This window comes from Protopterus annectens, chromosome 7.part1 (assembly GCF_019279795.1).
Source record: "Protopterus annectens isolate FY-2018-M chromosome 7.part1, PAN1.0, whole genome shotgun sequence".
NCBI lineage: Eukaryota > Metazoa > Chordata > Ceratodontiformes > Protopteridae > Protopterus > Protopterus annectens.
The window spans coordinates 295,473,795-295,545,883 of record NC_056740.1 but is presented as its reverse complement, the minus strand read 5'-3'; positions in this window follow the sequence as shown (position 1 = coordinate 295,545,883).

The following is a 72,089-nucleotide window of genomic DNA, read 5'->3' as shown; positions in this document are numbered from 1 at the left end:
GAGACCATTGGGGAACTTGAACACTCTGAGCTCTTTGGGTACTATCTTGCTGGATATGCAGTTTTGAAGGTAGTGGTTGTCCACCAGGATCTTTTTGTGGTTTGTGAGGAGCTTGTCCAGCTTTTGGCATAGGGACCAGCAGTAGTTGTTTGCAATCCTGGGTTCTGTGGGCCGTCCGTTGCCCTCTTGGCTGGAGGAGGGAGTTTGGTCCCCATTTTCCATGTATTCTGTGAAAGGGTTGATGTGCCCTTGATTTAGTAGTTGATCTAATAAGTTTGGGTTGTTTGCATTGGCCATTTGTGCCATTTGTAGTCCTGTTTGCTTCTTCTGCATTGTTATTGTCTGTCCTGGGTTGGTCTGGAAGGCGCAGGCTTCTGATGAGGCTTTCTGTTAGAGTCGGTGACTGTGAGAGCAACCTTATGAGGATTGTCAAGTCCAAAGGGATGTTGTGGGTGGGTAGGCCAAAAAGGTCTTGGCTTTGCCCCACTTCTTTGCCATTGTCTGCATTGTTCAATCCTTCCATGTTTCGGTAGCTTTAGAATAAACTTATACTGGTGTACGGAGCTGCCTATCAGGTTGAAAAATAAATTTATACTCTACTACGTGCAACCTGGGTGGGTTGGAGGAAAGAACATGCTGACTCAAGTCTGTAGATGTAAGCGCTTTCATTCGCAGCTATTTTTTTTTGCTGATATGAACTCCTTCAGCAATCTACTTTACACGGCTTGGATATACAGTTTATATAGCTGTGGTTATGCATACATTTGTGACGCTTGAAAATCTGTGAGGTTCTGTGACCTCACATTTTTTTAAAATATGGTCTGTTTTTATTTAATGACTTTGTACTGTTTTATTTTATTTTTATGCACTTTCTTGAAAGGCATCTTATTTATATAAGGCTACAGTTTTTAAGCAAAGCATCAATTTTTAAACCATTTTTTTCAAGTATTTAAGCCTCATTTTTTCACTCATTTTTTTAACTCATTTTATTAACTTAGTCATTTGAGTTGGCATTTGATGTTTAGGTTCCCATTGAGCCCTGGGGGGATATCTGCCCTGAGCTCTGTCTGCCATCTAAGTTCCTGTACCTCTAGTTGGGTAATGGACTGCTGGGAGAAAGTGTGTACTTGTTCTAGGACCAGGAACTTAAATGTAGTGGGGGGGTTTGCAGGCCTTGGTGTGTCTTGCTATAGCATTGGTGGTGTCCATTTTCTGGATAGCCAGCAAGTGTTCCTTGATTCTGTCACTGAGCTTTCTGGTTGTCATGCCTACGTAAAATGCCTCACAGTTATTGCATTTTCCTAAGTACACTATGTTAGTACTGTTGCAGTCACTGTGGTGTCTGAATTTCAGAGGGAGTTTTTGTGGTGGCTGATGAGGCTGGGTTGTGTGAGGATATGCTTGCTGCAGATACAGTGGCCACATGGGTGTGTGCCTGGAGGGGGCTGGGGGGCTGCTGCTGCTGTGGTACGTGGGCCTCTTTCCAGGTACCTTTTGAGGGAGTAAGTTCTTCTGTAACAAAAGCTGGGGGAGTCCCCTGGCATGCTGTTAAGTTCCGTGTTACTTGCAATGATGCCCCAGTACTTCGAGATGGTGTCTCTGATGGTGGTGCTATCGTTGCTAATGGGGATGGGGAAACGCGGTTGCGGGGATTCTATATTTACTATTCCTAGTTAATAAGACAAATAAAATGATTTATTGTTGATACTTCTGTGAGCCTGGTATGTCTGTGAATGTCTGCTGATAGTCTAACCCCATGCCTGCCAAGTACAGCAGGATAAGTGTAAACGGTCTGTACTGTGCATAATACATCTCTCAGGTGTCACACTTTCACAGATAGTGATCACTGTTGCCAAAACCTTTGGACACAGATATAACATCCAGTTGAAGTATGTCAGTAGCCCACTCACACAACAGTGCAAAGTACACCTTGGTAGTCATATATGTTCCCCCGACATGTAGTAGTCCCCTGTAGTTTTGTACCTGTAGGTGTTACAGCTTGGCCCATACTGTCCCATGTATTTAGCGTGAGAGGTATGTATGTGCTATAGAAGCTATAGGGCACTTGTATACATAAAGTAAGGGCAGACCTGTAGCTAAACAATATAGCCTATACTGTTGGTAATGGAATGTCTCTTTCTCCCCCCATGCCTTATCTGCATCACAAATTATTATTGTTATACTAGGGTATGGTTTCCTTTTCACATATGCTGTTCTTTAAACCTAATGTTGGGCCTTGTGTTTTATTATTGTTATATATTACAATGATAGCTTACAAACATACCTTGTTGAAATATCAATGTTGTTGGCTTTTTGCTGTAACTCTTACTGGCATGCTATTGCAATACTGACTATTATTCCATTTATTCTTGTGTTCTGTATGCTATGCAATATTAGGTTTAGTACTGAAAATGCGAACGGCACTTGGGCGACAGTCGGATAGTCGAACATATAAGGTCGTAAACACAGATGTCGAAGACATAATAATCAATCTAGGAACGGTTTTAACATGGGTCGAGGTAGGGAAGATGTTTGTAGTAAGGAATAATACTGAACACCTACCTCGACCTATGTTAAAACCATTCCTAGATTGATTATTTTGTCTTCGACATCCTTGTTTACGACCTTATACGTTCGACTATCCGACTGTCGCCCAAGTGCCGTTCGCATTTTCAATAGTAAACCACAATATTATTGTTCTGGGTTGATTGAAACACCCTTGCATGCTGTTATAACTAACATTTAAATGTGCTGTACATGACTAACCTATACATTTTAAAAAAACTTCAACAATATAGAATGAGTGGGTAGGCCGGAACCTGCGGATCCACCTACCCTAATTCAACTGGCTGTGGCACTGGGTCTCAGCACATCTGGGACCCAGCCAGGAACTGCCCCATCTGCTTGTCCTACACCACCCATGGGTTGAACTGTCTCAGGGGATGGGGCCTATCCCCCCCTGGGTGCAGGTGCAGAGAGGAAGTGGTCACCCAGCAACAGCTTCCAGGCATTATGCACAGGATTTTCCAGCATGATTTGGATAGTTGACTACACCAGATTGAGGGCAGTCTGGTGCACCTAGAGGGGCAGGTTATCCCAGGTGCTCAGCCCCCAGCACAGCCACATTTGCGGGCTATAAAGGAGCAGTGGTGACTGCCCATGAATGGGGAGCTCAGTCCCAATGCTGCCATCTGGGGGCACTTGGTTCTCCGATTCCACAACACCTCCCCGTCCAAGGTGTTTACCTCCCTCATGTGTCATACCCTGCCCCTGTCTGCTGTCTTGTCTGTTTGCAAATGCTACCTCTCCCACCCAACTTACCTCAACATACTTCCTATATCACTTCCCCAACATTCCACTCTCTCCTTAAAAAAAAAAAAAAAAAAAAGGGCATCTGTCTCACAAAAATCACTCCATACAGTTTACCCTCATGTACACTGCCCACAATCAATACAGCAATTAATCAACATAGTTATGTTACCCACACCACTCTCTCAAGGATGTGAGGCTCCATTTTCCAAATTCTCAATGACCTGCACAGCTCTTGCTGTAGAAGAAATGGAGAGCTATGGTCCTTTCCTACACCCATCATGCACATCCCTACCTGCTTTTTGCTTTGTTTTTCTCCCTGCTTGCCCCCATTTCACCATTTTCATATCACCTCCTTTTAATTTTTTGGAATTAGCGCAGGTTTAAGCAGAGCTAAGCAGAGTGGCATGTTGCGCTGCACCATGCAAACTCACTTAAAAACACTTAAGACTGCTTAAAACTGCTTTAATCACCTTACCTGTTTCAGACACTGTTACGCACATCAGCAAAATAATCACTGCTGCCAAGTCTTGAACCTAGGACACTGTCAATTATAGCATAGTGCATTAGCTCACTAGGGCACTCAGCTTTGAAGAATAACTGGTGTTTCTATAATTATATCATGAATTCCACTGATGCACATCAGCAAAAATAATCACACCTGCCAAGCTTTGGAACCAGGACCCTGTCAACTACAGAATAGTGCATTAGCCCACTAGGTCACTCAGCTCTGAAGAATAACTGGTGTTTCTATAAACATATCCTGATTGCCAGTGTCACACTACTTCTACATATAAAGGGATAAATGACAGCGTACCTGGGCCTGTGATGCAGACACCAAACCAGTACACAGCCAAACACATGTTGATGGATGTACATGAGGCCTTTGGTATCAGGTAGAACTGACAATTGCACAGACTGTTGCAGAATGTCCACAGTTGTGCCACCCACTTATGGCATGGTTGTCAAAAAATCTATTCTAAAAATTAGTAATGAAGAACAGAGCACACCCAATGGAGTAAATGCCTTGCCACAAACAAAGAAAGAAATGACAAAACCAGCAAACAGAGTGTGGCAGAGGTAACCATGGTTTCAAATGAAAATTTTTAAGTGCTTGTGACATCCAAGATCAATATCCTTGTTGCCTGTTTCCAGACACATAGTTATTGTATGTTTAACATGTCATGTATTATTGGAGACTAGACAATATTACCCTGTACATTTCTCTGCCTAGTTCCATTTTATATGCTTGATCTGGGTGAATTACTTTAATTTGTCTTTAGTGTAATTTATAGTAGGCTGATATATGCTGATATCATCATATGTTTTTATATCTCTTGATAGGGTATTTATTAATTGAGATTATGCTTACCATTGTGTATTCTTTGCTGTCACATTTATATATGTAGCTATGAAAGTTAGTTTCATTTTTTATATATCTTTTTATATATTTTTTTATATGTTTATCTTATTAGAGCTTCAACAACATTGTCAAAGGAAAAATATACTTTAGAAATGATCAAAACATGGTAGGTTCAGGTTAAGGTACTTTAATCTTGCAGCAAGGAGACAAAAACATGCTATTACAGAGTTTGTCTGACTAGAAACAGGAAATGCTTTCATTTGCATACATTTTCTAATAAGACATTGCCTACCAAGCTGACGTAGCAAGTTATAAGTCTTTTCATCATCACTTGTTGACCACCATTCTCATGAATTTCTGCTGATTTATAAATTTTTGTGAGAAACTTCCTAAGGAAAACAATGTGGCCTTGGTTACCACCGTTTAGATACATGTTATGTTACCATTCAAGGTACTATGGCTAATTCAAGCACAAAGCTAGCAGTTCATTGCTCTAATAATCCTTTGTCTACTTTATCTCTAAGCTTCTGCAGCTGTACATGTTCTCATACTTCGAACAGAGCTGATTGTTTAGAATCATTATGTTTACAGGATATAGCATTGTTCATTCATTCGTTCCTGACCTAGCAGATAAGCACCTGCTTCTCAAGTACATTTCCAAAAGGCATAAACATGAATATTGCTGTGCTAGCATTTACTAGGTCAGAGGGCATCTTGCAAGTTTCAGAAAGCATACTGCAGTTTCAAAAAGCATCTTTTTCAGTTCTCATATGAAACTCAATTTGTATAAAAACAGTGCATATAAAATAGAATGAAAAATGTGTTAATTCTTTTAACTACTAATTTGCATTAAACATACACACATTAATAGATATTTTTCTAACATTTCCCCCCTATTAATACTTTTTAATTCTATTTTCAAAAAAAAAAAGAATAAATGGTTTGCTTCTTTTCTTAACCTCTTCCAATCAGGATTTGCAGTTAAGAAAGTCATTCAGTTTAAACTTTATGAAAGTGTTTCACATTCTAGCAGCTCTTCAAATTCAGTACTATGATACATAGTCTCAGAAACTGATATGGCTATAAATTCTTTGATTAATTTCTTCATGCAGGGGATCACACAACAAACGCAAACTCCTATTAGGAGCAATCCCACCCCAATGGCAATCAAAATGTTCATTAGGATGGAACCCCACCCCCCCAAACAAATTCTGGAAAAAGTCCATCAGTGGGTTTGGGCCTGGTTTGGTCATGGCCGACACTTGTTGAATTACCTCAAGATGGTCATTAATCTTATGCTGATGATCTGGGATAAATGTACAGCATTCTTCTTTGATTAAAGCGCACGTCCCACCCCTCACCTCTAGGGTGAAGTCAAGAGCTATTCGGTTCTGGAGCACTACAGTTCTCATTGCATTCAGTTGATCAGTTATCAGTTCAAGCGCAGAAAAAGTTGCATTACTCATTACTTCAAGAAGTTTAGATAGTTTTCGCAGCTCCCAAATTGATTTAACTGTGCCATATGCAGGTAATATGCCTGCCCACGATATGACAGCATCACTCAAGTCCATGTGCGTAAGTTTGGTTCCCACACTATGATGGTCTTTCCAGCCCGCCTCGATCTGTCTCACTGGATTCTCAGTTTTTTTAACAGTCTTTTTGGTTACATCTTGGGTAGTTCGAATATTTCCCTGAGGCAAGACTGCAGTGTGTTGTATGGCCGGGACCAGGTATCCGAAAAAACAACTGCTGGACCAATTCTCAGGTAACCATTTATATGCTTTTTTACCACATACAAAATAACAGTCCTCTACTTTAGTGGTTACTTTGTTACGAAATGACTGCCCTGCATGAAACATTTTCCTATCTATCACAGATAACTGTTTAAAAAGTACAGGATTACGTTGTACCTGATCAAGAGTTTTATGCATAGATTTAAGAAATGAGTTATAATCTGTACTACAAGATCCACCTAAATCGTTTGCTTTTGTATAACATTTATATTGTACGGTCACATTACACTTGCTCCAACCCACCTGTATGGTATCATTTTTGTAAAAACATACAATTCCCTTTTGTGTCACAGGCAAAGACAGTGCTACCTTATCATATGCTTTAATAGCTACAGTGTCAAAAAACAGATTTTCCCAGGTCTCATTGACCCCTAGGGGGATAGCAGTCATTAATAATCCCCCGTATGCTGTTGGTATGGCTGTGCAGACCCAGCAGTTCGAAAAATTAAAAGTATCAGCATACACACGTGTAATTGCCTGATAAGTGTTAAAGTTCGGATGCCAGTCTATGTTTGGCTCATCACGTTTAATCAGTTCAACTCTTGTGGCAGGAAAAAGGAAAGGCCACAACAAAAAGAACAATGTAATTAGCATAGCTATCAAAATGATCATGCACGTTTTCTGAGGTTGCTCAATGTCTCTATTCACTCTATACCTGGCCATTTTGTTCTCGTTGTACAACAGTAACAAGGTTTTTGTCCAGTTCAAAGTTCTTAACCAATTTACAGTGTGTCAAATGAATCCAGGATGCTCGCTCCGTGATCTTGACTGCAGTGGGTGTCGACAGTAGTACCTGGTACGGCCCTTCCCACTTCAGAGAACTCCAGTTCTTTTTCTTCACAATCTTCACCCAGACCCAGGTGCCTGCAGCTACTGCTGCTTCCGATTTCGGTTGCTCTTTATCTGAAACAGAATTTAACTGCAAAAGTTTGTTATTCAAAAATTGCCTCATATACCCTGCAGGTAAACTGTCAGCCTCCTGCTCTGCAGACATGAGAGGTTTCCACTGAGGTGTATAATATGCCCTCCCAAACAAAATTTCAAAAGGAGTTAATCCCCTTGCATTTGGAACAGTTCTCATGCTCAACAGTGCTAGAGGTAAACAGTGCAACCAGTTCTTTTGTGTCTCACTAATCAATTTCCTAAGCTTATTCTTCAATACCCCATTGTGCCTTTCTACTAATCCTGCAGACTGGGGGTGATACGCACAGTGGTTTTTCAATGATATCCCAAAATAGTGACTAAGTTGTTGTATTGTTTGGTTTACAAAATGTGTGCCATTGTCACTATAAATCTTTTCCCGTATGCCAAATCTAGGTATAATTTCTTTAACAAGGACCTTTGCAACAGTAGCTGCATCTGGATTTTTAGTTGGAAAAGCTTCCACCCATTTGGAAAACATATCTATAATGACAAAACAGTACTTTTTATTTTCACATTTTTTCAGTTCTATAAAATCCATACAAATGGTATGAAATGGATACGGTGGTGTAGGGAAACTCCCTTGCTTAGGCTTCAATGCTCCTTGTGCATGATGCTTGTTACAAACATGGCATGCTGCACACAAATTTTTTGTATAATTAGTAAATCCATACGTCGTGAACACTCGATTCACTAACTGTACCATCCCCCCTGTTGAGACATGGCTCTGCCCATGGCTCAACAAAGCTGCATATCTAAACAAGTTAGATGGTAGAATTGGTTTCTTTTCCTTGGAGATGTACAGTCCCTTCTCAAGGATTGCTCCTCGTTTTATCCACTTTTGTTTTTCTACATTTGTAGTAAGTGTCTGCATTGTTTTTAACATTTCTAAATCTAAAATCTCAGAGGGCTGTAATTCCTCACTCAAAAGAAAGACTTCTGAAGCTGAAGCTGCCTGTTTTGCAACTGTATCAGCCCTCGCATTACCTTTTGAAATTCTATCCTGTTGTTTGGTATGAGCTACGCATTTGCAAATAGCTACTTTTCGAGGTAACCGAATAGAATCTAATAAATCTAAAATAAATTGCGCATGATTAATTGGTTTACCAGTAGATGTTATCATTCCTCTATTTTTCCACTGCTGTGCAAAAACATGTACAGTAGAAAAAGCATACTGGCTGTCAGTAAAAATATTCACTTTCTTACCTTCTGCTAAGGTACATGCCCTTGTTAAGGCAATCAATTCTGCTGCTTGTGCAGATAAGTTATGTGGTAAAGACTTTGCTTCTAAAATCTCAGTATCAGAAACTACTGCATACCCCACTAGATTCTGTCCTGTAGGATCCCTTCTGCATGAGCCATCCACATAGTATGTCACCTCGGCATCATCCAAGGGAACATCTGTAAGGTCTTGTCTAGGTAGTGTCTTTTGCTCAATCTCCTGCAGGCAGCAGTGAGGTTCACCGTCTGCAGGAGTTGGAAGCAAGGTCGATAGATTCAAGGTTGTACATCATTCAATTGTCATATGAGGCTGGCTCAACAGTATAGTCATACAGGAAAGATGTCTAGCAGGCGACAGATATGCTGCTTTTTCTTGCAGTAAAATAATTGCGACTGCATGAGGCACTCTCAACGTGAGAGGGTGAAACAACACTACTGAGGCTGAAGCCTGCACTGCCATTGCAGCTGCAACTACTGCTTGTACACAATGGGACAAGAATCGTGCCACTGGGTCTAACTGTGATGAATAGTAAGCTATGGGGCGTTGTCTGTCTCCATGCTGCTGTGTCAACACTGATGTCATATAACCTTGCTTACAGTCTACAGTTTGAAAAATCGCTTATGATAATTTGGTAATCCTAAAACTAAGGAAGATGCTATCAATTGTTTTAACTTGCAGAAAGATGCTTCTGCTTCTGGTGTCCACTGTAATAAATCCTGTGCTGCCATCGGCTTTTTGAATATCAAATTAGTCAGTGGAGCGGATTCCAAAGCATAATTCGGTATCCAACTCCAACAAAAGTTAGTAGTTCCCAGGAAGGACATCATTTCCTTCTTGGTGGTTGGTCTAGGTGCTTGTAATATTGCTGTTTTTCTGTCTTCATCTAAAATTCTGCCTTCTTTGGATATTACATATCCTAGGTATTTAACTTGTTTTCTCCAAAGTTGCAGTTTGTTTTTGTTTACCTTGTGTCCTTGAGTAGCTAAAAATTGTAATAATGCTATGGTATCCTCTTTGCATTCTTGCTGGGTGGGGGCTGCCAGCAGAATGTCGTCTACATAGAGTAAAATCTGACTACCTTTTGGTTGAATAAATCCCGCCAGGTTACTCGCCATCTCTTGTGCAAATATCATTGGACTTTTACAATATCCCTGTGGTAATCTCGTATATGTATACTGTTTTCCCTGAAATGTGAATGCAAACCAATATTGGCTGTCAGGGTGTATAGGCATTGAGAAAAATGCATTGCTAATATCTACCACAGAAAAATACTTCTGCTGAGGTTTCAAATCATTCAATAAGGTGTATGGATCTGGCACTGTTGGTGCCCTGGGAATAACTGCGTCATTTACAGCCTGTAAATCTTGGACCATACGCCATTCCCCGTTTGCTTTCCTAACAGGAAATAAGGGTGTATTACATGTTGAATCGGGAGATTCTATTAAGACCCCTTCCTTAAGTAAGGCTGCTATTATAGGTTTGATCCCTATCTCTGCATCCTTTCTCAAGGGATACTGTCTCTTTGAGGTCTAAATGCTGATTTTGGCGTAATAGTAACTGGTCCTGCTGTACAAATAAGTCCTACATCTGATTTCCCTGTTGACCAGAGAATTTCTGGTATGTCTCATAAAGCTTTTTCCTCTTCTTCCAGTAAGAGTAATACTCAGCTATTCTCACTGGCCTGTGAGTGCACAGTTGGGTGTGTCTGTGCTATCCAATTCAATTTCTGCTTCTGTACCCCTTGTTCAGAGAGTTCTAACTCTATCTGTTTTTCCCACCTCGTGACTTTTTCTCCTATGTCTACCACTTCAAATTTCTATTTTTAGTTAAGCTCACATGTGGCAATTGATTAGATTTGTAAAGTGCTAAAAATTCCTGGGGCAATGAACAGCTTATTACACTGTTTCCTTCTGTGTCCCAGTACAAATTTCATAATACTAGCCTGTTTGCATGGTTTTGAAACAACTCTTGCTCATATTCTTTATCAGGTCCTGGTCTATTACAGTAATATAGAGTACAATGCAACAGATGCTGTTTGTCAGTGTCAAGAGAGGGGGATTTACTGATGGCTACATTCATCAGTTCTTTGGTTACTGCCCCTGGACCAGTCGTAACCAAGTCCTGACTGTACCAATAATATGTCTCACCCTCCGGTCGCACTACAAAAGTATCCATTTGTTGCTGTGCTTCCATACCCTGCATGGTTGGGACTACGGCTATGCCAAATACCTGCATTAAGTCTCTGCCCAAGAGATTTACTGGGCATTTTGCAGAGACAACAATTTTGCTTTTCTGGGTCATTCCTGAAATGGGGTCAGTTATTGCTATGTCATGGGAGAGTGGCCCCCGATACAGCTGTTCATTAGCTGCTTTTACTAGTATGTAATCTGGTGATTCTGAATCTTCCGGTAATTTGGAAGGATGTATCAGGGTCCGTGAAGCCCCTGAGTCACACAAAAATTTGACTTCCCTCTCTTCTACCAGAAGCGTAACTTCCGGTTTTGTGTCTGCTAAGTAGAGCTCCAAGCTTAATAATGCTAAATCCAAAATTTCATTTTCTTCATCATCTACGAATTCATGTACATCCTCTATCCCTTCTGTCACATCCTCTATCTTTGCTACCACACTCACGTTTGTCTTGCCTTGTTTGTTCTCATTCAGTGATTCTTGACTATCATATAGTCATTCCTCACCTTCCTTATCTTCCGTAGTTACTTTTTTATTTAGCCTGTAATCCCTTGCCAAATGTCCTTTTTTCCCGCATTTAAAACATTCACCCCTTTTCTTTCTTTCCTCAAAATCTTCTGATCGCTTATCAGATTGCTTGTTTCCCTGGGCATTTTTCTTACCCTTTTTCCCGGCTTGTACTACAAAGACTTCTACCCATCTTCTACTGCAAATACTTGTGCTTTCGTTTTCTTTTTGCTATTAAAATGCCTTTCGGCATGTCTTGCATATTCAAGTAATGACTGTAATCTACCTGTACGATGATCTACCATGTGCTTTGTAATAAAGCTGCTAATGGGAGTAATACTACCTTTTAGGAATGCGTTCTTTAGCTGCTGCTCCTATGGGGAATCATGTGTTTGATCTTCAGGTATCTGCATTCCGCAATGGTTATTAAAACACTCTAATAATCTAGCATAATATCTATCAACAGTTTCACCTTCTTGTTGTATGCACTGATTAATGCAAGTCCAATCAGCCCTAGGCTTCCACTTTTCAGAGATTCAGTCTGTCAGACCTTTCACTCTGTTATCCAATTCTGCATTACTATGCGGGAGTGGTCTGAGTTCTGTGTCACGAGGATTCCAGTTGCCACTGATCATGTGCCAATCTGGACCTACAATTTGTCTAACTACTTTTTCTACTTCTTCTCCATTCAAATGGTAACATAATCTCATACCCTGTAAGTCTTCTAAATATTTTCTAAAATTAACCTTCGGATGGGGAATTCCCTCTGTGGTTTTCCAGATATCTTCCGGTGTCCACGGTCTATAAACCAAGAGAGTCGGATCCTGTCCTGCCTGCCCTGCCTGTGGATTCGGTACTTCTATGAGTGGACATATTTCTTCTTCACTCATAGCTCGTGAATTTTTATTCATCTCATATAATTCAGTTTCCCCTTTCAAGTTACATGTTCGAGACCTAGTCTCGATAGGATCCCTAACAAACGGTTGTGATTTTGCAGGAACAGCTGGGTATAGCAGAGGTGGATCGGTTTGTCCACTCGCTTCATATTCTGGTAAGGGAAGTGGAGGGGGTGGAGGAGGGGCCGTTGCTATTACCAGGTTATTACCTTCTTTGTCTAAGAACATTGCTTTTGAATTTTTAATCTTTTGTTCTCTGAGATTTGCTTCCTCAAGCCACCTATGTGCCTGAGGGACTCCTAATTGCCGCTGCTTTTTAAACTGACCTTTCGTGCCTGTTTTCAGTTGTCTGACAAGTTTAACAAGTGCAGGTTTATCTAAATTACCATCGAATTTGTATTTTTCAACCCATTTCGTATAGTACTTAATATTATCGACACGCTGTAATTGCATATATTTCGCGTGTTCAGTTAGGGGCAGGTCTCTGGAATTTTTCATGCACTGATTTCCCATGTGGCCTTAGCTAAGCTGTAAATTGTTATGTAACCCTTCTTATCACGTGGTACCACAGTTCTACGCCTTTTCACAGTTTATCTAGAATAACTGTCTACCTATTCTGTTTCCCTGATCTATGACAATATAGTAACCTTTTTGTCCCTGATCTGCAAATGCAAATCCTCCTGACAAAAAACAGTTCTGTAACTAGTCCCTGATCTAAAACAGAAAAAGGTAAATTCCTCCTTACCTGACCCTCTGTGAATTGATCCACCGGATCGTTGACTCGTCCTCCATTCCCAGATCAGAAACAGTGGCTGGCCTCTTTCGAACGACAATTCAGTCGGAGGTCTTTCAAAACAGAAGAGCCGATTTGGCCTCTTCTCCGTATGGGTACATGCCACTGGGGCCCAATTCTGACCTAGGCCTTGAGCGAGAGGTACTTTCCGGTCCGAAGGACCAAACTGTCAAAGGAAAAATATACTTTAAAAATGATCAAAACACGGTAGGTTCAGGTTAAGGTACTTTAATCTTGCAGCAAGGAGACAAAAACGTGCTATTACAGAGTTTGTCTGACTAGAAACAGGAAATGCTTTCATTTTTATACATTTTCTAATAAGACATTGCCTACCAAGCTGACGTAGCAAGTTATAAGTCTTTTCATCATCACTTGTTGACCACCATTCTCATGAATTTCTGCTGATTTATCAATTTTTGTGAGAAACTTCCTAAGGAAAACAACGTGGCCTTGGTTACCACCAGTTAGGTACATGTTATGTTACCATTCAAGGTACTATGGATAATTCAAGCACAAAGCTAGCAGTTCATTTCTCTAATAATCCTTTGTCTACTTTATCTCTAAGCTTCTGCAGCTGTACATGTTCTCATACTTCGAACAGAGCTGATTGTTTAGAATCATTACATTTACAGGATATAGCATTGTTCATTCATTCATTCGTTCCTGACCTAGCAGATAAGCACCTGCTTCTCAAGTACATTTCCATAAGGCATAAACATGAATATTGCTGTGCTAGCAGTTACTAGGTCAGAGGGCATCTTGCAAGTTTCAGAAAGCATACTGCAGTTTCAAAATGCATCTTTTTCAGTTCTCATATGAAACTCAATTTGTATAAAAACAGTGCATATAAAATAGAATGAAAAACGTGTTAATTCTTTTAACTACTAATTTGCATTAAACATACACACATTAATACATATTTTTCTAACAAACATCATTTACCTTTAAGATGTAAATTGATTAATTGCTTGAGCCTGAATTGATGGGTATAAAGGGAGTGCTTTATGATGTAGGGAGTTTTTTATGGTCTGATGAAGCGAATTGTGAAAGCGCTTACCACTGTGCACCAGTAAAGGACCACATATTTTTATATCTTTGAGAGTGGATACTTTTATGCTCCTTGGTTGCCTCAGCCACACTCTGCTGATAAAATATGTTCTGTGTGCTGAAGTACTAGCAAGTCAGTGCAGATTGAGGTTACAGAATCATGACAGACAGGTCAATGTCACACGTCATACCCATTCAAACATACATGTCCATGGGAATCCTGTGTAACACACTGTATGCATGCACATATGTCTTGCAACTATACCTGCCATAATAATTAGTCTGTAGTTCTATCTGTTACATTCCAAGCATGTGTGACATTTGGACACCCACAGTCCTGGCCTACAGTCTAGTCTGTTGCATGCAAGTACATGCTTGTCAATACAGCATATAAATAACTGAGCCCTGCAATGTCCAACAAAACTGGATGCTGCTACTACAGTCACTGCCACCCATATTAGCACGTCAAAGGCCTCTAGGGCGGGACACATGTCACAAATATAAATAGGTGTCCTAAATGTCACCTACCACTCTCTGGATGGCACTATTACTTAACATATGTACCAGAGGCACATGCCTCACCTGGACTGTTATGGGTACCCTCACCCTGGTTATGCTGTCAGAACAGAGCTGACACTACTCCTTCATTGACATATACAGCTTGCTGTCCTCCACTGTGTTTGCAATCCCCAGTATGACTCCTGGCCAGAATGCAGCAGCTAAAGCCTGCAAAACATGCAACAGTATGCTCAGCTACCTGCTACAGACCTACTGTACCTCCCAAACACCTAGAAAAGGGCATCCACACAACACCAATACATAAAGGGGTGGGGGAGGGAATGGCCAAGTGACAGGGGACATGTGTCACATACTTTCCCTACAACCATACACAGCTGATAGACCAGCGGCAACTGCAGCAGCATGCACATTCAGATAAACATGATGTATGACACTCACATCTGTCTGTCTCCTTACTGACCCCAACACACATTGTTAAACAGTAAACTGCTACAGAATCAGAAAGTATGTTAACAATGGCCAAACATAGTATGCAAAACTGTGGGTATACCACATCAATCCAAACAGTGGACAGCATTTCTACCTACCCCCTGTGATGATGTAGTCCCCACACCTCGATAATGTCCTCCTCACAGGCCAGGAAAAGGGCCAAGGCCTACATGAAGGCTTTAATTATAGCCCTGTGTTGCCATGCCATTGGCTAAATAAAAATCCAACTCAATACGAAAGATGTGTGCAAGTCTGAAGTAGACCAAAACCAAAAAACAGGACTTGCACGAGTGCCCAAATGAAGGTCAAAAACCAAACTCCTTAGATAAACACAAGCACTTTATTTCCTTAACGCTGCAACACAAAAGAATACGTTTTCGACATAGAATCCAAGTCTTCATCAGAGATGAACAAATCACAGAAGACCTTACATCAATTTATACCATCCAACCTGGGTGGCATGACTGTGGAGGGTTCAATGCCTCTAAGGAACAGTGAAAGTCAGCAGTAGGCATCATCAATGTAAATGTTTTCTTTATAGTAACAGTGCTCATACATGCACACATGCTAGACATGTCCTCCTCTGACGCTACCCCTGTGGTATGTGTCACAATGCCACTCTCCTCCTCTAATGCTCCTCCAGCCTCTGCAGCCACTTGATGCTCAACGCCCAATTCCTGGCAGAATCATCTACACAAAAATAGTCTGTACTCCATAATGTTTTGTTTGGGGATGCCTTTTTTAAGTTGTGAGATGATTACTGTAGACAAACTCCAAGTTCAATATTAAAGATTTTAATCCAACCATTCGAAGCAACTACAGAAACAGAAAAAATAAAAAATCCAACTCAGCTGTTCTGGATACAGTTAGCAAGTGTGAGTCACAGATTGGTGCACAGGCAATCGCCTATTCATGAGCATTACCTACAAAAGGCAAGCCACTACCTATGGTAAACAGGTGTGTGACTTTTTCATGAAAACAGACTGCACTATCCAAGAAATATACCACTGGATTTCTGCACACAAAGGAGTAAACCACTATACCCAGAATTTAATAGAATTCCCCATGTAATGAGACATAGATGGGGTGATGCGGCCATGGGAAAAAGGGATTACAACACTAGGGTCTGTAGAACGTAACTTGGAATGACATGTTGCTGTTGTTAGCTATCCAGCACCTACAGTCTCCTGTTTTGTCTCTGTCTGCTGTAACATAGATCACAACTCTGGCTCCTGAGTCCCCCCAACAGTGGTGAGCTCAAGTATGAATGCTACTGGATTGTGTATTATACAATAGCTGATACGAACAGAGGTCAAAACAAACTTCTACAAAAAAGCCGCTAAGGCCGAAACTGTTGAAGAACGCTATATTTATTCAATATGGGTTTATATAGCCCATTGTTTCTTTTGAGTGTAACCTCCTCTATTAGTTCTTCGATTAGGGAGATAGGATATGCTCTATTTAAGAACATTTGTTTTAAATTCAAACATTCATCCATAAAGTTTTTTTCTGAAGTAATCATTCACGCAGCTCGTACCAACTGGCCCTTGACTACTGACTTTTTTTGGTATGTTGGATGTGCACTTGAATAATGTAAAAATTTATGTGGGTTTTCTAAAAAATTTCGCTTCATACTTTTTATGTTGTTCATTTTTAATCAGTGTCACATCCAAAAATGAAATAGATGTTGTATTGAATGTATGTGTTAGTTGTAAAAATTCTGTGGAATTATTTAATGTACTAATTAAATCATCCACATTATTCTCATCCCCTTCTATAATCATAAAGATATCATCAATAAATCTCACATGGAATTTGATTATATTTTTAAGGGACTTATTCCCAAATACATATGTGTTTTCCCAAAATGACATCACCAAATTAGCATAACTAGATCCACAATGAGAGCCCATAGCTACTCCTTTCTTTTGGATGTAAAATTGATTATCAAAAATAAAATGAAGTTATATGACAGGATGACATCCAATACGTCTTGTACTAAAGAGACTTCCTCTTCTGGTGCACCTTTTTGTCTCATTTTTGCTGTTGCCCATTCAATTCCTTGCTGGTGCTGTATACTAGTGTATAACTCCTTAACATCTACTGTTAAAAAGTTATTTTCTTGTTGGAATGTGGTTTTGTTAATCTTTAACAATCCACTGTTCCATTACTACATATTTTTTCATTATTTTGTCTACAAGTTTGGCACAAGCATATGTGGATGATCTCCTACCATCCACTATTGGCCTGAAGGGGGGGGGGGGGGTCATAAATGTTTTTATGAATTTTGGGAACACCGAACATGCAAGGTGCTCTTGGTGACTCCACCACTAAATAATTGAACGTATGCAAGTCTATTCTTGCTTCAATGAACAATTCATTTAAAAAACTTTTAATGAATTGATTTGACTTGTTATATTCATTAATCGATGATGGATCATATGTGTCAGTGGTCAAAATTTCTTTGATTTTCCTAATATAATCTGGTGTATCCATAATTACAAGCCCCCCTCCTTTGTCTGGGTTCATCACCCTTACATTAGCTGCCAACAACACTCCAAGATTGTCTTTTTCATCCCTACTCAAATTGTATCTGTAATCATATTTTGTTTCACTTAGTTTTCAAAGATCTAATTCACAGATTTTTTTCAAATGTGTGTAATGTATTATGTAATGGTGGATTAAAGCAACTGGTAACCCTGAGTTCCTGATTAGTCCTCAGTTGTCCACCCAAAAGTTGTTTTAAGTTCAGTTTCCTGACAAAAAGTTTTAAGTCACAAATCGTTTGGGCCAAGTTCATTTTACTTGCAGGAATGAATGTTATCCCTTTTGATAAAGTGTCCACCAGTTGTTCTGATACATGAAAAGATGAAAAGTTGTACACAGTAAAGTCCCCTTGTTTGTTCTTTATTACGTCAAAAATTCTATCCTGCTGGTTATTCGATGTCATCTCCTGTGGTTGTAACTTTTCTTCTTGTTCCATTGTTTCTTTTGGTTTCATCTTGGAAAACCCTGTTTAAAATTAGAAGTAGGTATCTGTTGGTTATTTCTTGTTTCATTATTATTATTGTTGTTACGTTCTCTGATTCTTTCACTTCTCCTGAAATTGTCGTTATCTTCATTGCCAGAGTTATTGTGAGGGTCCTCTTGCTGTGATACATCACCAGATGCTTGATGGGCATCATTAACTATGCCTCTATCCCCATTTAATTCAGTATTCATCATCTGTTGTTTTGACCATGCTTGTGAAACTGGGGGTGGGGGGTAAGCTGACCCTGTGCTGTATTGCATCTGGTCCCTTTGAATTTTTTTGATTTTGGTTTGTCTTATTTTTTCAAAGTGTTGTTCTATGCTTTGGAAACAGCAAAGGTATTCATATTTATACTTTGCAAAATCCATATGTTGCTTGATCTGTCCATCTAAGGATTCAGTACACTGCTCCAATTCTTTAGTTGTCATGCTATAATGCTTGATCATTATTTGTAACAATTGTAAACCTTGTTGATTGAAGAGTTTGATCAAATCTTGATGGAAAACTGATCCTGGCATTAAGCCTGTGGGGTATCGCCAGGTTCTGAGCCCTTTCGGCACAATTTCTAATCTAAAAAACTCTTGAAAATACTCTATTTCCAAGCACAGTTTTTTGTATTTCAGCATATTGTGATCAAGTGCATTCAAAAGCTCTGATATAGTTTTATTTTTTTTGGTTACACTCAAAAGAAACAATGGGCTATATAAACCCATATTGAATAAATATAGTGTTCCTCAAGTGTTTCGGCTTTAGTGGCTTTTTTGTAGAAGTGTATTATACAATAGTGACAGTAAGTACTAGTGGATACAACTGGCATATCACATGATGTACTATCAGTCAGCTCCTCTCAGTCTGTGAATGTCACACAGGCATAGTTCAAACATTGTCCAGGTGTCCCTGACTGTTCCTGATGCACTCTGGTTAGGTCACTGTGTACACCACACCTGCATCTCATTGCCTGAAAGCTATGGCTAGCATACCTGTTGACCTCCTGCAGCAAGACAGCAAGTAATAGCCAGAAGTAGTGGGGGACACAGGCTCCACCTCAGCAGCAGAGTGTACATATCGAGCATACAATGTAAGGGAATGAATGCAGTACCAGCTATTAATGTACCATAACTGTTTTCTGAGGGGTCTGGCATGTGGCAGCCAGATTTCCAACAGTCTGTGTGCAACCATTACCCATTGTCCAAATGTTTTTCAGACATCCACATTTGTTTGGCGGAGGGTCCACATATATCAAGCACATGTACACCTTTTGCAAACATGTGTGCACTGTGGATGTTGGACACCTACAAGGAGGATAACCTACACCACAGTTGCAGTGCTGTCTGTAATTGTGTATCACAGATGTTGTTGGAATGTCCCCATACACTTGTAGTACCACTCACCTATTTGTCGGATGGTGGCTGCATGACATTGTACTGGGATGTCACCCATAGAGGACACACCACAGTAGATGGCAGTGATGGGTGTGGACACATAACAACACAGTCTGTCACAGCACACAGGCCAGAACAGGTATAGCTAGGATCATACCAGGTTACTAGGCCACTGGCCATGAGGATCTCATAAGCCTAGCCATGAGTTTAGTCCATATTTATGCAAGTCAGCACCCGATGCCCCAGTTCAACAGGGACATAGGTGGTATCCCAAGTGTGTATGTCCTGTTAACCATCAAGTTATCCAGGTCTCACTTGAAAAGGTGTAGATAGCTACCCTGGCTGATGTTGACAGGGTATCCATTCCACAGCTGGGTGAGTGTGTGGGACACACATCTGACCCTCCAACAAGTCCTGTTGATGTCACACCAGGTTGAGAGTGTGCATGCAGTTTAATAGAGTGGAACCTGACTTGCAGTTGTGCAGTAGTTCCATCAAGGTGGAGTCCATGATCACCTTGTATGCCAAACAGAGGTCACCTCTGAGGAGTCTGTATGAAACTAGGTAGAGGGATGGGCTAATCTGTGTATGGTGGATATGTGAGGCCCTGGTATTTTCTGCTGAGGAACCTCTGTGACCTCCACAGCTGCTGCATGTGCTTTGTGAGGTAAATGACCACAGGGGCATTATACTCAATAACGGTCTTTATTAGGGGAATACAGGGATGTTGTGACCCCTATACCATTATGTATGAGGTGGGCCATGTAGAAGGTTTTCCTTACAATGGAAGCAACATGATGGGCAAATGTCATGTTGCCATCAACCTGTGTGTACATAACCCTCTTGACTGATTGCGTGCTTAGGATGTTGTTAGTGCTGTGATAATATGTGGGGAGGTCACTGCCTTCAAAGGGCATGATGCTGCATGTCATGATATGCAGCCTGAGGCCATGTTTCTGGCACCAGTCATGTGTCTGTGTGAGACCCTCTTGGCAGATGTCCACATCACTAGGGAATCTGGTGACAGCACCCAGCATGCATTCATCTGCAAACATGGTCAGCCATAACCCAAACACAGAACACCAGGTTACACTGCTAGTTTCCACTTAAGGGCATTCCCCTATGTGGACTAGGTGGGTCCTGTCAGTGTGCCAGTGTGCTACCCATCTGGTGACATATGGACTGATGCCAAGGGGGAGCATATATCTATTATGGCCAAGTGGGGAATACTGCCAAAGTCTTTGGCCAGGTCAATTTAGGCAGTGTGCACTGTCACCTCCCTTCAATAGCTTTGGTGACTGTGTCAAAGAGGTCAGCCAATTGTAACAGACATGATCCCTGCCTTAACAAAGTCTAACTGTGCATGATGGAGTGTGTGGAGGTTTTTTTTTCGATTATTTATACAGATTATTGTTTCTAACAATTAACATATAGCACTTTTATTGTCTGTTTTTTAGTCTTCGAGTGTATTTTATTGCTATTAACAAATCTGCACAAGTAACTGATTTGTCTGCAGTTAAAAGCATTCTGCTCTGAAATATACTCTATATATATTTTTTTTTTCTTTTTCTTTTTTTTTTTTTTTGAAAGGGAAAAAGGAGAAACAGAAGGCCTTATCAGGTTAGCAGTCTTTATCTGTTTAAAAACTTTCATTTGTTTTCTCTAGTGCTTACTGTCTGTCCCCTCCCTCCCTCCCAGCTGGTGTCTTGCTCTTATACTTGGTGGCTTTGCAATTGCCCACCCCTACTGTAAATCTGTTCTGTGACACTCCTCCCAGTCTAGTGTCATTTGCTCATTCTACCTAATAAAGAGAGAATATTTGATAAGGCCTTCTGTTTCTCCTTTTTCCCTTTCAAAAAAAAAAAAAAGAAAAAGAAAAAATATATATATAGAGTATATTTCAGAGCATTTATTATAACTGTAATTGTCTTAATATTGTTACAACTCAAATGCTCTAGGTTGCACTGCATCTTAAGTGTTTGTGTGTTTTAGCTGCTTTTCTGTATATATAGACTTCTCTGTTTCTTTAACTAAATAAGCTCTGCAAAGTTGTTTTATTGCATTCCTGCCTGTATTTCTGAGTTTTTTTGCACTTTTAAAGTTTGTTTTTGCTTAGTTTAACTGGTAGGCTACACACTCAAGTGTGCTAGCCGAATTAAAGCATTTACTGTGTTTCTGTACCTAATTTCTGTTACTCTGTAAAAAAAAAAAAAAAAAAAAAAAAAAAAAATCCTTGTTTCCCACCTTTACTGAACTAGAATAGTCCAGTGTTCAGGTATTACTGATCTCTGGGCTGTGTCAGAGTTCCTGTGTTGCCCATATCCTTATTTGGATAGGGGGAAGCTTCTTTGTTCACCAGTGAGAGTGGCGAGCTCTGAGCAGCCTATCTGTCCCTTGAGGAGTGGTTCCAGCCCAGTGACCTGTAGCTTATTGGCCGTTTTGGGCCATTTCCTATCTCTTCTAACCCCCTGCTTTAAAGCCAGCTTTAGCGCAATTTTGTGCTTGAAATTTAAAGTTTGTCCTGTTTGTTGCATTTACCTGTTGAGGCTACACACTCAAGTGCGCTAGCCTGTAAAACATATTTATTGCATTTTCCTGCTGTTTGTTGCAAAAAAAGAAAGAAAAATCAAAAAAAATTATCCTTGTTTCCCGCCTTTCCCGACCTAGAGTAGTCCAAATACAGGTGTTGCTGTATTCTGGACTTTTGGAAAGTTCCTGTGTTGCCCATTTCCTTTCTTGGATAAAGGGGGGCTTCTTTGTTCACCAGTGGCAGTGGGGGGCTTAGAGCAGCCTATCTATCCCTGGAGGAGTGTTCAAAGCACAAAAATCTGGTAGTCTATTGGTCATTTTGGGCCAGTTTCTAGCTCTTTTAAGTCTCCCTGTATAAAACCCGCTTTGGCACAGTTTTTGCACTTGTTACTACTCAGCCAAGCACCTCGTGATCCTGCAGAGTGGTGCTAGCAGCAGAGAGGCCAAAAGAGCGACTGCTAACCTGATAAAAGTGTTTTTTTTCCTGCTACTACCTGGTCGACTGTCCGATCTAGCTAAACTGCAAGTATGTCTGCTTCTTGAACTGTTTTAAACTGTTTAAAGTTGTTTTTGCACCTGCACTTTTAAAGTTTGTCCTGTTTGTTGCATTTACCTGTTGAGGCTACACACTCAAGTGCGCTAGCCTGTGTTACATATTTAATGCATTTTCCTGTTTGTTGCAAAAAAGAAAAAAAAATTATCCTTGTTTCCCGTCTTTTCTGACCTAGAGTAGTCCAAATACAAGCTTTGCTGTATTCTGGACTTTTGGAAAGTTCCTGTGTTGCCCATTTCCTTTCTTGGATAAAGGGAGGCTTCTTTGTTCACCAGTGGCAGTGGAGAGCTTAGAGCAGCCTATTTATCCCTGGAGGAGTGTTCCCAGCACAAGAATCTGGTAGTCTATTGGCCGTTTTGGGCCAATTTCTAGCTCTTTCAAGTCCCCCTGTATAAAACCCGCTTTGGCACGGATTTTGCGCTTGTTACTACTCAGCCAAGCTCCTAGTGGTCCTGCAGAGTGGTGCTAGCAGCAGAGAGGCTAAAAGAGCAACTGCTAACCTGATAAAAGTGTTTTTTTCCTGCTACTATCTTGGCAACTGTCCGATCTAGCTAAACTGCAAGGATTTCTGCATTCTTGAACTGTTTTAAACTGTTTAAAGTTGTTTTTGCACCTGCACTTTTAAAGTTTCTCCTGTGTGTTGCATTTACCTGTTGAGGCTACACACTCAAGTGCGCTAGCCTGTGTTACATATTTATTGCATTTTCCTACTGTTTGTTGCAAAAAAGAAAAAAAAAATGATCCTTATTTCCCATCTATTCTGACCTAGAGTAGTCCAAATACAGGCTTTGCTGCATTCTGGACTTTTGGAAAGTTCCTGTGTTGCCCATTTCCTTTCTTGGATAAAGGGAGGCTTCTTTGTTCAGCAGTGGCAGTGGGGAGCTTACAGCAGCCTATCTATCCCTGGAGGAGTGTTCCCAGCACAAGAATCTGGTAGTCTATTGGCCGTTTTGGGCCAATATCTATCTCTTTCAAGTCCCCCTGTATAAAACCCGCTTTGGCACAGATTTTGCACTTGTTACTACTCAGCCAAGATCCTAGTGGTCCTGCAGAGTGGTGCTAGCAGCAGAGAGGCTAAAAGAGCAACTGCTAACCTGATAAAAGTGTTTTTTTTCCTGCTACTACCTGGGCGACTGTCCGATCTAGCTAAACTGCAAGTATTTCTGCATTGATGAACTGTTTTAAACTGTTTAAAGTTGTTTTTGCACCTGCACTTTTAAAGTTTGTCCTGTTTGTTGCATTTACCTGTTGAGGCTACACACTCAAGTGCACTAGCCTGTGTTACATATTTATTGCATTTTCCTGCTGTTTGTTGCAAAAAAGAAAAAAAGAAAAAAACAAAAAAATTATCCTTGTTTCCCGTCTTTCCTGACTTAGAGTAGTCCAAATACAGGCTTTGCTGTATTCTGGACTTTTGGAAAGTTCTTGTGTTGACCATTTCCTTTCTTGGATAAAGGGAGGCTTCTTTGTTCACCAGTGGCAGTGGGGAGCTTAGAGCACCCTATCTATCCCTGGAGGAGTGTTCTCAGCACAAGAATCTGGTAGTCTATTGGCTGTTTTGGGTCAATTTCTAGCTCTTTCAAGTCCCCCTGTATAAAACCCACTTTGGCGCAGTTTTTGCACTTGTTACTACTCAGCCAAGCTCCTCGTGGTCCTGCAGAGTGGTGCTAGCAGCAGAGAGGCTAAAAGAGTGGACTGCTAACCTGATAAAAGTGCTTTTTTTTGCTGCTACTACCTGGGCGTCTGTCCGATCTAGCTAAACTGCACGTATTTCTGCTTCTTGAACTGTTTTAAACTGTTTAAAGTTGTTTTTGCACCTGCACTTTTAAAGTTTGCCCTGTTTGTTGCATTTACCTGTTGAGGCTACACACTCAAGTGAGCTAGCCTGTGTTACATATTTATTGCATTTTCCTGCTGTTTGTTGCAAAAAAGAAAAAAAAATATCCTTGTTTCCCGTCTTTCCTGACCTAGAGTAGTCCAAATACAGGCTTTGCTGTATTCTGGACTTTTGGGAAGTTCCTGTGTTGCCCATTTCCTTTCTTGGATAAAGGGAGACTTCTTTGTTCACCAGTGGCAGTGGGGAGCTTAGAGCAACCTATTTATCCCTGGAGGAGTGTTCCCAGCACAAGAATCTGGTAGTCTATTGGCCGTTTTGGGCCATTTTCTAGCTCTTTCAAGTCTCCCTGTATAAAACCCGCTTTGGCACGGATTTTGCGCTTGTTACTACTCAGCCAAGCTACTAGTGGTCCTGCAGAGTGGTGCTAGCAGCAGAAAGGCTAAAAGAGCAACTGCTAACCTGATAAAAGTGTTTTTTTCCTGCTACTATCTGGGTGACTGTCCGATCTAGCTGAACTGCAAGTATTTCTGCATTCTTGAACTGTTTTAAACTGTTTAAAGTTGTTTTTGCACCTGCACTTTTAAAGTTTGTCCTGTGTGTTGCATTTACCTGTTGAGGCTACACACTCAAGTGCGCTAGCCTGTGTTACATATTTATTGCATTTTCCTACTGTTTGTTGCAAAAAAGAAAAAAAAAAAATGATCCTTATTTCCCATCTTTTCTGACCTAGAGTAGTCCAAATACAGGCTTTGCTGTATTCTGGACTTTTGGAAAGTTCCTGTGTTGCCCATTTCCTTTCTTGGATAAAGGGAGTCTTCTTTGTTCACCAGTGGCAGTGTCCAGCTTAGAGCATCCTATCTATCCCTGGAGGAGTGTTCCCAGCACAAGAATCTGGTAGTCTATTGGCCGTTTTGGGCCTTTTTCTAGCTCTTTCAAGTCTCCCTGTATAAAACCTGCTTTGGCACGGATTTTGCGCTTGTTACTACTCAGCCAAGATCCTGGTGGTCCTGCAGAGTGGTGCTAGCAGCAGAGAGGCTAAAAGAGCAACTGCTAACCTGATAAAAGTGTTTTTCTTCCTGCTAATACCTGGGCGACTGTCCGATCTAGCTAAACTGCAAGTATGTCTGCTTCTTGAACTGTTTTAAACTGTTTAAAGTTGTTTTTGCACCTGCACTTTTAAAGTTTGTCCTGTTTGTTGCATTTACCTGTTGAGGCTACACACTTAAGTGCGCTAGCCTGTGTTACATATTTATTGCATTTTCCTGCTGTTTGTTGCAAAAATGAAAAAAAGAAAAAAAACAAAAAAATTATCCTTGTTTCTCGTCTTTCCTGACTTAGAGTAGTCCAAATACAGGCTTTGCTGTATTCTGGACTTTTGGAAAGTTCTTGTGTTGCCCATTTCCTTTCTTGGATAAAGGGAGGCTTCTTTGTTCACCAGTGGCAGTGGGGAGCTTAGAGCACCCTATCTATCCCTGGAGGAATGTTCCCAGCACAAGAATCTGGTAGTCTATTGTCCGTTTTGGGTCAATTTCTAACTTTTTAAATTCCCCCTGTATAAAACCCGCTTTGGCACAGTTTTTATGCTTTTTACTACTCAGCCAAGCTGCTCGTGGTCCTGTAGAGTAGTGCTAGCAGCAGAGAGGCTAAAAGAGCAACTACTAACCTGATAAAAGTGCTTTTTTTTGCTGCTACTACCTGGGCGACTGTCCGATCTAGCTAAACTGCAAGTATTTCTGCTTCTTGAACTGTTTTAAACTGTTTAAAGTTGTTTTTGCACCTGCACTTTTAAAGTTTGCCCTGTTTGTTGCATTTACCTGTTGAGGCTCCACACTCAAGTGAGCTAGCCTGTGTTACATATGTATTGCATTTTCCTGCTGTTTGTTGCAAAAAAAAAAAAATATCCTTGTTTCCCATCTTTCCTGACCTAGAGTAGTCCAAATACAGGCTTTGTTGTATTCTGGACGTTTGGAAAGTTCCTGTGTTGCCCATTTCCTTTCTTGGATAAAGGGAGGCTTCTTTGTTCACCAGTGGCAGTGGGGAGCTTAAAGCAGCCTATCTATCCCTGGAGGAGTGTTCCCAGCACAAGAATCTGGTAGTCTATTGGCTGTTTTGGGCCAATTTCTAGCTCTTTCAAGTCCCCCTGTATAAAACCCGCTTTAGCGCGGCTTTGCACGATTTTGCGCATAGCACAGCATTGGGCAATGCTGCTTAATTGGGTTTACACCATTCTCGGCACCACATACTCTACTCTTCACTTTTTCCATTAGAACCGAACTAGTTCCCATAATAAACACCCTATTCCTACTCTAAAGCCTGGCACTTGCTCACTAAAGCAATTATATAAGTCAGCACTAAAAAATTAAAAGCACTACACCCTCACAAACTCCCCTTGAGTACCTTGTTCCCCATTGGCCCTTTTTTCAATTATAAAGGAATTCGCAATACTATTCTAGCATGTCCAAAGGTCAGTTGTCAATCTCCTCTCTGGTCCAGCTGGTGAAACTGGGAATCTTGAGACAATGTTACAACTGCCACATGTACACAGACAAATCTCTCCTCCTCCCAACAAATTCCAACACATGTGAGAGATGCAACCATATAGCCAAACTGGAGGCTAAACTCTCTCAACTCAGTACTGGCGTAACCAGTCAGGAGGAGAAGAAAACCACACTCACTACAATTCCAGTCTCACATAGACCTACCATGACAACAAACCCAACACATAAACACATAAAAACATATTCGGAGGCTCTAAATAAAAATCTGCCTAAGCAATAGAGACCTCCAAAGCAGACACCCAAGCAACCGCTACCCCAAAACAAAACACGTACAACACATAGCTCACAAAGCCAGTGTGCTGAACAGTGACAGCCCTTAAGGATAAACAACACACCTGATACACTTGTAATAGGTGACTCTATCGTCAGACACACTGACGTCCCATTCACCAGGCTGAACAAGGAGAAGGTCACGGTGAGCTGCCTGTCGGGCGCTAGTATCCCGCCACATAACACAAGCACTCAGGTCACTCCAAGGCAAGTACAAATATGATTCAGTCATTGTCCATGCTGGTGTGAATGACCTGAGATGTACCTCCTTGGACTACATGAAAAGAGACATAGAGGAGCTCTCTGAGCATGTAGCCCAGGCCGGTATGACCCTGACCTTGAGTAGCATCTTACCCTCACCAAGAATGATGCCACAATATGAAGACAAGATGATCAATTTCAACAATTGGCTTAAGTATTGGTATCATTCAAAGGGGATCCAATGCCTGTCAGCCTGGGATGACATGCTCGACAAGCCACGATGCTTCACTAGGGATGGCTTGCACCTGTCTCCCCTGGGCTTTCAGATATTGGCAAAGACTCTTGCCACCCCCATAGTGCCTTTTTTAGGCAAGGCTCAAAAGACAAACCCACCTCCATAGGTATCACAAGGGATAAGAAACTAAGAGTAATGCTACTCAATGCCAGAAGTCTAAACCTCAAGATGCATGCACTTGAAACTCTCCTTAGCATGGAGAACATCGATATCTGTGCAGTAACAGAAACCTGGTTCAAGGCTCCCGAGAGCACCCCAGCACTACCAGGTTATACCTCATACCATGTTTTTTGGCCCCAAAACTTGGACCGAACCACAAAAGGAGGGGGAAGTATCAATATTCCTCAAAGATACTCAGACCTCCAGGTTGGTGACACAGCACAAAGCATCAGAGACTATCCATATGCAACTAACAGTGGGTAAAACTGCCTTCCAGTTTATAGCCTGCTACAGACCACCCTCCCAAACCCAGGAATGCCACTCGGCCTTCCTGAGAACACTGAAAAATATGAAGGTCTCTCCAAACACCATTATATTGGGCGACTTCAACTACCCAAACATAGACTGGGAGCATTACTCTAGCTCCAACACCCTAGCCCAAAGGTTCCTAGAATTTATAAACTCAAATGCTATGGAACAACTTGTTACCACTCCCACAAGAGGGGAAAACATACTGGACCTGATCATCACCAACATGGGGACTCTATGCTCCAGACCAGAAGTGTATCCCTCACTGGTAAGATCAGATCATAAACTAATCTCACTAGATATTCACATCCTGACCCCAACACCTGCCCAGAAAACCACAGTGAAAAACTTCTCTAAAGCAAATTTCACACTCCTCAAAACCGAGGTGGAATCCTTCAAAGCCCCCGGGCCTGTGGAAAATACAGCCCAGACCGTAGAATCCTTTATAAATGCATTCTATGAACACCTTCAGGAATGCATGGATCATGCAATCCCAAACAAAACCAAGACCCAATCCTCCAAAGGCAGGCGTCCTGTCTGGTGGACCCCAGCCATAAACAAACTATACAATAGAAGGAGGAAGCTACTACATGATAGAGCAAAATCCCAAAATGGGAAGGCATCTCTGATCAGTATTAGGAAAAAACTACGGGCACTCATAAAATTGTCTAAGGCCAGCTTCGAGAGAAAAATTGCACAGGACACTAAGGATAATCACAAGGCTTTCTTTAGTTATGTTAGGAACCTGAGTGGGAATTCCCAGATATGCTCAGAATTAGTCCAAAATGACAAAAGATACACCGAACCCACAGACATTGCCAACATCCTAGCTGACAGGTTCAGCGCAAACCCCCCCTCCTTCCCCACCAAAAGGGCAAATATCTATCCCAGCAGAGTGCTGCCCCCCTGACATCTCAGATGCTCAGGTAAGAGCTGCCCTCTCCAAAGCAAAAAACACAGCATCAATGGGACCAGACGGTGTCCCGGGTTGCGTCCTACATGAACTCCAAGAAGAACTAAACCCAAACATAAAACTACTGTTCAATCTCAGCCTTACTACAGGATATGTACCCAAAGAGTGGTGTACAGCAACAGTGGTCCCTCTCCACAAAGGTGGTGCCTCAACGGATCCTGGAAACTATCGCCCCATAAGCCTGACTAGCTTGGTCTGCAAAGCTATGGAAAGGATCATCATGGACCTCATAAATAAAGATATTGGGGACCTAAAGACACTGAATCCTACCCAGTTTGGCTTTGTTAAGGGCAGATCCTGCCTCTTAAACCTGGTCAATTTCTTTGAAACAGTCACCAAAGCCATTGATGAGGAGAAGGTGGTCCACACAACCTACCTGGACCTCGCAAAAGCCTTCGATACAATACCCCACTCGGGCATTATAGATAAGCTCACAAGCTTAAATATAACCCCCTATGTCACTAGATGGGTTGCAAACTGGCTCAAGGACAGAACCCACATGGTTAGAATTGCTGGAGCCATGTCAGACTCCAAACCAGTTACAAGTGGAGTCCCACAAGGCTCAGTCCTGGGAACTCTCTTGTTCGGTATATATTTCTCGGAAGTACAGGCCAACACGGAAGGACTGTGGCTTACCAAGTTCACAGATGACTGCAAACTGGGTGCCAACTGTCTGGTGGACCCCAGCCATAAACAAACTATACAATAGAAGGAGGAAGCTACTACATGATAGAGCAAAATCCCAAAAAGGGAAGGCATCTCTGATCAGTATTAGCAAAAAACTAAGGGCACTCATAAAATCGTCAAAGGCCAGCTTCGAGAGAAAAATTGCACAGGACACTAAGGATAATCACAAGGCTTTCTTTAGTTATGTTAGGAACCTGGGTGGGAATTCCCGGATATGCTCAGAATTAGTCCAAAATGACAAAAAATACACTGATCCCACAGACATTGCCAACATCCTAGCTGACAGGTTCAGCGCAAACTTCTTCCCCCCCCCACCAAAAGGGCAAATATCTATCCCAGCAGAGTGCTGCCCCCCTGACATCTCAGATGCTCAGGTGGGAGCCGCCCTCTCCAAAGCAAAAACACAGCATCAATGGGACCAGACGGTGTTCCAGGCTGCGTCCTACATGAACTCCAAGAAGAGCTAAACCCAAACATAAAACTACTGTTCAATCTCAGCCTTACTACAGGATATGTACCCAAAGAGTGGCGTACAGCAACAGTGGTCCCTCTCCACAAAGGTGGTGCCTCAACAGACCCTGGAAACTATCGCCCCATAAGCCTGACTAGCTTGGTCTGCAAAGCTATGGAAAGGATCATCATGGACCTCATAAATAAAGATATTGGGGACCTACAGACACTGGATCCTACCCAGTTTGGCTTTGTTAAGGGCAGATCCTGCCTCTTAAACCTGGTTGACTTCTTTGAAACAGTCACCAAGGCCATTGACGAAGGGAAGGTGGTCCACACAGCCTATCTGGACCTCGCAAAAGCCTTTGATACAATACCCCACTCGGGCATTATAGATAAGCTCACCAGCTTAAATATAAACCCCTATGTTGCTAGATGTGTTGCAAACTGGCTCAAGGACAGAACCCACATGGTTAGAATTGCTGGAGCCATGTCAGACTCCAAACCAGTTACAAGTGGCATTCCACAAGGCTCAGTCCTGGGACCTCTTTTGTTTGGTATATATTTCTCGGAGGTACAGGCCAACACGGAAGGACTGTGGCTGATCAAGTTCGCAGATGACTGCAAACTGGGCGCCATAATCGACTCTCCAGCCGACACAAGCATCCTCCAAAAGGGCCTCATAGAAACAGACAACTGGTGCCAGAGCCATGGCCTCAAGCTAAACGCCAAAAAGTGTATAGTCATCCCCTTTGGCAAAAACAAAGTGCCCACAAATTACCACATAGGTGGTAATCCATTAAGTACAGAAGAAGTAATTAGGGACCTGGGGACCCAAGTTGATAGCAATCTCTCATTTGACAACCACGTGGCCAAAGTGGATAGAAAAACATTTTATAAAGCCCACCTAATCATGAAGGGATTCACATCTAGATTAGGGGAGGTCATCGTGCCTCTTTACTCATCCCTCATCAGGCCCATAATCGAGTACAATGCCCCTTTTGGGATGTACCTTACCAAACACCTGCAGCAACTGGAAAGACCCCAAAAGTACCTCACCAAGAGGATCAAAGGGCTCAAGCAGATGCCATATGCTGCCCGGTTTAAGAAACTCCAGCTCTACTCAGTGGCATACCGCCTGCTCAGAGGTGACCTGTGCCTGACGTATAAGGCCATGTCCAACCAGAATTAAGGGACATGCTGCACCTCAAAAAATCCAAATCCCATCGAGCTACACGCTCGAGAGACTTGAACCTCAGCACTGAAATAAATAGGACATGCTGGAGGGACAGATTCATAACCCAGAGGCTCCCTTCACTCTGGAATAAAATCCCAGTCCAGGTTAGGCAGAGTCCCTCATTGACTCTCTTCAAGAGGAATCTTGATGAGTGGATGGGAGATCGTAGGTTTACCCCGGGTATCACTTCTGTGTCACTGTTAGACAGAGGCACAGTATACTAACCTCAAAAAAGGGCATAGCAAAATTAATTTAAAATGGGTGGCGAAAGCCAAACATACTCTGGCTAGGCTTATAAATGCCCTAGGGTAGATAGCCTAGTATGAACCTATGAACCTATGAACCTATAATCGACTCTCCAACCAACACAAGCATCCTATAAAAGGGCCTCATAGAAACAGACAACTGGTGCCAGAGCCATGGCCTCAAGCTAAACACCAAAAAATGTATAGTCATCCCCTTCAGTAAAAACAAAGTTCCCACAAATTACCACATAGATGGTAATCCATTAAGTACGGAAGAAGTAATTAGGGACCTGGGGACCCAAGTTGATAGCAATCTCTCATTCGACAACCACGTGGTCAAAATGGTTAGAAAAACATTTTATATAACTCATCTAATCATGAAGGGATTCACATCTAGATCAGGGGAGGTCATCGTGCCTCTTTACTCATCCCTCATCAGGCCCATAATTGAGTACAATGCCCCTTTTGGGATGTACCTTACCAGACACCTGCAGCAACTGGAAAGACCCCAAAAGTACCTCACCAAGAGGATCAAAGGGCTCAAACAGATGCCATATGCTGCCCGGTTAAAGAAACTCCAGCTCTACTCAGTGGCATACCGCCTGCTCAGAGGCGATCTGTGCCTGACATATAAAGCCATGTCCAACCCGGAATTAATGGACATGCTGCACCTCAGAAAATCCAAATCCCATCGAGCTATGCGCTTGAGAGACTTGAACCTCAGCACAAAAATAAATAGGACATACTGGAGGGACAGATTCATAACCCAGAGGCTCCCTTCACTCTGGAATAAAATCTCAGTCCAGGTTAGGCACAGTCCCTCATTGACTGTCTTCAAGAGGAATCTTGATGAGTGGATGGGAGATCGTAGATTTACTCCGGGTATCACTTCTGTGTCACTGTTAGACAGAGGCACAGTATACTAACCTCGAAAAAGGGCATAGCAAAATTCATTTAAAATGGGTGGCGAAAGCCAAACACACTCTGGCTAGGCTTGTAAATGCCCTAGGGCAGATAGCCTAGTATGAACCTATGAACATATGAACCTTGCAGATCAGCTTGCTTAGGCTGATGGGTCTGCAATGTGCTGGATTTGTGGATGCCCCACCTTAGTGTAAAGGGGTGACAGTGGGTGTCCTCCACTCAGCTGGGACAAAGGTGGTAGTCAAGACTTGGTGGAATACAGTGCCTTATGCTTCTGCAAGGTCATGCTTGGGGTCATGTAGGATGCATCCTGTTATTGGATAGCCTCTCATGGTGGCTGTATACCATGACTTTGAGGTGGCAGTGGTGACCTGTTCTTTACATATAACGGGAAGGGGGCAGATACTGGGGATGTCCTGATGAACTGATAAGGGAACAGGGTGTAAAGCCAACACTGAATCTGTCAGGCATCAAGTATGCTATACCTACAGCAATTGTATATCTGGTGTCCTTGACAACCACTACTGAGCAGATCTGAGTGCTTCCTTTGATGTTGCAGACATATGTGAAGAAGGGGAAATGATTTTCTGTAGTGGATGTTGCCAATATGGGCTCAGGGTTTGCTTTGCAGGATTCCAGTAGTGATCTTATTTGCTTGTTCAGGCTAAGGTGACATTGCATCAAATGGGCACCTGCTCCTACTTTGTCTCAGACAGCAGTATGTCATCCCTGTTATAGACACTATTTATTGCAGATGTCCACCAGACAGGTTTACGTATCCTTGCAGAGGATGATGTAGTCCTGTCGGGTATACCTGATCCATGCATCTATACAAATGCACGAGTAGCACTTTTGTGTATTTGTGGATATTGGTGCCAGTTCCTACAGAGGGGGGTGGGGGCTGTACCACCCCTCAAGACACTGTATTCAAGTTTGGAGTTGTATGTATGTCTGAACCTAGCTAGATGGATATTGTGGGAGATGGTAACTGCAAATGTGACCGCTTTATGGTTGCTTTGACCACGGTGGATGACATTGTGGGGATGCTGCAGTGGTTACCCATTTTGTCTAATATCAACTCCAACAGGCCTTCACCTCATGTGGGTGTTTGCATTTCCACTGTTGATGGATCTCTGGGCATTTGTGTGCTGGCACGAGTATGTTTTCCAATGTATGTTTAGGCAGTTCAAGTACCCCAAGATCAGGGTACAGACCCAAATCCTGATACAGTTGATAAGGTCCGTATAGGCAGAATGGGCTTCATGGTCACATGTGGGGGCTGGTAGCTAGCTATGATTTGGATAGGTGTCTTAGCAATGGTGAACTGCCCATGCAGTGTCCCCTGTACATCTTACTACCTGTACAGCCTGGTGGTGTGTATGTCTTTCATATATAGTGAAACCCCATGTCCCATTGCTTTAATGCCCACACATTGGGGTCTGACTGTATGATAAGATGGGTGACCATGTAAGGGTGGGGTGCTGTCTGCAGCTTTGAACCATGTGTCTGTGACTGCACAGTTCTCACCATTTCCCAGGATTATGAATGCTTGCAAAGAGTGCAGATTCATGTTTAGACCTGGTCTTCAATTTATGATGTGCTGACAGCTGTATGTTGGTAGTGTTAATCTTACCACTTCTCCTAATAAAGGCACTATGGGAGTGGCAAAAACCATTGCCAGATGCATGAAGGCCAGTTAAGACAGATGAAGGCCATCTCTGGCAAAGCATAGTGGTCTGTTGATCATATCATTCCAGGCTCTCAGGTACTGGCTGCCCCTGGAATGGCACAAGATAACAAGCCAATTGTTAAGGTCAATCATTTCCTGATTGAATTGTGGCATCATTCTGGGTGACAGCAGAATGCTGCATAAGACTAGGGTCATACTTGCCTGGGACACATAATCAGTGTGCTCAATCATGTCGCACTGCATATAGTCCAGGGGAAGTATGTGTCAGGTCAAGCACGCTAACAGACTGTAACACAGTCATGACAGTACCTGTTGTTGAGAGACAGCAGTGTTATATGATATGGCAGATTCTGGCACTGTCAGACAAGTAACTGACTTTCCCCATATACAGCCTGCTGAGAGGCACATCTGTGTGTCTCACAATGGAATCTCCTATGACTAATATATTTTATTTATGGTGATGCCTTCATGGCTGTGGAACACAGGTGTAAGGGTATGTGTGGTATGCGCTGTGGATGGCTGTGGAGTTCACGTATGTCTTTGCCTTGGAGGTCACCTTTGTTAGTGGGTGTGTATGTTGAGGACCTGTGCATATGTGGGTGTGTGTTGTGTAGGTGTGGATGGTGTGTGAGGTGTACTGATTGTGTTGACAACCTGTTTGGTGCCCGATATGTGGCCTTGACAGGTAAGGAGCATGGACTGTAGGTTCTTAATGTCATTGCATCTCTCAAAAAGTGTGTTCCTTGGTGGTGTTTGTAGATGGTTGTCTGTGTACATGAAGCAGTTGCTGCACTGTGCAGGATGTCCATGTCAACAAGACTGGCAGGAGAAACTGTAGGACATTGTGCAGCCATATATTCCAAAATCTGAGGAACGAAGGCCAGGGAGCCCTAAGGGGTGGGCCTACAGCCCAGGTGCTTAAAACAGAAGTAGGAGGCTGACACCACTGCATACAATGTAGACAGGCTATAAACAAGCAGTAAGGTGCAACAGGAAAATGCAGTGGAACACCTAAGAGAACATGTAGCAAATAACAGGAAACAGCAAGATCAGGAGGGCAACGCATGATGTATTGGCACTATGTTTCCATATTCATATTCAGCTTTCTTCACTTGTGCAACAGGGAAAGACCAAACGCAATCGGTACAGAGGGAAGAAGGATCATTGGGATGCCATGGGACTAATGAACTGCTGGCATTTCCTTTGTTGAGACCTACAGAGACTTTCCTCTCTTTGGATTTTTCTTACTTTCAACATGTAAGTGTGCAAAATAATTTTGAAAATTCATTGAAAGTGGTTAATTTGTCTAATCTAGAGTTAAATAATGTTGCTAATGACTTGCTCTCTAGAGGCATGAAATTTGTGCCTATTAAGATACCTACACTTGCAGATTTAATGCTGGAAGTAAAGAAATTTTGCAGGAAATTACATCTAACTGTGTTTTATCATGATAAAAATAAATATGCTGCAACTGACTTGAATATGAATGTGAATAATGATGTAGATATGGTTACAGATAATGATCCACTTTTAAATGTTTCCATTTATGAGGACTATTTTTCTGAATGTGATGTTGGTGAAAGGTGCAGTGAAGGGTTTGAAACTGGGTATGGAAAACAACCTGTCCATGGCTTACCAACACCAAGTAAGATTATGCCACCCAAGTTATCCCCAGCTGTTGTTCTGTTTGAGCAAATGTTAATTAAGAAAGTTGAATATGAATATGGAAATTGTATTAGAAGTGTGAAGCATTGTAACATTTCTAAGAATGAATGGGATATGTTAAATACACTTAGAAGTCAACTGCTGAATTTTGTGTTCAAACAGGCAGATAAAGGTGGAAACTGGGTGGTCATGTCAAGGGCTAAATATAATGAGATGGTGTATAGCCTTTTGTTGGTGCAAGAGGATTATGTGAAATTGAATTCTAATCCTTTGCATAATTTTAAAGAACAGCTGCTTGAAATTTTGGAACGAGGTGAGAGGTTGGGCTTTCTAAGTAGGGATAATGTTAAAAAGATATACCTTGAGAAACCATATGACCCCACCTTTTATGCCTTACCAAAAGTGCGTAAGGATTTGGTGAACCCACCAGGGAGACCTATTGTCTTGGGGGTGGGTTCATACTTATAAAATGTAGGTATATTTTTGTATTCTTTATTGAAAAAAAATGTTTAAAAAGATTCCTGCACATGTGATAAATACTGAGGAGTTATGTAAAGAGGTTAAGAAGTTTTCCTGGCATGATGAATATTATTGGATGGTAGTTGATGGCCTAGAACTGCATTTGTGGTGAGGCTGTTGGAATTTTGCCCGACATACAACTATTTTAAGTTTGAAAATGACATTTTACTTCAGGTCAAGGGAACGACAATGGGGGCATCATATGCCCCTATGTATGCTGTTCTATATATGTTTTTTTTTAGGAAAAAATTCATTTATAGTACAGGATTTTACAAAAACATGTTGTGTTGTTCAGGTGATATATCGATGATCTTATTTTTTTGTGTAAGGGTGACCCATGGGAGTTTGAAATATTCTTTTCAAACTTAAATTCTAATGAGCACAATCTTAGTTTTTCTATGGTTAAAAGGTGAATCTAAAATTGAGTTTTTGGATGTTGAATTCTATGTGTATTTGGAAAAGAATATTCAGTTTAGGCATCGTAGGAAAGCTACTGCTGTTAACAATTTTTTTACATGCGGAAAGCATGCATCCCCCCTCCATTTTCTCAATTCTTTATCTGTAGGTGAATTTAAGCGTATTGCCCGAAACATATCTGAAGAGAGTTGTAAGATAGAATTTCTCTTGGAGGCGAAAAAGAGGATCCGTGTAAAAGGGTATAGTGAAGATATTTCGCAACATGCCTTGGATGAAGTTTTAAATGGTAAACATGGAACTAAAAGTATGAGAATTAGGAATTGTAATAATGTGTCAGGTGAAGCTGAATGGAAGGATCTCTTTTTTTCTATCCAAATTTTCTGGTTTCTCTGAAATAATAAGAAAAGTTATTTTGGATTTGTGGCATATTGTATGTGAGGATGTAAATGTGGGGAAATTATTTCCTAGATTTATTTAGATTCTCTTTTGGCCGCTATGCCAATCTGAAGGAACTCTTAAAAATGGGGTGTTTTAGTGGTTCCCGGGAACCTTCTGGTATGTTTGCTTGTGGACACTGTAAAGTTTGTACTCAATCTAGAAATTTTTCGGGAAATTTCATTAATGGTAGAAGATTTGTGTGTAAGGGCAGGTTTAGTTGTCATTTGTGTGGGGTAGTATATGTGATAGGTTGTGGGTGCACTAATATTAAGTGGTATATTGGACAAACTAAGAAGGCCATTAAAGTTAGAATTATGAAGCATTTGAAATATATTCGGAATAAAAACATGAGAAGTCCAGTCGTAGAGCATTTTGTTAATGTGCATGAAGGAAATGTGTCTTGTTTTTTCTTCACTGTTCTTGCCCAGCCAATATTGAATGGGGGGGGGGGCACATATAGGAAATTATTGGAACTAGAAAGCAAGTTTATTTTAAACTATAGAACATTGTAACCCAGGGTCTCAGTTTAGAGGTTAATTTAGTATATTAGGCAAGCCTGTTTATGATGAAAAGCAGTTTTGGATAAATATGTTATTTAAAAAATATTTAAAGTACATTTTATGTAATATTAAAAATTCAAAAGGTTTTTCTTATTATGTATTTAAATTTGTATGGGTGAAATTTGGCATGTGTCACTTTAAATTAATTAATTGTTAAGGGTTTTGAGTCGTTTAAAAGGATAGCTGTATTTGATGTATTGTATCCGTTGAAGGTGAAAAGCTGAGGTACGAGTTACTAGCTGTGAATTAAAGGATTTTACAGCCTATTTCCTGCTTCTGCGGTGTGTTTTTTACATGCTGGTATGTGTCTGATGCACAGGGTGACTATAGTACAGTTACTGACAGTTAGTACTGCAGTAGTATTATGCCCTGTAAGGTGGTGTCTGCTGGCATGTGTCATGAGTACACATCACAGTGTATGTACCTTTGTTCCATGATGCTGCATTGGTGTTAGTATTGCTGACTGACCGTTGTCTCCCAGACTTTTTCTGTTTCTGTTCCAGGTGTCTGTGTGTCTATGCCGTGGGGACCTGCTGCCAATACAGCAGCTTGGATGGCATGGTGGCAACGCAGGAATGTGACATCACCAAGGTATGGCTGTACATGTGCACAGTTACCTAGGTGCATATGTGTAGAACAGTGTGTCAGGGACAATGGGGGCAGACAGCATAATCTTGCAAGCATACCCTTTGACACGGCATGCTACTCTTGAAACATGTCATCTGGGAGTTCAGTAGGATCATAGATTCATAGGATCATAGAAGGTTACTACAGTAATGGCCCTGGGTCCCTTACAAGCCTAGCCATTAGTTTAATCCCAACAGAATAATCAATCAGCACCTGTTGCCCCTGTCATTGAGGGACACAGGTGGGAGCCCTGGGACAGATTTGTGGTATCCCATCCACTCATCATGGTTGCACTTGATGAGGGTCTGCATGGTACTGTGTTTGACATGTATGAAATGCATTCCTGAGACAGGGCAGCCTCTGGAAGACAAACCTGTCTGTCCGGCAGGTTTTGTTGATGTCACATATCAGATTCAGGCCTGTTGTGCTGGTAATGCACAAGGAATTAGACTCACATACATTGGGTAGCTGTTGAAGGGCAGGGTCTAACACTGGCTTGTAGGCATACCACAGCCCACCTCTGGGAAACCTGTCCAGTACTGAGTGGGGCACTACTGATTAGAGGCCATCTGCATGGGACAGGTGTTGGAGGCCATGGATTACTTTGTGGGTATTACCATGGCCTTTCCAGTTGGTGCAGATGTCTGGATAGGTACATATCAAATGAGCCATTGCACTAAATTATTGTTCTACTGACTAGGACTATATAGAGGTAATGTCCACCTTTTTTCTGGATGCACTCCCTTTACCTATGAGTTGAACCACGTACAAGGCCTTTCTGACCACTGCCACTACATGGTTGAATACAACATTGTTATCAAACTGAACAACTGCGTTTCTCAACACAGACTGTTTGTTTATGGGGTTGCCAATGATGTCACAAACAGTAGGGCTGCATCCTTGCCGTATGGTATGATGGTACTGTTTTCTGCATTTAGCTTGAGGCCAGGACCTTGGTGGCAATCTGTACCTGATGTAAGACCCTGTTACAGTGTGTTCACATCATTTGGTGGGTTAGTGACAGACAGCACACAACGTACAGTCACCACAGCCTTAGTCAGTACCTACAAATGTAGGTGGTGGCAGTTACCATTCATGTCTAGATACATGTGGGTTATTTAAGGGCAGTGGGCACTCACAGGGCCTCGACATATATACATATTGCACACACATAGGCAACACAGAGTAGGGTTGCCACCATAACAAATGCCTAATGTGGGACACTTCTTGTAGTATCGTGAGAGTTGGCAAGACAAACCATACTCATGGCAAGTGCAAAGGACAGGACTTCTCTTGGTCTGCCAGTATGACAACTTATTTTTGTAGCATTTCCCTAGATTATGCTATGTCTCAGAACATTCAGGTGTTTCTGATATAAAATGACTGCTTTATGCAATTATTACACATGTAAGAAAGTTTGTTGTCCTACACTCTTGGGACCTATGTATTGTTTTAGTTGTTTTCATAGGACACACCTGGCCAAACATGGACTGCAACCTGCATGATGGGTCAGGTGTTGGCCTTAACACAGTCACACTGCTGCAAGGGGACATACATATATATACACACACACACACACACACACACACACACACACACACACACACACACACACACACACACACACACACACACATGAACCACCCTTGTTGAAAGTAGAACTCCTAGCTGTCTAGTTGTACATACTATAGAGCTACATACATATCACACGCGCCATATAGCTTATATATTTTTGTAGTGTTGGACTCTACTGTTTGGGTGGATGACATCTACAGGTGCTGTAAAGGTTAACAGGTTTGCACAGGCTCTTAAAATGGTATACCCATTGCACACAAACACAGGGAAGACAGCCACACTGCTGCAAGGGGATATGCATACACACACATAAACTCACAGAGTAGCGCCACAAAGCTTATGTGCCTGGAGAGTATCTAATTGTGCATCCAAGGTGGATGACACCAGCAGGCCCCATACAGTAATCCAATGGGGGGTTAACAGGGTGGAACAGGCCTTATGATGTATTAGCATTGCACACCCATAGACAAGACATACACACAGCTGCAGGGGGATATATTTACACACATGCACTGAGTTGCCATTGTTGGGATTAGTACTACCTATCTAGCTGTATACACTATAGTGCTACGTACTTATTGCATGCCCCACCGAGCTTATGTGTCTAGAGAGTGTGTACTTATTGCATGCCCCACAGAGCTTATGTGCCTGGAGAGTATCTCACTGTGCATCTAAGGTGGATGACATTAGCAGGCTCTGTAAAGTAGGCCAATGGGGAGGTTCACAGGTAGGCACAGGCTTTAAAATGTATTGGCATTGCACACACATAGGCAAAAAACATACACTGCTGCAAGGGGATATACTTATATGCACACTCACTGAGTTGCTGTTTCTGGGATTAGATCCACTACCTATCTAGCTGTATACACTATAATGCCACGTAGTTAGTGCATGCACCATAGAGGTTATGTATTTGGATAGTGCCTGCCATTGTTGTTGGGGTGGATGACATCAGTAGCTACTGACAGGGAGACCACTGTTGTGGAGGACACTAGTCACAGGGCCATAAAATGAGTGACCATTGCACACACTTAGGCTTGTTATGTGTGTGTATTATTTTGTATGTAGAATATATACACAAACACACACATAAAGTGGCTGATGCCAGATTAGAATCCCTACCTACCTACTATTGCACACTAGAGCTCACTGTACTACTTGCATGTGCCACTGGTTATAATTGGTGTACAAGTGGCTGTAGCACTACATCACTCTTTGCCTTTCTGGGTCTTTCTTTCTCTCTCTCTCTCTGTCTCTTCCCCCCCTCTGTCTGCCTCTCTCTCTCTATATATATATATATGTGTATACATATATATATATATATATATATATATATATATATATGTTACCTATATCTATCTATCTATCTATCTATCTATCTATATATATATATATCTTATATGCACTGCATATGGATAGATAAGGGTAATCATGTCTGATGGGGATAGGGAGAGACAGTTAAGGATACATAGCTGTCTGTATGCACAGAGATATATCGACATCACAGTTCGATAGTCAGATGTGGGTTCTGACATGGGCTGAAATTAGCTAAATATAGGAGCATGCCCAGTATGACCACCAATACTTACAATGGGACTCCAGGCCAGACCTACCTGCACTCCAGTCCAGGATTTTGTGTCCTACAGCCAGTTGTCAGCTTTGGTTAAAAAATGTAATTATATTTGTTTTCTTCATTGTTTTTTTTTTTTTTTTTTGCTTCCATGCTGAAGCAATATTTGGTTGTAGGCTAGACAATTTCCCCCTCCCCACTACTTGTGTGTTAATGAGAAACCCCCTGTCTTGTTCACTTCTGGGAACAGTTACAATGGCTTCTAGTGATATTAATGGACACAAAACAATTTATGAATATTTTATCAATAATATAGTGATGCAGATACAATGGATTTTTGTTGGACTTGATATCAAATATCTATTTACTGTGGTTCTTAGTACCTGGTATAAATTATTCTTAACACTCTTAATCATTTACTGAAAACGGTGTTTACAGCATTAATCATATGACTTAATTAAGGCTATTTAAGTTGTTTTAGGCATGAATATTATCTCTTATGTTCATCTTAATAAAGTAAGAATTTGAACAAAGGCAATTATTTTGTTGCATTTTTTTTTAAGTTCTGTTTCTATATGGTTCCTGGCTTCCATTTTTGATTTTGGACAGAGTTTGTAGTGTTGGCAGGGCTTATCTCCATTCTGCTCGTATTCTTTCTGAAGTTTTAAATTTCATTTGGTCAGAAGCTAGTGCTAGGAATTTAGCCTTGGAGAAGTTTTTGGAGACAGCGTTTGAAAGTGTCTTATAATGGGATCTTATGAAGAATATCACAGCATAGTAGTCAGATTTGATGAAAGGTGAGACAACCAGAGGCATGGTGCATAGTGGTTCCATAGTTGTAAGAACCAGATCTACTATGTTTGAGACCCTATTAGAGCCATCTCATGGTCAAATAAGCATTAGGCAGGGTAATGGACCAGGGCCCTCCACACCTCCCTCCAGCCATCCCTGTGCTCCATTACTTGTCTCTCTCCCCATTTGCCATAAATGCTAATCAAAGCTGCCAACATGCATACTAGTTTCTTCTTTACTTTTGAAATGAAGACAAAGAGGTGAATTCATTTAAAACTTTTAATTTATTTATCCTTTGTTGACTAGTTTAGTCCCACTAGTGTAGTAGCCTCTCTTCAGAGGACAATTTTGGTGGTATTTATATTACTAAGGGAAATTTGGCCAGGGTATTGGGGAACTTCCCATACTCATCATTATTGTGCACGGGACCCATTTTTGAGATGCACTTCCTGTTTCCGTTCCAGGTACTGAGGCAATCTGGAGAAACAGGGAGGCAGATGGAGAGAGAAGGAGATGATGGAGTAGTTAAAGAAATGAAGGAGAAAGTAAATATCGAGACTGAGAAGTGTGTGCAGGATTCTGAGGAAATGTTTCAAAGAAACCTGTTTGATGGAGATGACTCAGCAAATGATGAATGTATAATTACAACCCTGCAGTTGAGAGGGTTGTGAGATTATTTACTTAAGGAAATGGTGGTGTGGACTGAGCCAGAAAAGGAAAGGAAGGAAATGTTTCCTGGGGGGACATAAAGGAGAAAATACAAAAGGAGGATGCAGAGACAATCCTGAAGAATGGTGGTGAGATGAAAAAGAAAACATAGGCAGAGAAAGTAAAAGAAGACAAAAGTAGAGTAGCAGAAAAGAAGGTAGAAGAAAATGAAAAATGGAAGCATGTGGTAAGGATTCAAAGTAAAAGAAGACAAAGAAATGGACAGTTATGAAGTGCAGGACAATTTAATAGCTCCTTTGGGTGTAAAGGCACATGAGGCAAGAGCATTTATTCTTATTAAAAATAGACATTTTCTGACGTAATATCTGAGACTGTTTTTTCAATGGAAATTTTCTTGGAAGATATGAAAAAAACTGTTACCTATGGAGTCTTTATGTACTAAAACATTTAACAAGGAAACAAAAAAGCAAGTTTCTTGTACACATTTGAAAAGAGGTAGAAAGAAAGACTTTGAAAAGAATGTTTGAAAGTTTTATGTAAAAAAGCACTGGACATTTCAAAAGTTTATGACAAAAGGGGTTTATGGACTGGTGGCTGGGACTGTAATATTGTGTTAAAAATAGAAAGACAAATAATTACACATATACAAAGCATGATAAATATGGAGGGGAATAGAGATGTTCCAAAATACTGGGGACAACCCAAAACTTTCTTTTGTGGAAAAGAAGAACATTTGATAACTAACCGCGATGAAAGAAAATGTTATATTTTTGGGGAAATGGAACATGATGCAAAAAATGTGAGCTGAAAAGTTACAAATGCAACAAAATTGGACATTTATAGATGGATTGCAAAAATGAAAATAGCAGTAAGGAAAAAGAAAAAGAAAGAGAAGAAAATGAACTAAGAGAATACATTTTAGAAATAGTAGAAATAAAAGAAAATTGGATGAGAAAAAATAACAAAGAGGACATAGAAGAAGGTTCAGAAAAAAGTAACATAAATTGAAAAGTAGTAAAAGGGAAAAATTATAATATTTGTAAAAGGATAAAAGACAGAAAAAGAAAATGTAAAGGAAATGGATGAAATAGAATATATACAGCAAAAACTGGGGCCTAGTATAATGGTTAAGGTGTTTGACACATAGACACAAGGTACAGTGCTTGATCCCCATAAAACCATGCATCTAAGGGAAAATGACATTTTTAGACTGCGTTCTGTACATGTGAATAGTATTAAGAATGTAGTAAAAGGAATAGGAATTTTGGAGTAGTGTATAAAAATATTTTTGTGGAAAATAAAAATTGATGATATAGAAAAAGATAAAAAGTATGGTATAAGAAAGTAATGATAAAACACTATGTAAAACCATGGGAAAATCTAACAGATGAAAAATTAAAGCTATAAAAATAACAAGCAAATGGTATAATCAGAAAATAGAATGTCAACATTTTTTTGTGGACAATGGTAATAGATAAATTGCCAGTAAAAGGAAATACGCCATATAAAAAGAAAAGTTATAGAATATGTTTACATTGTCAAGAAGAAAAAACTATGGAACGTGTTTTTGAAATGTAAAAGAGTAAAAAAGGTATAGAGAAAGCTATGTAAAGAAGATTTTTATGAAGCTATAATAGAAGTGGATAAAATAAACATGGATATAATTAAATGTGGATATTATAAGGATAGATATAAAGAACATGTTAAAAGAATAGATACAAAGTTATTTTACGTTATATAGGTTATAGGGAATGAAAAAATAAATTACATTATATTTAATGGTAAATGAACTTTAGCAACGATATTAAGTAAAATCAGATATGGTTATGGAGAAAGGAGTGGGGATCTAATCTTCTTCTTATTTCAGCTTTCCCAGTTAGGGGTCGCCACAGAGGGTCACCTGTCTGCTCATGATTGGCAGTGGAGTTTTACAGGGTCGAGTTGCCAGCCCAACTCCCAACCTTTCACTGAAGGCACACACATGCATACACTCACACCTAGGGCCAATTTAGACTATCCAAACCATCTACAGCATGTCTTTGGGATGTGGGAGGAAACTGGAGCACCTGGTGGAAACCCACGCGACCACAGGGTGGACATAAAGAATCCGCACAGAAGGCACCCCAGCCAAGGATCGAACCAGAGAACCTCTTGCTGTGAGGTGGCAATGCTAACCGCTGCACAACCGTGGCTGCACCAAGTGGGGGTCTAATAAAGATGAAAATTTAACATGATTGTATAGGAAATAATGAATATGCATTTGTACACATGCACATATTTGTAAATATGTAAATATTTTGTAAATAAGAGCACATGCACATATTTGTAAATATGTAAATATTTTGTAAATAAGAGTTATTTTTGTTTTTATATAAAGAACCCCTGCTCTTTTGGCATACAGGGATGCTGTAGGTAGATACACGGGTCTACTTTTCTTTATCGAATTTACATTTCTCTGAATGTCAGTTAACCTACACCAGTTTTCTGAAAATTCGCTATTCTGAAAGATCAGTATGTTGAAGGTCATTTTAACGAAATAGTTAACGTAATGCTGGTGGTGCGAGACATATAAGTGCACAGTGTTTTTGTACCTTCTCATCCACTGTTGCAGTTCTGTGGCATGGCAGAAACGCCAGTAGGTTTACCAATATTCAGCATATGGAGAAGTATTTTGACAGTTATCATAGCTTTTAAGTGGAGATCACACTACAGTAAGGATCAGGAAATCTACCCTTGTTGTACTGTAGTGCGATCTTGGAGTTGGTATAAGTAATAGCAGGGGTGGTGGGGCAAAGAATATGTGTTGTTGTGTTTGTGTGTTTTAATTAGCTGTTGTTTCGGTGTTTTGCAGATCGACAGAGTGAGCTTTCAGAATAGTGAATTTTCAGAAAACTGGCGTCCGTTAACTGCCATTCAGAGAAACATAAATTAGGGTTGGGAGGGTGGCCTAATGGTTAAGGTGCTTGTCTTACAAACACAAGGTGCAGGGTTTGAATCTCACAAGGGATAATTGGCTAAGCTTAAAAAATGGCGCGCAGGGGCAGTTAGCTTAGTACTAACCTATGAACCTATGAACCTAGATAAAGAAAAATAAACCCAGGAACACTTCCTGCTTCTAGTCTGAGCACAAAAGTGCCTCATAGAAGAAGGGAGGAAATGAAGTGTTCAGAGTTTGGAAAAGGTAGTGGTGAAGAAAAGGTGATTCCTCAAAAAATGAGGATGAAATGTCAGTTTGTGTGTCAGAAGTGAAGACTGAGAAGGAGCAGGCAGGTGAGCCTGTTAAAGAAGATGAAAAAGCAGTCAGACTTTCTCAAAAGAATCACACTGATGGAGACAGCAAAAGACTGAAGTTAGTGAAAGATTTGTAAGGCATTTTTCAAGAAAATCTCTGTAGAGATGAGATTTTGACACAAGAATGTATTGTTAAAACCCATCAGTCAGGAGGGTTGTGGGATGAGTTACTTTTGGATTTGGTTAATATGAGTGAACTGGAGAGTAGTAAAGATGCATCCTGGGGAGATTTACTGGAAAAAATTCAACAGGTTAAAGAGATGGTCATGAAGGGTAAATCATATGCAGAGATGGTGAATGCAGGAGCAGAGAATAGGAAAGAAGAAGTACCAGGTGTAAAGAAAATCAGACTTTTTACAGTGCGTACTGAGAAAAAGGAATACACTGAGCTGGACAGATATAATGTATGGGATGGAGTAATTCCACCATTAGGAATCAAAGCAAACGAAGTAAGAGCTTTTATTCATATTAAAAAGACACATTATGTGACATTATTTTTTAGACTGGACAGATAATGGAAAAATATTGAGAAGTATATGAGAAGAAGAACTACAGTATGCCATGGAATTTGAATATATTTAAAACTTGTTTACAGAGAGACAAAGAAAAAAGACTAATATACAGTTTAGGATCGAAGTAGAAAAAGAGATTTTAAAAGGACATTTATTGATGTTATGGAAAAATGTAGTGAATATGTCAAAAGTATATGATAATAGAGGTTTGTGGACTGGGGTGTGGGATTGTAATGTGATTTTGAAAATTGAAAATGAAAGTGTTGTGCATTTACCAAGTGTTATAAACAGTGAAGGTGACAGAGGTATGGTGAAATATTGGGGACAGCCTAAACCATGTTTTTTATGTGGTAAAAATGATCATTTAATTAGCAATTATGTTAAAAGAAGATGTTTCACATGTGGGAAAATAGGGCATGATGCAAGGAATTTTGAATTCAGATGTTATAAATGTAATAAAAAGAAACATTTGGCGGTATGTGAAGAAAAAGGACAAGGACAGCAGTAGAAATTGTAGAAATATTAACAAAGCAAGATCAAAAGGGTGGAGTTGGGCAAAAAGAGCTTGAAACAGTAAAAACAAAAACAGAAATAATGGATAGAAAACATGTAGTAAAAAAAGTTAGTATGCAGGAAGCACTTAATACAGAAAAAATGAAGAAGAATCAGGGTTGAGTGATAGTGATGATGTTAAATGGAATATAGTTAAGCAAAAAATAAATTATTTGCTAAAAATTTGCAGGAGTGGAAAAGAAAACTTATGGAGGGATTTAAAAAGGAGAAAAAGAAATGGAAAGGATAAATATATATTATTTTGATGCAGACTTACTTGTAAAGTCTTGGTGCTTAATGTTAATAGTTTAAAAAGTTAGAGAGAAGCATGGGGATTTTGGGTGATATTGTACTTGAGGGCCTCACCAGATGCACAGTAGCAAGACCCGCCCAAAACCCACCCCCCGTGATATGTCATTCATGAATATGCATTCCCTCTGAATGTACAACAAAATGTAAAAAGAAAACAAGCGCACTGACGTAATATGACAATAAATATAACAGTAAACTGTTACCAACATCAGTAACTGACAGGTTTTATTGCACCATAATCAACAAAGAAACAAAACCGTCAAACGTTAGCAGCAAAACACATTTCATCAGGCTGTTACTGTCCAATCAAATGGAACCAAAAAAGATTCAGCAAAATCAAACATTAGCAGCAAAACACGTCATCAGGCTTTTTTTTACTGTGCGAGAGGCGTGGTTCTGACTATTGACTTAGGCCAACTGTATTAACACTAGGAAAGTGTATGTGTTATGGGCGTTATTTGTCATTTTTTTCCACGTTTGTAAATTCCTGAATTATAGAGTGTGCTGTTAAAATTTCGGATTTTCTGATTAAATAGACTGAATGACCGTAAAGTGAGATTTGCAAGACCGCTTACATTTAATTTACGTTAATATTCTCCTATCATGTATACACGAGCAAATTACATACGCAGACCGGGTTGTCACTCAATTCGCAACATGCCCACGTCTGTGTGAAATGAACTGGTGAGGCCCTCAAGTACAATATCTCTGGATTTTGAAGTGGTGTAAAAAGCAAGAAAGTGATATCATTATTTTAGAAGATATTAGATTTTTGTCTCAAATCGAAAGATATCAAACAGAAGTATGGTGGGAAAAATATCATTTGGAATTTTGGAAGAGAGACCTGTTCACAGATATTTATCTTATATAAAGATACAACAGAAGTGTTAGATGTTATATTTGTTATAACAGGTAAATTACAATTATAGATGTAAGATGGATGGATCATATTATTAGAATTATTGCAATTTACACATGCATAAAAGGGGAGAGGAAATATGTTTGGAAATATTATGCAATATGTAGCAGTTAATATCGAGATTATTGTAGCAGGAGATTTCAAATGTAATTTAAGACAACAGAAAAAGAAAACATGTGATGTTAAACTGATATGGGATATTATAAAATATGGACAGTTAAGAATGTGGAACTTAAAGACATGGACATATAGGGGAGGGGATAAAAGAACAGAAATAAATTATTTGCTATTGTCAAAAAGTTTATTAATAGTAAAACAAGGGTTCTTAATGACAGAATTTGCAGACCATAGGGCAATTTGGATTACGATACAAGGAAATCCTGAGTATATAAAAAGAGTGAATGAGGTGAAACGGGGATGCTATAGGGAGAGAAGATATAATGAAATTATGGCAAGACCATGCAGAGATGGAAGAGTTTTACAAGGATTTGTTAAGTGGTGGTTCAGTTTTAAACAAAAATATAAAAAGTGTTATGTAATATGGGAAAGGAAAGCATAAATATGGTTAAGATAAAGTATAAGAAGTTAAGTAATTATACTATTGACTGTTTCAAGAAGAATGATTTTTTTTTCATTAAAGAACAGGAATTATATGAGTTGAACAAGAAAAGAATTCAATGCTTATTGTATAAACAAATACATTTTCTGCAAGGAAAAAGAAGAAAATGCACCATATTTAAGTAAAACAATTAAAGAGAGTAATAGAGTCATGAGAGAAATGGATTCATGAGGTATAATATAAAACACACAAGAAAATTATGGCAATAATAAAAGACAATACTAAGACATTATTTAAAGGACAAAGGATAAAGACTGGTAAGGAATGAAATGTATGTACATTTTCTGATAAGGACAATAAAGACTTGAAAAATGAAATGATAGAAGAATTAGAACAGGTTTTGAAAGTAGTGAATTTAGACTCGGCAGCAGGACTGGATGAAACAGAATACATGGTGTACAAAAATAAGACTTTAGATAAAAATGGCTCGTTAGGGAATAAATAATTGTGTAGGGGTGTTGTTAGATTTACATCAAAAAGGTGAAAAAAGAGAACCACAGAATTGGAAAACAATTGTATTATATATTATGGATTATAAACTTTTTATGAAAATTTTACAAAAAAAGGATGGGGAGGAAGTAGGTAAGGTTGTAAATGAATATGTATATGGTATAACAGGTAAAAAAGTTCAATATTTATTATTGATAATTAGAGAACTAGTAGAGAATATAGTGTATAGAAATGTTAAGGAAAATTAATAGTAGGGGATTTAAGTAAAGCTTTTGATTCAGGTCACCATTCTGTATTATGGGATATATTTGAAATCTACAATATAAGCAAAAGATTACAAATGCTTGTAACCAACACGAAGAAACCAAGAAAACTGAAAACTGCTATCTAGATGTGAATCCAATAACCACTTAGAAACAAGTTTTTTAGCGCTTTCATTCACAATTTATTTATTTGAACAACATTTTGGAATGCAAAGAAGCCTTTTGGCAGTTGTTACTTGGAGCTGACGATGTACCAGGACTGAATGAGTCCATCAATCTTAAATGTTTTTTAAAGAATAGATAACACATATAAAATGTGTAAAAAAATGGTTTAGATATACTAACAATATGAGTGCATGTATACACATGTATTTTTAAATACAAGTCAAGAAATTTATTTTGTATGCATATAAAACAATATGGTTGATATATGAGGTCATTTCCTGTAAGATCATATATAAAAGGAAATAAGGGTTAGACAGATTTTTTTCTGAAGAAGTTCACTAAATAAATTGTGAATGAAAGCGCTACAAAACTTGTTTCTAAGTGGTTATTGGATTCACATCTAGATAGCAGATTACAAATGCTTGTATTACAGGATATAGGTTCAATATAGTTAATGCAATCATAAATGGGTGGTTAAGTGAAGATATATAGCTGGGGAAGGGTATTAGACAAGGTTGTTCCACTGCGTGGTACATTATTTATATAAGTAATGAATGTGATGTCCACACACATGAATAGATAGATGGAATTGATTAGTTATCTTTCAAATTAAGGGATTAAAAATGCCTATTTTATTAACATATGTAGATAATATTATTCTTGTTGCAAAAGATGGGTTAGGTATGAGTATAGTGATAAAGCAGTTATAGGAGATTATTCAGGTAATAAGATTTTTGATAAATAAAGAAAAAAGTCAAGGTTTAGGATTTGCGGGGGTGATTGGCGGAATTAAATTCAATATGAAAAAAATCAAAATTTTGGAATTAGTTTTGGAAAATGAAATTACAGAACCAATATGGAAAGAAAAAGTAGAGGAAATTAAATATATGTTTGTGTTTTGGAAGCATTTTAGACTTTTGTTTTAAAAAACATATATTTAATTAATTCTATTTTGTTATCCTGAATTGTTTATTTAGCAGATGTTTTCAGTATTCCTTTGACTGTGGAAAAAGAAATATATAATTGCAATGTTTCCTTTATTTGGGGATCTACGTTGAATCCAGAAAAGGGGGGTCATATATGAATAAAGAAAAAGGAGGCTTGGGATTAATAAATCCCATAGTTTAGACAGCATCATTAAATTTATATATAATACTGAAATGTTTAAATGATAATGAGACTTCTGTGTTAACACAGATGTTAAATTTGAAGTATAAGACAGATTGGTTAACCTTTTTTAAGTTAAAAAAGGAGAGGTTTTTGCAATAAAGCAACAGAGAATTACCAAGATAAGACTATTCTTTGGAAAATGAATGCAAAAGTGATTTAAAATGGGATAAAAGAATGGTATAATTATAGGAAAGTATTCTGGGTATATCCATGGAAAGAGTTAAGTAAAGAGTGTCATAAATGGGATAATGGAAAGATGTAAGGACATGATAGAGTGCCAAGATTTTTTATGGATGTTGATTATACAAAAGTTACCAGTAAAGACGAATATGATAGAGTTTGCATTGCAGCAAATTTGAAACTAGTGAACATATTTTTCTAGGATGCAGAAGAATTAAAATGTTATGGAAAAAGATCTTAGATATGAATTATGTGGAGTAAATAATTTAAATATGGACATGACTGAATTTGGGTATTACAAGGACAAAACTAGGAAATATATTGAAAGAATTGATACAAAGAATGTTCTACATTTTGTGGTTAATTTGGAACCAGAGAGTAAAGAAAATTATGTTCAATGAAAAATGGAATATGTCCAATATATTAAAAAATAAGGTTTTGGTTGTGGAAATTGAAGTGGGGGTCAGAAAGCAAAAATGATTACTGCATATATAGTGAAGAGAATGTAAAAGAAAGCTGTGATGTACATATTGCTTATTGTAAATGTTGTTTATAGTGTATATACTGTAAAATATGTACATAAAATGTAAATAAGTATAATTGTTTTAATAAAGGACTCCTTACTCTTTTTCGATAGCTTAGGTGGATATAAAAAAAATTCTCAGTACCTACCACCAGTGCAGTCAGATGGGGCCTAGGTTTAACATTTCTTCCAAAGGATGACACATTCAGTAGTACAGCACCCCTTTAAACTGCACTGCAGTATCAACAATTTATCAATAGTAGATATAAAAAGTGTACACACCCCTGTTAAAATGCCACATTTTTGTGATATAAAAAAATGGATCACAATAAATCATTTCAAAACTTTTCCCACCTTTAATGTGACCTATAACCTGTACAATTCAATTGACAAACAAACAAATCTGATAGGGGAAAAAATATAAAAAATAACATACAATTTGCTGGTTGCATAAGTGTGCACACCCTGAACTAATACTTTGTTGTGTGTACACACCCTTAAACTAATACTTTGTTGAAGCACCTTTTGATTTAATTACAACATTCAGTCTTCTTGGGTACACACCTGCCATCAATTAAAGAGACTCCTAACTCCAAATAAAGTTCAGGTGTCCTAGTAGGATTTTCCTGACATTTACTCAGTTGCCTGCTGCAGCAAAAGCCATGGTTTGTAGAGAGATTACAAAGCATCAACGGGATCTCATTGTTGAAAGGTATCAGTCAGGAGAAGGGTACAAAAAAATTTCCACAGCATTGTATATACCATGGAACACAGGGAAGACATTTATCAAAAAGTGGAGAAAATATGGGACAACAGTGACATTGCAAAGAACTGGATGTCCCTCCAAAACTGATGAAAATACAATACAAAAACTGGTCAGGGAGGCTGCCAAGAGACCTGCAGCAACACTGAAGGAGCTGCAGGAATTCCTGGCAAGTACTGATTGTGTACTACATGTGACAACAATCTCCCGTATTCTCCATATGTCTGGAACTTGGGGTAAGGTTGCAAGATGGAAGCCGTTTCTAAAACAAAAAAACATCTAGGCCCAGCTAAAATTTGCAAAACAATACATCAAGTCTCCCAAAAGCATGGGGAAAATGTGTTATGGCCTGATGAGGCCAAGGTTGAACTTTCTGGCCACAATTCCAAAAAAGTATGTTTGGCAGAAAAACAACACTTCACATCACCAAAAGAATACCATCCCTATGGTGAAGCATGCTGGTGGCAGTATCATGCTTTGCAGTTGCTTTTCTTCAGCTGGAACTGGGGCTTTAGTCAAGGTGGAGGGAATTATGAACAGTTCCAAATACCAGTCACTTTTGGCCCAAAACCTTCAGGCGTCTGCTAGAAAGCTGAAGATGAAGAGGAATTTCACCTTTCAGCACGACAATGACCTCAAGCATACATCCAAATCAACAAAATAATGGCTTCACCAGAAGAAAATTAAAGTTCTGGAATGGCCCAGCCAGACCACAGACCTAAATCCAATAGCAAATCTGTGGGGTGACCTGAAGAGGGTTGTGCACAAGATATGCCCTCGCAATCTGACAAATATGTAGCGCTTTTGCAAGGAAGAGTGGGCAAATATTGCCAAGTCAAGATGTGCCATGCTGATAGACTCCTAACCAAAAAGACTGAATGCTGTAATTAAATCCAAAGGTACTTCAACAAAGTATTAGTTTAAGGGTGTGCACACACGACAAAATATTAGTTTAAGGGTGTGCACACTTATGCAACCACCATATTGTACATTTTTTTATTTTTTATGTTTTTTCCTTTAACAGATTTCTTTGTTTTTCAATTGGATTGTACAGGTTATAAGTCACATTAAAGGTGGGAAAAGTTTTGAAATGATTTGTTGTGGTCTGATTTTTTTATATCACAAATACCTGGCATTTTAACAAGGGTGTGTACACTTTTTATATCCACTGTACATGGTATGGGAGTAGAACCTACATCCTTCTACACGAAACACAAGTACGCTACCTGTTGCACTCCTAACTCTGTTTGCAAACTGCATAGCACAAACACTACTGACCATTTGCTAAACAAAGCACTTGCACATTGAAAACAGACTCTTAGCATTAGCAACAGCAAACTTCTCTTCCTTTGAAGCTTATATTCATTCCAAATGCATTGAAACTCATGCTCATTGAAAATGCATTGAAACTCAAACCCACATTCATTGAAAATACATTGAAACTCAAACCCGCATTAATTGAAAATGCACCTGGACAATGATTCAGTGTACTTTGATATCTAGGCTGTTTTCAAACCATGGGGCCCCCTGCAAACATTTTTAGGACCATGCATAAATGCATGTGTTGTTTGATTCGCCTTCCTGATTTAATACAGTTTTTGTTAAATACAGCAATATTAATCAGAGTGCATTTTAAATTTGTAATTTTTCATTTTTTTTCCATTAAGCAGTGAAACAAAATGTATAAACCAAATAAATGACAATGACTAACTCATACTCGGTGTAGAAAGGATTAAAGCTCTTGTCGCTTGTAGCCAAGATACAGGTTTTGAAGCTCAGCAAGTATATTAACAAGCCCTTTTTAACAAGGGTAATACATACACACACACACACACACACACACACACACACACACACACACACACACACACACACACACACACACACACACACACACACACACACACACACACGCACGCACACACGCACGCATGCATGCACACACACACACACACACACACACACACACACACACACACACACACACACACACACACACACACAAACACACACAGACGGCAAAGGATCAACGATTCCTTGTAACATACCCAAACTAGCTAACTTACTCCCAGTAACAAAGAATTATTTTCCTACCACAAGGTCTCTGCTATACAGTAGCCTGATATCCTAAAATCAAGACATGAGGTCTTTACTTGCATTTCTGAACATTTTCAGAATGAATTCCTGAATCACTCCTAGAAACCATATTTGCTATTTCAGAACTAAATTTCACTTTGATGACATTTTCTGCTTTTACTGCTTAACTGTCTGCATTACTTTTCTTTGAAGGCTTGTTGATTACTGAAGAGACCAGTGAAGTTTAATTTTAAATAGACATCTAGCTGTAGGTAAATGACATTATACAGTAAAGGAAATATGAAATACAAAAAAAGAAATCATAAATCTGAATCCTTGTAGTTGCATACTGCTGCAAGAATCATCCATAATGTTCCGCATGGCAATCATCAGTCATGCTGCTTTGTATTAATCTGCTATTATTCCAGTCCAGTATTTCATAAATCAAATATTGTGCATTGCTTGTGCTATGTCTTAAAGTAGATACATACAAGTACATACAGGAATGGAAAGAAATGCATCTTAAAGCAGATGTATGGAAGTAAACATAAGAAACTATAAACATTTTTATTAATTAAATTAATGTTGTGGCTGGGCCCCCCCAGCCAGCAGGCCCTAAGCAATTGCCTAGGTTGCCTAGTGCTGGATCCAGCTCTGGTCCCTAGCAGGAGAGGGTACAAATTTGTCAGCAGATTTGGCACTGATGATGTCCAGGTACTGTTGTGCATATATGTTTATTTGTGGTGTATGTTAACCAGTTTTGGATAAATAGATGGAATCACTGAGGATGATTGAATTATATTCAATACTTAATGATTTTATATTTTTGAGGCAGGTTTCATGAGCTACAGGTGCCATTGAGGAGATTCTGTAATTAGCCCTGATATGTAAAGTGGATGTACTTGTAATAAACAGGATATGAAGAAGTTCTGGGTAGCAATCTTGTCATAGATGCTAGGAAAGAAGTTTTCAGATAAAAGCAGATACACCATCACCAGACACACAACCTCCCTCTGTAGTGTTTCTGAATAAGTGAAAGTCATTGAAACCATGTAGAAAAAAGGTGTTGTCTCTACATTGACGCCATGTTTCAGTACTAACAGACATGTATGTTTTTAGTGACTAGAAAGGCCTTGAGAGCAGGCAGCCTTCTTTGTTTAAGCTTCTAGAGTTGAGCAGTGCCATGTTAAAAAGGACCTGATTTGAAACTGCTAGGTTGGTAGGAATAGGACACTGACTTTTCCTAAAAATATACTATGGGAGCACAAATTATCTTAATATGAGTAATTTGGGGATAGTGGTGCAAGTGAACCCAAGAGAATAAGCGAGGACTTTTGACAATCTCCTACAAAGTGACACATATTTTACCACCCCCTCACTTCCCAGAATAACACTGGTTGCTGAGACAATTGTTCAAGTCAATTATTTAATTTTTGTTTGTATTGTGGCATCATTTGTGTTGTGTTGATGACAGGATACTGCTCAATATTAGTTGCTTACCACCCACAGAGATATATAGAGAACACAGTCATGTCTCTCTTTATAACATCCAAGCTATAGATCAAAGGTCATTCATTCTTCAGTGCAATAAGTAGCTCAGGCATATATTTCAGGTGAAGAGATCTAAGAACCTTGGTGATATTTGTTTCATTTATTTATTTATTTATTTATTTACCCACACTTTATTGACTGAGTCAGTCCCACCAGGCCAAAGATGGTGAAGAAGTGAAGCACTCACAGGTGCTGCTAAGTGATGCTAGAGGGCTGCTACTGTAGTTCTGGGAATTCCAAGAGGGAGGAGAGTGTAGCAAAGCTGAATAGAAGGTTAGGAGAAAACTTAGTTAAAGAAGGAAATGAGATGAAATAACTATTACAGAGTTGGGAAATTGAGGAATGGAGATACAAGTGCTGGGAGGTTTGATGAACCAGATAGAGACAAAGGAAGGAGAGAAAGTGTGATGGTATGACAAGGTGGAGAGAGTTTTACAAGAGAATGAAACTCAACAGGTTGGAAACAAAAGCAACAGTTAGTGAAGGGAAAACCATGGAGGTATTCTTGGCTGGTGGAATAGCCAGCTTTCAGAGTTTATCTCTGCAACAGAATTTCTTTTTACAAGAAAGAAGTTATGCAGATGAAGCAAGTCAGGGCAGAATGGAATTAGGAGCTAAGAGGGAATAACCATTTACAGTTTATCAACAGTCACAGAGAAGATGACCAGTGGTAAAAATAAAAAGTAAAAGTGTCAATGGCAGTGTGAACGGATAGCGTTATTTTACCACCAACTATGGTTTAACATTAAAGACATAAAAGATCATTAAATCATTTTGGAACTGAACATTTTTTGTGAAGTGATATTTGAAATGTTTAACTTACTGAAAAATTCATGCCTGAGACTGAAAACAGAGGTAGATTAGCACCAAGCAAAGATGATTTATTTCAGAGCTTGGGACTACCACTAAAAAGAAAACAAATGTGAAATTTAAGACCTTCAGATATGGATTAGCTCAAGTTTAAACTATTTTTTTCCATTCACTGTGTAGTAAAGTACATGAAGTTAAATAAATGTGTGATGAAAGAAATGCATGAATTGAGAGTTGGGAAGTGTGGATAATGAGCCCATTTTATAAAAATTGGACCCTGTGGTTGGTGGCGTATATGTAGAAGTATAATTTATTACTTATTTATTTGACATTCGTTAACCGGAATAGTCTGGTTGGGTCACAGAACCCATTTCCAGTGGAGGCCCTGGGAGAAAAGGTGCACATACAGATATATCAGAAATTCCATAAACAGATTTAATTTTTACTGCAAACAGTTAATTTAAATGTACAACAAACAACACGGTCATAAACATCTTTACAATGTACAGATAATTAATACCTTAAAACATATGCATGTGGTTAACATAATAGATTTTAGTACAATAGTTTTCATGAAGGATATGAGCAGTAATCAGGAAAATGTAAATAAGAACATGTAAACATGACACTCAGGATATAATGAAATCTGTGGGAGTTGGAGATACAGAAATTAAGTTTCATGTTACCACCACAGAGGAGATGAGATGAGTATAGGTTCAACACACACACACACACACACACACACACACACACACACACACACACACACACACACACACACACACATTTATATATAGACAGATATATGTTTCCCACTCAAATGGAGAAAGAGCTATTAGAGTTTTTTTAGTTTCATTTGAGTCTCAAGGCTGAACCTGTTGAGATGAGGGATAATTTGTAGTATAAAAGAAGAAGGTGGTTTGAATTTAAAAAATGCAGTTGTGCATTTTCTATCTATGCATTTATTTTATAGGTTCATAGGTGTGTACTAGGCTAATGGTCCTGGAGCCTTTACAAACCTAGCCCATAGGATTCCCCTGGCATCATGCCAGTAATAAGATATGTAAAAGAAATACAAAAATAAATGATATGTAAGATGCTATATAAAAATCTAAAAATGTATGGGAAGAAAAAAGAAAATAAATAAAAAACATGACAGGTTGGAAGAAAATGAATATGACAATAAAATAAAAATAATAATAAAAATAAAAATAAGGAAGTTAAAGTATGGGGAAAAAGAAAAGAAAAGAACATTGTAATATGATTTTAGAAAAGATGGTGTACCTTGGAAGGAATTAAAAGAAGATGAAAAAAAGGCAATAAAAGACAAGAAAAAAGCTTTTCAAAGTTTTATGAAGCAGAGGATTTTGTGTGGAGAATATCATTAGACAATTTACTGTTGAAAGGGAATATGAAATATAAGGTGATGGAAGACAGAAAATTTGTTGACTTTAGTGAAGAAGAAACAACAAAACATTTTTGGGTTGCAAAAATAATTTAAAAATTAATATAGAGGGGAAGGATTTAAATATATAAATATGACTATGATATTATATATGAAGCATGATAAAGTAAAGGAATGTGATATTAATACATGAGATAGAGTACTGTTTTGACAATATGGGTGCTACGGGGAAAAATGTGAGAATTGATTATATGACAAGAAAGTGGAAGAGAATGATGCACCAACTAAAATAAGAAGATGGTTGTGGAAGAAAGGGGGATAGATGGCAAATATAAAGGGAAAAAATTAAATATGTAGAACTGTTTAGTTATTTTGTACTGATAACTTGTACATGATTTATGTATGCAAACTATGAGTATGCAAATAATTATATGTTTTTATATAGCATAAAATTAATATAAATGTCAATAAAGCACCCCTACTCTTTCTGAGCAGTAAGTGGCACCAGGGGACTGTCACTAGTTCTTGGAGAGGAAGGAGTAAATGTTGCTGCTGGATAAATTTTGGAGGGAGAATCACAGAAAGATGGAATCCTAGTTACAGAGACAAAGAATAGAGATTTGGATGTAGACATACTAGAGAACTTAATGAAAGAAGAAAAATCAAATGAAGGCTAGGAGGTGGCCAGGAGTGCTGTGGTAGATCAAGTGCTACCGAAGCAGTTTGATAATGAATCTGATACTGTGGCAGAGAAGCAGATTACAGAGGCTGGAAGTACAGAGGCATATTTGGCCAATGGAATACTCAGTTTTAAGAACATGCTTGTGCATCTGGCTACTGTGGATGACAGAAATTAAATAAAGATGGAAAAAAACACGTGCTTGTGCTGTAAGGCAAGGAATAAGAAGCAGTATGCGACATGAAGAGAGGTGTATGTCAGCAGCTGGGGGGAGGGGGGGGGCAGCAGCTTCAGAAAAAAAAAGACCAGCGATAAGAACAAAAAGCAAAACCAGTGCTTCTATTGACAGGCATGACATTATACGCAAAATTATTTTGCCATTAGGTTTTACTGGATAAACTTTATTTTTCAGAACTTTGACTTGCAGTTAAAAAGATAACTGACTGCTATTCAGAACTTCAGATGTGGAGAAGTTCGAACTTTAAACTTTTAATTACAATATGTGATAAAGTGCATGACTTAATAGCAGATATATGTGAATGTGGGATAGGACATGTGGCTTGCATTGGATAACATTAGGCAAAACTACAGAATATTTTGAATAACATAACAGTAAATGGAAAAAAGAAAAACTGTTAGTGAGTGGGCTTTATCAAACGTTTGCTTTTATTGTGGAGATGAAACACATTTGGTTCAGAAATGTACAAAACGAAGATGTGGGCATTGTGGAGAGCAAAGCCATACTGTCAGAAACTGTAGACCATTTGTGTAGAAAATGTAATGAGTTTGGGCATTCTTGGGTTAAATGTCCTGTGCTAGATAAAGAAGAGGTACAAGAAAAAGAAACTGAGAGGGAAGAAAGACAATCCCTGGGATTCAGTAAACTCTGTGTAGGCTTTGAGCGAAGTCTACATGGAGTTAACATGTGTGCACAGAGATGCGTGGTGAGCAGCAACACTCATTGCATACTCATGCCGCGTACCACGTTTAAATGTAAATAAGTGAGATTTCGTGGCTGTCAACAGTGCTGCCATCTAGGGAACCAGAAACCATGTAAGTGAATACGCATAACAATCCTGTTTAAGCATTGAAGGTCTGCAATTTTGTGGGGAATGCCACAATGATCACATGGGCTTAACAGATAATAGTTTTCATAGCTATCAATCTCTTAGTACAAGACATCTGGACAAAGACCAACATAATGGGGACAATGATGCAGTAATACGGAAAGATTTGACATATTTGCTCTTTAGAAATATGCTAAAATAACAAAGGGTTTGTGTTAAGATACATTTTCTGAAGAATATGAAGTCTGAAACTCAAATGTATGTAATTATTGAGTCACATCAGTCCTGAGATCAGATCACCCGCGGTGGTGGTGTTGCGGTAGCGTTGTCGCCTCACAGTAAGACGCTGTCCGATTCGATTCTCAGCTAGAGCGTCGTCTGCGTGGAGACATGCGTGAATGGGCATACCTTCATTGAAGGTTGTGCATCAGGGCTGGTAACTCGGCACATAAAAATCAACTACCAATCATTAGCAGACCGGAGTTCCGCTGTGGCGACCCCTAACCGGGAAAAACCGAAAGACACAACAATCAGTCCTGAGATCATGCCAATGATATGGCAGAAAACCACAAAGTTGATAAGGGACACACCAAAAGATGTATAAGGCAAAAATCTGGACAGTCTGTGATCATCTGGATAGTTGAGAGGTATGACAGTTATGTATATGGTCCAAACACAGTACTAGACAGTGTATACAGTGCAGAGTATTGTGAAATCCCATTCCTGGCATTCTGTACTGAAAATGTGTAAATGATCTGTAAGGCTACATGGACTGCCATGTAAAATAAACACTCAGGGGAGGTGTGTGTATTGAATAGGACACATAGGACACACAGATGAATTGTAGGAATGAACACAGGGAAAGAGGACAGGTGAAACAATATAATGTACTGTAGAGGAGGGCATGTCAATGTAAGATAGTTGTAGCAGCAACACCAGTCACATATCAGTATGGTACAGGAGGGACTGCACAGTGAAAGTGTATATGTGACTGTCACACAAGGTGACATAACAATGGGGAAGATGTCTGTGTGAGATAAGCATCCTTACATGAATAATGCAGAGGACATCTATCAAGGATGTTACATACAATTGGGTAGGATGCATATTGTGAAGCTGTGCAAACTGATTTGCCTGAATAGGAGTGTAATCTCAGCAGAGGTCTCCAGCAAGTGGTACACAGGTAAAGGCTCATAGACAACATTAAAGGAAGCAAGCACAATCATGGACAATATCAGAATAATACCACCAGTAATCCCATGTTGTTGACATAACATATGTGATTTAGAGTGATCAGGGATGATTCTACACAAACAAATCTGTGCAACTATTATGACATGTCCACACTCTGTGAGGGTAATCACGCACAATGTCCTGGCACCCTAACATCTGCTAGAGGTGTTAGTAGAGACACTGCTATACCTGTATGTGACATTATGATCAATACCACCTAGATGACTGTGTGCATGGCATATATATATATATATATATATATATATATATATATATATATATATATAAATAAAACACAATCCACACTATATATATATATATATATATATATATATATATATATATATATATATATATAGATATATATATAAACACAATCCACACTGCCATGACAGGTAGCACACATGCATCTGGTGTAACAACTTGATGGTGGTTCCGCACCATCAGACAGTAATTTTTATGCTACAAAAAGAATACCTGGGTATGACCAATAAGATGTGTGATAGCTCACTGTGACAAAGGTGATACACTTCAGTTTCACATCAGTGGAAGATGTGTAGGGAGGTACATGAAGATGGGTGTGTTGCACTCAGTTATTGGTGTGATGAAGGCTGTGAACTATGGAGTTATTATGGCCTCTGATATGGATGACCTTCACATACTCAGTACTTGTGTTACATACAAGGGAGTAGTCAGCACTGTGACCACATGCTGGTGGATGTTCCACTTACCATCTACCCCAGGACACAGGTTGCATGCCTATTGGTCTGATTATACGGTGTGAGATCCACATTATACTTGTGTTGTGTGTTTGTTTTCCTGGCATAACAAATCCCCCCATGTTTTGTATCATTGCAGGAGTTGTCATGGCTGTGGCAGCAGTCTTTGGTGTGTGTGCATTGATACTGTCTGTATTATACTAATATAACAGCTGGAGTCAATGATTGCCCACAGTCTGCAGTCCTTCAGACAGCTGTTTGGACAAAGGATGTGCATATCATATGTGATGTTTGTTACTTAAATAATTGACACGAAAGGGCCTAGCAGACAGCAGTAATGCAGGGATCTGATCACTGGACCTGAGATATAGGTCACTTCACTTATGTCAACATATTTAGATGCCATGTATGTGATACACTGGTCTACCCACTTGGTGATATAGGTGTGTATGGCCACATCTGACAGTGCTGAGTGAATATCTCAGTGTGGATTTGTGTCAAATGTCTTGGACTTATCAAGTTCAAAAGGATGATAATGTTGTCATGCATGTCCTTAATGGCCTCTTTGAGGACATCTTACAGATGTAACAGATATGATGTAGCATTAACAACTCACACAGGTCTGTTGCATACAGCTGGGATATCAATAGTGTCCATTTAGAAAAGGCCCATGATGACATGTTGGTCTACTTCACAGATGAGGAGAGTCAGGATGTGTCTCTACATGCATGCATTGGGTGCTGGTCCCCCCAACTCAGATGTATGTATGTATGTTGATGTACACCCTTTTACAGGAATGTAGTCTGTGTGGAGGGTGTGTTGAAGTGTGTATTCAACCATGTCAAAAAGGTGTATGTGATGAGTCATGTGACAGGCGATCTGTGATGTTGTCACAGCCCATATTTTCTGTCTGATAGGCCTGGATGAAGGTAAGACAGTGTATACTGGCTAGCCTTAACTGGCCTAGGGTTTGAACACAATTCCCCATGCAGGTATCATTGAGAAACACTCCCAGTTGGGGGTTAAACCTTTTGTCACTAGATGGGTTACCATTTGGCTCACTGACAGAAAGTGAAAGTTGGTGAATCAACCTGTATCAGTAGAGCTGTCATCATTGGTGTACCGCAAAGATTTGTGCTTGTTGCTTTACTGTTTGGAATATATTTCTCGACAGTTTAGGCTACAGTATACAGCCTTTGGCTTACAGCATTAGCTGATTCTTGCATACTGGCTCCAATCATTGAGTCCATCTATAATGATAACATACTACAAGGGGAGCTTACACAGACAAATGAGTGATGACAAAGCCACATGGTCTACAAATAAAAGCAAAAATGTGTCTTTATTTTGGCCTTCTGCAAAGTGGCATTCCCTGCTAATTACAGGATTGACAACAGTCCTGGTATGTTGAAATCCAGTGTTGCAAGCACTGGGAACACACATACATAGCAATCTGAATTGCAACCACCAAGAGTCCACACTGGTATTGAAAGCCTGTGTTGTGCACATCATAAGTCACTCCATCATATTTCGATTTCAGGATTATATTACAGTACAGTACTTGAACCTCATCAAACACTAATATAGAGTATAATTCTATCTTTTGCATGTACCTCACCAGACACATGAAGCAGCTAGAGAGACCAAAGGGGTTACTCACCAAAACAACACAGTGACTACAGACCATGCCATGATGTAAGTGGATAGACTGAAATCCACGTTACTGGAATCTGTATTGTATAGGATGAGATGACCTCTGCCTGACCTCCAGGCAGTCTCTGACCCTGCCCTAGTGGGAAAAGTGCACATCCACAAATCAGATATAGCTGATGACATCAGCAGTTTCTGGTGAGGAGAATATTGCAATAAAAGTGTCCCACATGCTGGTGTAAATGGCTCTCTGTAATTTCAAGCACGTGCACACACAAACACCCCAGCTGATTGCAGTAAGAATAGAACTCCTACCGAGAATATGGTAATAACGGTGTCCCACATACTGGTGTAAAAGGTTGTCTCTAATGTCAAGCGAGTACACACACACACACACACACACACACACACACACACACACACACACACACACAAAGCAAACATATATGCACACCCCAGTTGACACTAGTGAGAATAGAACCCCTACCTATCAAACTAAGTACAAAAACTATAGAACTCTGTATTTAAGGCAAGTGCCACAACCACTGGGTGTAGGGCAGCCTGCATTGCTGTTGTATTTTCCTTCTCCCTACCAGTAATATTTCAAAGCTGCAAACAATTAAAAGCAAACACTGAGGGGTTGCTTGCACTATGTTTATATCTGCAACAAGTCGCTAAGTGTTTGGAATTCAGCAATTCTAATGAGTTAACACCTGATTTGCATTTTCACAGTGCTGACAACCCTGAATTTATACCATAAAAAGGCAACCATATAGCTAGGGAAACTGAAGATGAGGAAACTTGCTTATATGGAGAACACAGAAAAGATGCTATTATTTTGGGATACAGCTGCACAGAAGATTACAGAGCTTGAGAATATATGTTTGATTTTTGCCAGCTATATACTGTATATGCTAAAATGTAATTAAGAAAAATCTGCTCAATAATGATATGTGTGTATATACACATATATGTATGTATATATATATATATATATATATATATATATATATATATATATATAAAATATATATATATTTATATATATATATATATATATATATATATATATATATATATATATATCATTGTGTCTGACAGGAATGAGAACCATTACCTGCTGCCCTACAGCATACTCTCTAGCTCGAGCATTCCTGTCATACCAGACCTTTTTCTGCTGTTGGGATTCTGCCAGGTTCTCCTGGATCAAGCCCATGAGTTTTCTGAGCCTTGTCTTGAGGTTTGGGACATATGCCACAACAGGCTCCTTGTGGGATTCACACTCACCTTCCCACTCATCATGAATTAAATCTCGAGGCCATCTCACCCTATGCCCATACAGCAACTCAAAAGCTGAAAACCCTATGGATTCCTGGGAAAACTCTCTGTAGGCAAACAACAGATGGGGCAGATATTTGTCCCACTCCCTGTTAAACTGGTCTGCTAATGCCAGTAGCATGGACCTGATTGTAGAGTTTAACCTCTCAACAAGACCATTAGTCTGGGGATGGTAGGGGGTGGTCTTCAGGTGCTTCACCCCACAGTACTCTCACAGACAAGCCAGCAGGTCTGACATGAAATTGGCACCTCTGCCAGTCAGTATTTCTTTTGAGAAACCTACCCTGCTGAAAATCTCTAGCAAAGCATTTGCCACCTTTTCTGCCTCAATGGAGGACAAAGCCACTGTCTCAGGGTATCTTGTAGCATAATCTACTACCACTAGGCTATACATTTTCTCTGTAGAACTTGGGGTACTCAGAGTCCCCACAATATCCATAGCTACCCTCTGAAATGGCTCCTCAATCACAGGCAAAGGGATATAAGGAGCTCTCACCTTGTCTCCTGCCTTGCCTACCTTTTGGCACTGCCCACAGGTCCTGCAGTACCCTGTTACACCTCTGGAAATTCCAGGCCAATAGAAATTCTGCATAATATGTCTCCTTGTATGTTTTATACCCATATGACCTGCAATGGGAATATTATTGGCTATGGCTAGAAGCACCTGATGGTAGGCACCAGGCACTACCAACTGCTGTACTCTCTCACCTTCTAGGCCTCCCTCAGGGGTCCACTCTCTATACAGTAACCCTTTGTCCCAGTATACAGATTCCCCCTTCCCTTGAGAGTCAGGTGCCTCACTAGCTACCTGCCTCAGGCCTTGTAATGTAAGGTCTCAGAGCTGAGGCCCTTTTTAACCCTTCCCAGCTCTCCTTCCACAGGACTTCTGGCATCTTCTGACAGCGGTGCCTTACTGTCTGCCTGGGTGCTACTACTCACCTCTACCTTTGCAGTCACTCTGTCCAAGGGAACATGAGTACCCACAAGCAGCTGTGGCTCACCTTCAGTCTCACTGCTACAGAGTAGCTCCCTCCCTGAAATAACCATCTCACTAGATCTGGCTGCAAGTATGAGGTCTGTCTAGGTCTTCCCCAGGCTACCAGATCCACATGCTTGTCTCGAAGCCTGACTGCATGTAACTGCATTAACACATTGTACTACCTCATCAAAATCATTCCCTATCAGGTCATCTGCAGGATGATAGTTTGGTACCCTTGTTGTCTCAAGACAACCTACTATTGGCATTTTGTCCTTCCCACTTACTGGCTCCCTCACCTTTTGTTTCCCACCTTGCCTCTGCAGACATCTATATGCCACATGTCCCCACTGGTTGCATTCAAAACATGCAACCCTAGGTCCTGGACATGTACCTGGACTAGTGGCTTCCCCTACTACTGGTAGATTCTGTTGGGGCAGTATGAGCTTCCCACCATGGGTTCCTTTAGACACATGAGCAGTACTAGGGGTCCCTTTCCTGTGCAATGATGCCCTTCTTGCTAGGTATAGGTCTTCCTTCTTCCCCAACTCATCTGAAGTAGCACATTGTCTCTCAGCTAACCAAATCTTCATGTCCTCAGGCAAAGTGCTAAAGGCTTGTTCCCTCACTAAAATGTCTGCCAGCCCTTCAAAAGTGGTGACCTGACATCCACTCACCCACCTATGAAAATAAGTGCTCAGTTCAGCAACATATTCACACACACTTTCTTCTGCCTTGCGTCTATGCTCACATAATTTTTTCCTATAAGTTTCAGGTGTTTGCTTAAAAAATTCTAACAGACAATTCTTAACAGCAGTATAATTTAAGAAATCATTGTCTGACAGTTTGGAAAGTACATTTACACCTTTGTCATGGAGTAAGGGGGTCAGGAACCATACCCAGAGCCTTTGGTCAACATCATGAAACTATCAAAATTATTCCCCTCTGTAAACTGCGGAATAAATTTACTGACCTTTTGTGCCTCTGGGGTCCAGTTACTCCCTTTCCCATTACATCCGTGACTCTGGTGAAGAGTCAGCATCTGCTTTTCGTGCTGCCTCTGCCTTTCCTTCTCCTCAGCTTCCAGGCATAGCAGTTTCTCATTCTCCTCAGCCTGTAGATATCTCAGTGTCTCTGCTGCTTCTTTTTCCACATGCCTGGCCTCCAACTCAAGTCTCTTTAGCTCCAGATGGATTTTTAAGTCCTCTGCAGAAGTTTTGAGTTGTCCATTGTCTGAGTATTGTACATCTCTAAGGCCAGTCTGATCTCCCCCCAGATTGCTGTTTTCTGATGCAACTATGACCAGAGCTGCAATCATGTCTGCCTTAGTCAGGTTTCCATGCACCGGTCATTTAGCCTGGCACATCTCAGCCAACTGGCTCCTTGTCAGCTTGCCATACTCTTTTGCTGACATGTTTGCCTGCTATCCATGACTAACTAAGCTAACAAAAGAAATAAAACAGCTGTGATCTGCACTCTGAGTATTCACTGCGTGGCTGATTTAGAGTACAAAAACACCTTCAGTGATCACTGTACACAAGCTACAGGAATTCACTATCCGCACCACTACAAGCCAATTGCCAACCGATTAATTTGTGGTGTGGATATCCCACCACTGCCAACCAATTAGTATATGATGCCTGTGCATTGGTCCAGTAATCAGGGAGCTTCAATCCTCACCACTAACACCAGTGAGAGACGTCCACATTAGGAAGGATAACAAATACACACAAAGTAAAGTACAATTTCCCTTAAGAGCACACAGAGAGCACAGTCAATCTGGGGCTGGTTTCTCCCTTTCTCTCCAGATCCCCAATAAGACTCTCCACTGGCACAGCTATAGGGTACAGATCACAGCCGAGCAGTCAAGTCAAAACCTCCCATGCCCTCTCTGTCTAACCAGTGCTTCGTGTCCCTGACCAAGTAGTTGACACACACACACACACACACACTTTGAGATTTGGTTGATATACACACACACACACACACACACACACACAGACACTCCTGGAGAAGGCTGGCACAGGTTCTATAACTATGCCCCCTCCTGCCAGGCTATAAGGTAGTAATCACTGCCACCAACTACTCTTATCAGCTACTAAAAAGGCCCTTACCAAAGGGTGCCCAATTATTAATGTGCAATATTATTATCCAATTAGTAAGTATGACGAACAGCAAGCCTTATTTGGAGTTGCTTTGTACAGTATCAATATATACATGCAATGTATTCTAGAGCTTAACTTATCTCTACACAAAACAGCCATGGTTAAAAGGTTTAAAAATATTTAATAATAAAAAATAAAAACACAAGACAAATCTCAATTCAACACAGTGCTAGTCAAGAGTTCAGAAAATACAGGAAAATGCTTAAAATAATACTGTAGAATAGTCTGACATAAATATAGAAAACAGCTAGACTAAATCTGATTAAATTCCTATCTAAGAGTAATCGCAGTTCTAAATAAACTTACATATGGAGCAAACGCAGAGTACTGGTGAGTGGTCAGTTCTGAAGACAAATGCAAAATGCTCTGATTCTCTCTCTCTGAGAAAGTCTTAAAAATAATACATCACTGGTGACTCATTTTAGATTACATCATTCTTCTCTGGTTCTCAGCCTAACAGAAACTCAGAGTTTTAACATTTCTTTGATCTTGCACCTGGCCAGGAAACTACAGCAATAAAAGGTGTTATATATGTAAAATCTAGAAATTAACTCTTGTCTCAAACAACAGAAGGCATTCTTCAGTCCAGACATTATGTCTCTGAACTTTGAGATCAGTCATACAATGCTTGACTTATCAGCTTTCATCCAGCAGAGCGCACTGTAGTTACATTTTGAAGTTCAACATTTAACACAGTTTTCTTACATTTAAGAGGACAAGCCTGTGGATTATAGTCATATTTACAATGACATAGAATTATGTACAAAATTCTATCTAACTAGGCTGGCAACCTTCACATATCTTCACATATATATGCAGATCGCTACAGTTAACAACACATTCTGATTGATTACACATGAGTTTAGGTTGGACTTGTCATCCAAGTCCTTGTTGAAAGTATAGTTAATGGATATATAAAGGGGAAAATGTATTACCCCCGTGTTACTTTCAATTGTGATGATGCTGTCCTTAACTTTTGCTTAACTTCTTCCAGGACCATTCTGCATATGGAGCATACCATCATCTGCGCATGGTAAGCCAACTATTTTTATGTCAGTACTGATGAGCAATTCAAAGAAATATTTTAGTGTGTGATGTTAATGTCAGGACTGTTGTGTGTATTGCTGTACTGTCTAAGAATGGCACCACTGTTATTTTGTTAGCATATATTGGACTACAGCAGTGTTGGTATTAATTGTTCCTGTGTTTGTTGCTTATTATCACAGGTGATCCTGATAGTGGAAGTGTGGGACTTCTACCACCTGATGTCAGAGTATCACCAGACTCTGATGATGATGGTGGCCAAACAGAGGCATTGTCTGGGGGTGCAGATGGTGAATCTGACACTGAGGTTGACAAACAGTCATGCCCTGAAATTCCATCAGACGCAGCCAGTAGGCCTACACCTACCCATTCCAGTGAGCCCTGAAATATTGGGCAAGGGGAAGGTGAGACAATCGATCAGCGAAGTGTGGTTACTGTGGCTTTAGTGCCTGCCAATGTGTGGGCAAGGTGCCATGCAGGAGAGTTGTTAGGGGTGCTCAGAGGAGGCCTGCTCTCCATCCTCCATCTGACCCAGGTGTCTCTTCCAGTACCACTCAACATATGTTTAGGGCCATCATGGAGGCACAGGCATGTTCCCATATGTCTGGCAGAGAAATGTTTAGAGTTGTACATGTGGCACAGGCTGACATGTGTGACTGCCTCCACCATGTTGCTGATTCAGTGGATGAGATGAATGACACATTGGAATGAGTAGTGTCTGTGATGGAGCATCTGCTGGATGAGGGACAGCATCCTCATGGGCATAGGTCAGCCACATCATCTGCTATTATCCAATGTGGCTGTGCCCAATCATGCCCCCACAGTTGCAGCACTTCCACTGCTCTGTCAGTGGTTGAGCTGTCCACACCCAGACATGGCAGGCCATGGGGTCATGGTCCTGGGCATCCTTGTGAGGAGAGCTCATCCAGTGGATATCAGTCATGTTCAGGTTGCAGCAGTACATCTGACCATGGGAGTGGACGTGCCAGTGCAACTCCTGGAAGAGCCAGTTCTGGTGGTCAGGTATGACAATAATGAACTGCCAACACTACCATGAATGGCTAACACCTGTCTGACATACCAAGACATAGAACTAACACAGAACTTGGCTATGTTCATGCAGATGCTCACACACCAATTTCACCTGGAGGGCCAATACAGACAAACACACAACATATCAGCCCACCTTCTGCCCTGACATATCGCCCATCATCTCATCCTACACCCCAGCTAGAACACTCCGGAGCTCTGACCAACACCTTCTGCCAATAACCAAACCCAAACTCAACATAGGAAAAAACCTGTATAGCTATTACCCCACCAAACACTAGAATAAACTCCCACTGGACATCCAAAACACTAGATCCAGACTTCTATTCAAAAAGACTGTGAGAAATCACCTTAGCTTAAATAAACTTTGCCTCTGTTAACAGCCGCCTGACTAACCCATCTCTCCAGACCAATCACTCACTACTTTTCCTCCGACTAGTACATAATACTGTGTCCTTCCAAACTCACCCTCCCTTCTTCCCTACAAAAACCTTCCCTACTCTTATCTCTAAACTTTCCTTTACTATTACAATCTCCTCACCAGTAGAATGATCAACAACTACTGCTGCAATTTTATCTCTCCTTCACTGCTACCCAGAAACTTCCTTACTAACTTGCTTTCTCTTTACTGTAAATACTATTTTTCCTGGTCTACCCACCTCAATATACATAGCTAGCCAACATTGTATATAATCTGTAATCAGCTTTATTATTGTATACTCACTTTACATTGTTATGTATTTTTTGTGTACTTGCATATTTTTTTTTTTGGAGCTTGTGTATGGTTTGTAACTATGGAGTTTTTCTCCCCAGGTCTCCACTGAAAAAGTGCCTCATCCCAGATGGACTAACCCGGTCAACAAATGTCAAATAAATAAATAAATAAACAGTTACATGCTTCAGTCATGAAGCTTAAAACTCATTTTGTCTCACTGGCCATTTATTGCTTTATCTAAATATCTGCCTGCTTCTCTTTCTTGCTCACACACACTCACCAACCTTTTGTGTCAGCCTATGCTTCCTGCCCACCCCCCACCACAACACCCTGTGCAAGTAATAATAACTGTGCCATATCCCTGTTTTTATCTTTTGGATCAGGGATACATAAGCTTTGTGCCTGATGCTCAGGGTGCATAGCTGACTTAATGCTTAGTATATCTGCATTTGTGATGTTGAACTGGTAATTGTACCTTTGGCTTGTATTGGCCTTATAAAGTTAGACAGTTGATATCATCAAAATGTTTCCATCTTTATTGTTAAAGATCTTCTGAGGGTTGTAAAGTCTGAAACTGAAATGTGTATCATTATTTTTAACTTCTCTCTTTAGTGATTTTCCAGTATAAGTATATGGTGCTAAACTGAGGGCATGCAGTGACCATCATTACTTTTGAGAGGTATG